This window comes from Nerophis ophidion, linkage group LG24, assembly GCF_033978795.1.
Source record: "Nerophis ophidion isolate RoL-2023_Sa linkage group LG24, RoL_Noph_v1.0, whole genome shotgun sequence".
NCBI lineage: Eukaryota > Metazoa > Chordata > Actinopteri > Syngnathiformes > Syngnathidae > Nerophis > Nerophis ophidion.
The window spans coordinates 31,085,271-31,157,359 of NC_084634.1; the positions used below are offsets into that span (position 1 = coordinate 31,085,271).

Sequence of the window (72,089 nt, forward strand, 5' to 3'; positions counted from 1 at the left end):
ACCATAAAAACCTCCCTTTTTCATGGCAAATATATATATATATATACATATATATATATATATATATATATGTCTTGATTGGATTATCCGGAGAATAGTGCTCGATACCGTGGTAGAGCGCAATATGTAGGTGTGGGAAAAAATCACAAGACTACTTCATCTCTACAGATCTGTTTCATGAGGGGTTCCCTCAATCATCAGGAGATTTTAATGGAAGCATTCACATACAATGGTTTATATAGAGCACAGAGTGGGTGGGTGCAAGCAGGCGTAGGGTGTGGTGATTGGCTCATGTGTTACCTAGGAGGTGTTTCCGCCTGTGGCGGCATGTTGAAATGATTTCACTGCGCTTGTTGAGGGATGATATCATATATATACATATATATATATATATATATATATATATATATATATATATATATATATATATATTTTTTTTATTAAATCAACAGAAAAAACACAATATCCACTTACAATTAGTGCACCAACCATAAAAACCTCCCTTTTTCATGGCAAAAAAAAAAAAAATGTTTTAATTTTTTTATTTATTTAAATCAACAGAAAAAACACAATATACACTTACAATTAGTGCACTAACCATAAAAACTTCCTTTTTTCAGGGAAAAAAAAAAAAATTAAAAAAACTAAAAATGTTTATTTTTTTTATTTTTATTAAATCAACAGAAAAAACACAATATACACATACAATTAGTGCACCAACCATAAAAACCTCCCTTTTTCATGGCAAAAAAAAAAAAAAAAAAAAAAAAATATATATATATATATATATATATATTTTTTTTTTTATTAAATCAACAGAAAAAACACAATATACACTTACAATTAGTGCACCAACCATAATACCTCCCTTTTTCATGGCAAAAAAAAACAAAACAAATTTTTTTTTTTTTTTTTTTTTTTAATTAAGTCAACAGAAAAAACACAATATACACTTACAATTAGTGCACCAACCATAAAAACCTACCTTTTTCATGGCAAAAAAAAAAACAAAAAAAAAAAAGGTTGGGGACCACTGATGTAGACCACAAGGAAGTGTCAGTATGTTGCATTGATGATGTTTTACAGATCATTTTCAAGCCGCTTTTTGACAGTCGCTTCAGGATGCGCCGTTTTGGGGGCGGTCATATTTACATGGCTCACCTTCGACAGCGTCTTCTCCCCGTCATATTTGTTGTAGCGATGCAGCGTGCGAGGACGGGAGTGGAAGACGTGTCAAAAGATGGAGCTAAAGGTTTTAATGACATTCAGACTTTACTTCAATCAATAGCCGAGCAGCATCTCCTCATCCGTGGCTCAATAATGCACCATCTACACCGGAAATGTGTCTCGTGTAAAACCGTCCGACCGGAACCCTCTAATAACTAAAGTTTTTAGGTGAATTACGTAAACCCTCTACAGTTTTTAGCGCTTTGATAACTAGTCTACTGACAGATATAAAGTGAGAACTTTTGGAAATGACAACAGCGGAGGATGAATGTCCCACAACAAGAAGATAGAGAAAAAGAAGAAGGTTATGACTACAAAGTCGGTAAAGACTACAATGGCGGACTAACGCAGATTTTCAGGACTTATGCAGATCCCAAATACAGATCAGCAGGTACCAGAAGGTAAGAAAAGTTGCTTTTGCATAAAATTGTGAAACAAAACACCGGATAAAATGTCTTACCTTAAACACACACCATAATAGTCGTATGTTTAATGCGCTGACAATCCATCAAGCGGTGCGGCTTCATAGCTTACTGAAGTCATATCAAAAACATTTTGACGGAGTTTTGAGCGCTGTGTGTAATGTTCTATATTTTCAATGGAACATTTAAAGTGTTGGTGTTGTTTACTGACATATTTCAGTCTAAACAGATCTCCTATGTGTGACTGCCATCTACTGGTCACAGTTATCATAGCACATAAATAGCTTCGAGGTTGGAACCAGATTTGTTCCGTAAATTAGGTGCACCTGGTTATAAGGCGCACTGTCGATTTTTGAGAAAATAAAAGGATTTACAAACCCCGTTTCCATATGAGTTGGGAAATTGTGTTAGATGTAAATATAAATGTAATACAATGATTTGCAAATCCTTTTCAACCCATATTTAGTTGAATATTCTACAAAGACAACATATTTGATGTTCAAACTGATAGACATTTTTTTTTTTTTGCAAATCATCTCCTCTCTGAGCTGCCACCTTAACGTGGTCGAGGAGTTTGCGTGTCCGAATGATTCTAGGAGCTAGGTTGTCGGGGGGTTTTATGCCCCCTGGTAAGGTCTCCCAAGCCAAACTAGTTCTAGGTGAGGGATCAGACAAAGAGCAGCTCGAAGACCTCTATGAAGAACACGAACAAAGGACCCAGATGTGTCTCGCCCGAACGCGGGTCACCCCTCTGGAGCGAGGCCTGGAGGTGGGACACGATGGCGAGGGCCTGGTGGCCAGGCCTGTACCCACGGGGCCTGGCCAGGCACAGACCGAAGAAGTCCCTGCTATGTGCTCACCATCCATAGCAGGGACGGGTGTGATGTGAGCTGGACACCAGCTGAAGGCAGGGCATTAGGCGGTCCGATCCTCAGCTATATAAGCTAGCTCTTGGGACGTGGAACGTCACTTTGCTGGGGAGGAAGGAGCCTGAGCTAGTGCGCGAAGTGGAGAAGTTCCGGCTAGATACAGTCGGACTCACTTCAACACACAGCAAGGGCTCTGGAACCAGTTCTCTTGAGAAGGGCTGGACTCTCTTCCACTCTGCCGTTGCCGGCAGTGAGGGGCAATGGGCTGGGGTGGCAATTCTTGTTTCCCCCTGGTTCAAAGCCTGCACTTTAGAGTTCAACCCGGTGGACGAAAGGGTAGCCTCCCTCCGCTTTCGGGTGGGGGGACGTGTCCTGACTGTTGTTTGTGCTTACGCGCCAAACAACAGCTCAGAGTACCCACCCTTTTTGGATTCACTCGAGGGAGTACTCGAGAGTGCTCCCCCGGGTGATTCCCCCGTTCGACTAGGGGACTTCAACGCTCATGTTGAAAATGACAGTGAAACCTGGAGAGGCGTGATTGGGAAGAATGGCTGCCCGGATCTGAACCGGAGTGCTGTTTTGTTATTGGACTTTTGTGTTCGTCACAGATTGTCCATAACAAACACCACATTCAAACATAAGGGTGTCCATATGTGCACTTGGCACGAGGACACACTAGGCTGCAGTTCCATGATCGACTTTGTAGTTGTGTCATCGCATTTGCGGCCTTATGTTTTGGAAACTCGGGTGAAGAGAGGGGCAGAGCTTTCTACCAATCACCACCTGGTGGTGAGTTGGCTGCGATGGTGGGGGAGGATGCCGGACAGACCTGGCAGGCCCAAACGCATTGTGAGGGTTTGCTGGGAACGTCTGGCAGAGTCTCTTGTCAGAGAGAGTTTCAATCCCCACCTCCGAAATAACTTTGACCATGTCACGAGGGAGGTGCTGGACATTGAGTCAGAGTGGACATTGTTCTGCATCTCTATTGTCAAGGCGGCCAATTGGAGCTGTGGCCGCAAGATAGTTAGTGCCTGTCGTGGCGGTAATCCTATAACCCGCTGGTGGACACCAGTGGTGAGGGATGCCGTCAAGCTGAAGAAAGAGTCCTCCGGAGGCAGCAGAAAGGTACCGACAGGCCAAGCGGTTCGCGGCTTCAGAGGTGGCGAAAGCAAAAACTCGGACATGGTAGGAGTTTGGGGAAGCCGTGGAAACCGACTTCCGGACAGTTTCGAAGCAATTTTGGACCACCATACGCCACCTCAGGAAAGGGAAGCAGTGCAGTGTCAACACCGTGTATGGTGGGGATGGTGTTCTGCTCACCTCGACTGTGGATGTTGTGGATCGGTGGAGGGAATCCTTCGAAGACCTCCTATGAGGAAGACGTGCCTGGGGACTCTGTGGTGGGCTCTCCTATTTCTGGGGCTGAGGTTGCCGAGGTAGTTAAAAAGCTCCTCGGTGGCAAGGACCCAGGGGTGGATGAGATCCGCCCGAAGTTCCTTAAGGCTCTGGATGCTACGGGTCTGTCTTGGTTGACAAGACTCTGCAACATCGCGTGGACATCGGGGGCGGTACCTATGAATTGGCAGACCGGGGTGGTGGATCCTCTCTTTAAGTGTGTGTTCCAACTATCGTGGGATCACACTTCTCAGCCTTCCCGGTAAGGTCTATTCAGGTGTACTGCAGAGGAGGCTACGCCGGATAGTCAAACCTTGGATTCAGGAGGAACAGTGTGGTTTTTGTCCTAGTCGTGGAACTGTGGACAAACTCTATAGTCTCGGCAGGGTCCTCGAGGGTGCATGGGAGTTTGCCCAACAAGTCTACATGTGTTTGGTTGATTTGGAGAAGTCCTGTAGGGAGTGCTCAGAGAGTGTGGGGTAACGGACTGTCTTATTGTGGCGGTCCGCTCCCTGTATGATCAGTGTCAGAGCTTGGTCCAAATTGCCGAAAGTAAGTCCGATCCGTTTCCAGTGAGGGTTGGACTCCGCCAAGGCTGCCCTTTGTCACCGATTCTGTTCATAACTTTTATGGACAGAATTTCTAGGCGCAGTCATGGCGTTGAGGGTATTTGGTTAGGTGGATGCAGGATTAAATCTCTGCTATTTGCAGATCATGTGGTCCTGATGGTTTCATCTGGCCAAGATCTCCAACTCTCGCTAGATTGGTTAACAGCCGAGTGTGAAGCGACTGGGATGAGAATCAGCACCTCCAAGTCCGAGTCAATGGTTCTCGCCCGGTGACAGTTGAACGACTGTAGCTCTACATAAGACAAGAATGGGAAAGAATTCCACTTTCAAAGCTTCAACAATTACTTTCCTCAGTTCCCAAACATTTATTGAGTGTTGTTAAAAGAAAAGGTGATGAAACACAGTGGTAAACATGTCCTTTCCCAACTACTTTGGCACTTGTTGTAGCCATGGAATTCTAAGTTAATTATTATTTGCAAAAAAAAAGTTTGAACATGAAATATCTTGTCTTTGTAGTGCATTCAATTGAATATGGGTTGAAAAGGATTTGCAAATCATTGTATTTTGTTTATATTTACATCCAACACATTTTCCCAACTCATATGGAAACGGGGTTTGTAAGTGCGCCTTATAATCCGAAAAATACGGTACATACAGTCACTTTTTTAGGTACATAAGTACATTAGGTACATCTGCACAATCTATTGACATCCAATTCAAGACCTGTAAACTAAATTACTTATCTTTACAAACATGATATTGGTATTTTTTTTATTGGCATGGTCAGGCAGGTACAATTTACCTGAACAAATACGAAACTTTTACGATTGAAGCTATAAATTTACAAGGAGGAAGTTGTAATTTTACGATGATAGAGTTGGGATTTTGTAAGAACAAAGTTGAATTTTTACAATAATAAAATTGTAAATTTACACAAATAAAGTAGCAATTTTACAAACATAAAATTAGAATGTTGCAAGCCTAGCCTTGTAAATTTGCAAGGATGAAGTTGTCATTTCGAAAAGGAAAGATGTAATTTTACAGCAATAGATGTCAGGAATTGCTGTTGGTAGCGAACGCCAAGATGCAGAGATGGCAGGCTAAGCGCAGGAAAATATGAATTTAATGTCAAAAGGAAATGCAGGGAAAACAGGAACCAGGATAATAGGTGACAGCAAACAGGATACCGGGAAATCAATCATCGAGCCCTGACTGGAGGGCACAGAAGGCATAACTAGTAGGCAACTGATCGACAACAGGTATGGTCAGGCTGCCAATCAGCCTGAGGTGAGAGAAAACAGTGCGCAGGGAGAAAAGCAGGAAATGGAGCCAAAATAAGAGCATTGACAGGAATTAAAGACCAACCCATGAAACACAACCCGACTTGAATGTGACAGATCGTCACGATGGAGTTGTAACTTCATATACAGTATATAATGTTTCATTTAGCAGAAATAAAGTTTTAATTTTAATTAAAGCTGCAAGCAGCGTTGGTCGGGTCCGCCGTTGGCCGCCGCCGCCGCCGCCGCCGTGTCCCGAGTCCCGATCTTAGTCAGACCAACATAGAGGTCTTTGTTTCATGTCTCTACGACATTCCTAACAGAAGTTACAAGCAGTTTTGTCTGGAAAAAGGTGACGGCTTTTTACATAAGTTCGTAATTTGAAAGTCTTAATTTTACAAGACCAAATATGCAATTTTGAAGGGGTAAAGTTGTCCTAATGTAAAAAAGGAAAATACAATTTAAGTTTTCATATTGTAACAAGTGTTGGAGAGTCGTAATGTTAGTTCAATATGTTTAAATAGTACAAGAAATAGTTGTAACTTTACAAGAAGATATTGCTATTTTACAAAAATAAATGCTTAATCTTTGCTGCCATACGTCAAGTTGTCAAGTGGTCAAACGACCAAGTATTTTATTAAAATATTACAAGAATTAAGTTGTAAATTACCATAAATTAAATGATACACATATTAAATATAAAAAAATGATATTATATAATAGTGCCCAAGTGCAGCTGAGATAGGCTTCAGCAACCCCCGCGATCCTGAGAGGGACAAGCAGGAAAAAATGGATGGATGGATAATAATATACGAATTATAGTCCACAACACATTGTACCTTCACGAGAAACTTAAAAGACTACATTATGACAAAATAAACAAGCTTTTGTGTGTTGTGTTTGCCAGTTCCAGGTCTTAAAAGGCTGTCAATGTGTCCCAGTTTGTCAAATTATAATCTCAGCCATCTATTTTTCAGGCGAGAGCCACGATTTATGATCTACAATACACTTACAGGGAGCAAGGAAGCGAGGAAGCAGCAGACCACTCGATGATGTAAATGTAGGCACCAGGGTTGTACAGTATACCGATATTAGTAAAGTACCACGATACTTATGTACTATACCGCTAAAAAGGTACCCATTCTCATTTTTTTTTTTTTTTTTAATGGGCATAACGGCACACTGTCGAGCAGAAAAGCATGTTTGGCAATGCACACACACGGAGTACTTACGGATTACACACAGTCTGTAGACAGAAAAGGAAGAATTGACGCATTTTGGCCTAAAAACTAAAGATAAAGGAAACACCTTCAGGACGAGGTGCTTTAAAACATGGCTAACTAGCTAGCGGCTAAGGTCCATCCGCAGTCTGCAGAGTTTTCTTTACTTCTAAATCACTAATCCTCGCCTCCATGGCGACTAATAAAGTACGTTTCTTACAAGTATAATCCCTGCAGGATGAGAAATAGCTAAAGATGCTTCACTACAAACTGAAGCCTCCTACGGCACAATGTAAACTAACGCCATGGACAGATCTACACCTGACATCCACTGTAATACCAAGTACAAGAGCGTATCTAGTCAATACTACGATGATTACATCGATATTTTTTACAATCACAGAATCTTTTTTTCCTTTTTTTTAAATTCTCATTAAGATTATAAACGCAGGAAGTATGTCTCTGGACACATGAGGACTTTGAATACCAACAATGTATGATCCTGTAACTTGTGGTATCATCTAAAACGTAAGATATCTAAACAACAGAATAATAAGTGATTATTACATTTTAACAGAAGTGTAAATAGAACATGTTAAAAGAGAAAATAACCAGATGTTAAAAGTAAATTAACAAGTAGATTAATAATTCATTTTCTACAGATTGTCCTTAGCAGTTTTGACACAATAACAGAATGATAAATGACACAATATGTTACGCATACGTCAGTAGACCAATTAGGAGCTTTTGTTTGCTTACTTACTAATAAAAGAAAAGTTGTGTTGTATGTTGAATATTTTATTTAAGGAAAAAGTAGGAATAAGAACCATGTGTTTAATGTATCGCAAGAATTTATGTTAAAATACAGCCAATAATGCCACTTTTCTTGGTCCCCTTTATTTAGAAAAGTATTAAAATAAATTTTGGTACCGGTACCAAAATATTGGTAATGGGACAACCCTTGTGATCACTGTGCCGTTAGCTAAGCCACTTTGTTGTCATCTTTAGCTCACATGCTAATCATCTTTGTTTTCATTTTTTGTGCCATCGTGCCAAATCTTAGTTCTTTATATTGCCTAGCTTTCACGCCAGCGTCTTTTGTTTCCCTTTTTATTAACTCCAGTGTTTTTGTTCAGAGCTCACTTTTTGTTAATACATTTGTTACATCTTACCTTTGTTGTGTTCTTCGTTTGACGCATCCTCGAGGGAATCGAACCCGGTACCACGATGCCGAACCGGCGTTACAATAATAACAATTTCACTTATACTTGGTTAAAATTCAAGTCACAAAATGTAAATTGAGTAATGTTAGCGCTTTTTAAACGGTTATTTATCGGATTTTATGGGCGGAAAAGTGGAACTCTCATTTGCTACGGTGTAAGCAGACTTTTTTTTACGTTTATTTAATATTTAGAATGCATTAAAACAATCGGTTTGTCGTCATGTCCGGGGGCAGTCGGAGTCCTCTGGAGAAGATGACACCTCAACCTTATACCACCTGCATAATACTGTAATGGAAGATGGATGGATGGATGGCTTCATTCCACAATTCTATACATTGAGTCCCAGCCAGCTGAGTCAGTGATCACAATCCAATGAAGGAAACAGAATAGTGTCCAAGTCTTAGCCGTGGACTTTGACCGTGTCTCTCAACTGCTTGGTGAATGAAGCGTGAAGGGTCTGTGACAAGCTCTCTAGGCGCTTGGCCATGTCAAACGCCGCCCGAAGCATGTCCTCAAAAGCCAAAGACTCGTCATGGATTCTGTACCAGAAAAATATCACAATTATACGTGAAGATAGAATTTGGTTAACCTTCGTCTTGTGTTAGCTTTCTGTTACCATCTCTTATGTTAACGGGTCGGTTTTGACCCATGTCTTAAATCAGCTGTAAAATACACTAAAAACAATTATCTATCATCCAATTTGTTTCTCATCTCTTGGTTACCTTGTTAGGCTTCCTTATCCTTAAAAATATTGGTTTTAATATTTTTGGTTTGGGCCATTGGGCCTTATTTTGTCAGTATACCCCTCGATTTCAATTTTTAAAAATGGTAAAACGAACCTCAAGAGAATCATATAAATAAAAAAAGGTTGTTGTGTTACCTAACTATTACTAAGGGGTATTAGAACACATCTTTTGAATAAATGTGTTTTGTTTATTTTTTCATTTTAAGAATTTTAACTATAGTAACATCTATGGTGTTACGGGTCAATTTTGACCCATATATATTTACTTCAAGAAAAAGGCTAAAAAGTATTTTTTTCAGCAACAGAAATCCAACATCATACAAACAACCAATCAAGCAAATGAAACCAAGAGAAATAGATTACTAGTTCCAAAACTAATAAAAAAACAAAATCAGAGTGGCAAAAAGTGACACTTTTAGTGTCCGTCTTTTGTTTGTTTTAGTACAGGATAACAAGGTAAAATGAGAATCCACTAAAAATCACATGATTGGGAGGGGAGCTGGCTGTCAGTGTGTTCAGTTTTGGCTCTTATCATTGCTTTATCATCTTATTTTTATAACCGGGTCGAAACCGACCCTAACAACACCAAGGGCATAATTTCTACCAGAGCATTTTATAATGTAGTGAAAAAAATTAAAATGTTTTCTTTTGTTGACAAAGAGGTTCCTGACAAAGTCAAAAAGCTTTGATGCAAAAAAATAAATGTATGTGGTGTTTTTATGCATTTAAAAACTAAAACGGGTCGGTGCCGACCCTAACACAAGACGAAGGTTAACGAAAAATGTTGAACATGGGGAAAATCAACACAATTCAATCATGGAAAGTCCAAATTGTTGTAACGGTGAGAGTAAAGTTGTAATGTCACTAAAACAAATGTGTAATTTAACTCAAATGAAGTAATGAAATTGCATGAAAGACAAAGAAACATTTTCAATTATTTGAGAAAAATTCATTTTTTTAACAAAAACTTGCAATTTTACAAGACAAGTCAAGATTGGAAGTTGCCCCCACAAATAAAAAGTTTACATTTTTAGGCAGAGGAAAATTGTAGTAATGGTGAGGATAAAATTATACTGTTCCAAAAATAAAGTTCAGATTTAATTAAAAAATAAAGTACTACTATTGCATTAAAGTCACAATTTTACTTGAAAATACTGATGGGAAAGTTGAAATGTTACCACAAACACTTTGTAATTGTGTAACAATTATGTTCTAATATTGCATGAAAAAGTCTAAACTTGACAGGAAAAAGTCAACATTTTTCAAGAAAAAGTTTTTACACTAAAAAAGTTGCAGTTTTACAGGACAAGTCAAGATTTTACTGAATGAATCCCCCACACATTTGCAGGTAAAAAATTGTTTAAAACAAAAGAGCAATGACGGAGAGAATACTGTTGTCATGTTACAAGAATAAAGTTTGTAATTCAACTCAAAATTAAGTATTAATAATACATTAAAGTCACAACTTTACAAAAAAAATATATATATATATATTAACATACCAGCCAGAAAGATGAAAATGCTACCACAATACAGATGCGATTGTATTTAGCTCTAATATTACCTGAAATTGCCGTAACTTGATAGGAAAAAAGTGTTGTTTTTTTTTTAAATCTTTAAATTTCTGAGAAAAAAGTCGAACTTCTAAACCAAAAAAATTTGCAATCTTACAACAACAGTCAATATTGTACACGAAAAGCTGAAAGATTTCAGAGAAAGAAACCCCACAATTGTTGTAAGGGTGAGAATAAAGTCGTGATGTTACTAAAACATATGCATAATTTAGCTAAAATGAAGTACTGAAATGACATGAAAAACAAAATTTGACAAGAAAAATAAATAATACATAAAAACGCACAAGAGTACGATGTATGGCAGGAATGAAGTAGAAATGTTACCACAATAAAGTTGTAATTGTATTACAACAGGGGTGTCCAAAGTGCGGCCCGGGGGCCATTTGCGGCCCGCAGGTAATTTTTTAACGGCTCCACGGCACATTTTAAAAATACGATTGAAACATTTTTAAAACTTAAAAAGTGATATAAAGGAGCAAATGGGTGAAATGTAACAGGAAAGTGTTGCAATGTTTACTCTAATAACACAAAGCTGCCATGGAGGCTGTTTCTTTCTTTAAAAAATAGTAATGAATCAAAATCAATGTCATTATGAATTATTGGCCTATTCTAGGCTCCAATTACGTCACGTTAAATTTTCCACTTTGAGATATTTTGGGGGGAAAATGTTGCATATTTTGTGTTTGCCATATAAAAAAACTGAGTTGTTTTTTTAAAGAAAGGCCTAAAATGAACAAACAAAAAACACAAACAACAATAAAACATATAACTGATGGATGGATCTGAAGTTGATCTTGAGATTATTGTGTTAAAAGTAAACAGTAAAAAAATTTATAATTTATTTTTTAACACTTCCATAAGTAGGACCCTTTTGGATCCCCAATAATTTTTGTGTGATTCTTGTTTTAATGTCATTGCTCAAAAAATAATAATTAATTAAAATCAATGGTGATGAGTTAATGACCTTTTTAATGCTCCAATTATTATATAATCTCAAATATTCCACTTAAAAAAATTTTGGGGTGTAAATATTGCATATTTTTGTAATTTTTCCATTAAAAAAACAGGGTTTTTTTTGTGACAGAAAGAGCATACAACTTAAATCTTTAAAATCATTATATTGACAGATAGACCTAATGTTGATCTAGATATTTAAAACTTGAATAAAAATAAAAATAATAATACTGAATAATTACATATTTTTAATATTTTTTGGACCAAAACCCTTTGGGGTCCCCGGGCTCAAGCCTAGGTGAAGGCCTAAATGTATATTGGTTATCCATATATTGTATTGGTTTTTAAAATAAATGGCCCCCGCTTGCTTTGATTTTTCAGTCTGCGGCCCTATGTGGAAAAAGTTTGGACACCCATGTATTACAACTAGTAACTTGATAGATAAAAGTTATGGTTTTCTAAGGAAAAAGTCTCAATTATTTAAGAAAAAAATTTGAATTTTTTTACACAAAAGGTAGCAATTTTACAGGACAAGTCAAGATTGAAAGATACTCGCACAAATTTACAAGTGAACATCGTAGTAATGGTGAGGATAAAAGTGTACTGTTCCAAAAAAAAGTTCAAATTTATTTAAAAAATAAAATACTAATATTGCATTAAAGTCACAATTTTACATGAAAATACTTATGAGAATGATTTTACCAAAGTAGTTGTATGTGAGAATATAGTTGAAATGTTACCACAAACCAATTGTAATAGTATAATAATTATGTTCTAATATTGCATGAAAACGTCCTAACTTGACAGGGAAAAGTCAACATTTTTCAAGAAAGATATTGAAGTTTTACACTTAAAAAGTTGCAGTTTTACAGGACAAGTCAAGATTTTACTAAATGAATCCCCCACAATTTTGCAGGTAAAAAGTTTAAAATTAAAAACAAAATAGTAATGATGGAGAGAATAAAGTTGTCATGCTACAAGAATAAAGTTGTGTGTCTTTTTACAATGCATATTTTAACTGGCTTATTCGTCCTTATCAATCTCCCTACCTCCCCCCTCTCATTGCCCTTTACCACAAAATTGAACAATATAAATAGCAAAACAAACATGCTTAAAGAAAATGAAATATATTTGAAAAATAGTAATAAAGGAAACAAAACAAATAATTGTGATATTGTTATTTTTTGTTGGACTACCGGTACTTTTGGATTGTTTTGTGCCATATTTCTGTGTCCTCTCAGTTGTTCTGTTCAGTTTTGGAATTGTATTATTATGGTATTATTGCGTATTATTTTGTTGGACTGATTCATGAAAAAAAGAAAAGAAACAAAAAAGAATAAAGTTGTAATTCAACTAAAAATTATGCATTGATAATACAATAAAGTCACGAGTTTACAAAAAAATATATATATATTAACATTCCAGCAAGAAAGATGTCACCCAAGTTGTTATATGGTGAGAATAAAGTTGATGTGCTACCACAATAAAGTTGTGATTGTATGACAGTTTGGCTGTAAAATTACATGAAATTGTCGTAACTTCCCCTTCCCCTCCCTCCCCTTTTCTACCGCTTATTCCTTTTCGGAGTCGCGGGGGGGCGCTGGCGCCTATCTCAGCTACAATCGGGCGGAAGGCGGGGTACACCCTGGACAAGTCACCACCTCATCGCAGGGCCAACACAGATAGACAGACAACATTCACACTCACATTCACACACTAGGGCCAATTTAGTGTTGCCAATCAACCTATCCCCAGGTGCATGTCTTTGGAGGTGGGAGGAAGCCGGAGTACCCGGAGGGAACCCACGCATTCACGGGGAGAACATGCAAACTCCACACAGAAAGATCCTCAGCCTGGAATTGAACCCAGGACTGCTCAGGACCTTCGTATTGTGAGGCAGTCACACTAACCCAACTGTCACCGTGAAGTCGTAACTTGATAGGAAAATATATTTTTTTAAGAAAACATCAATTTAAAAAAAAAAAAAGTCTCAATTTTAAACCATGAAAAGTTTACATTTTCAGAGTGAGAAACCACATAATTGTACAAGTAAAATATAGATGATGGGAATAATATCTTAGTATTGGTGAGAATAAAGATTTATTGGTGATAAAGGTAGATTGTTAACTAAAGGAAGCTGCTCCAAACTGTGTATTAGACATCGATAGTTAGCCTGGAGACCAAAATTAAATCAAGTATCAGCCAGGTGGTATCGATTTTTGTGATCAGGATTTGCTGCATTAATCGGCAATCGTGTACTTCTTCACAAAACACATTTTTTCTATAATACTAAAATCGTAAAAACATGTTTGAAAATGTAATTAAAAAAATTAAACGTATTACTTCTGCATTCCAGCGAGCGTGTCAAGTACGTTGCCTTGCAGCTGCTTCTTCAGGTCTTCCTCTGCCTTCTCCGTCACCTCCAGACAGCTCTTGTGGTCCTCCAGGATACCCACCATGTTGGCTCGGATCACCTCCTCGTAGCTCTCGTGTCCCACCTCGGCCCCGACATACTGCACCAGGTTCTCCATCACCGCCTTGTTGGCGTGCTGCATTGCCTGCAGGTAGGCCAGCTCCTCTCTCTGGGCCTTCAGCTTCCGGGCTGAGACGTCGCTGGTGCTGAAGTGGACTGCACACGTCTGCTGGTGCAGTGGTGAAGAGGAAACATCGGGGGACACTGGGTTATTTTTCACCCTCGCAGGCTCATCAGCGACGGATTGCAATGGACCATCAGTGGCGGTGATCGAGGGGTAAATGTCAAAGCCTGATCCATAATCGCCGTCCCCACTTTGGCTGATTGTTGGGATTGCCATGGAAACCAAGGCCAAGACAAAGGGCACCCACCAATGCCACATGATAGCTGCAACAGAGAACAACAGGACTGTGAATAATGACAGGACACATAAAAGATTGTATGCTACTTGGTTTGCCGTCGAAAGAACGTGAAGAAGAAACTGCAACAGCTAGGTATCCATAGCAGCCACGCAGCATTTAAACGTGGGAGTCTAGCATTTGACGACAACAAAGTCACAGAAATACAAGAATAAAGCTATCATTTTACAGAAAAAAGTACAAATAAAGAACAATAAAGGTGTAACTACAAACCCCAAAACCAGCAAAGTTCGTACATTATGTAAATGGTCAATAAAAACAGAATACAATGATTTGCAAATGCTTTTCAACCTACAGTAGATTCAATTGAATGGACTGTAAATGTCCGGTTTGTTCCTGACAGTTTGGTTATGTATTAGTTTTTCCTCTGTCTTTGTTTCCTGTCAGCGCTTTTATTTTGTCTTCATTTCCTGCTGTTATCCCTGAGTGCTTTTTCCCCTCAGCTGTGGCTGATTGGCACCGGGCCACACCTGGTGTCAATCAGCCAGGGGCTTTTTAAACCTGCTTTGTTCATCAGTCAGTGCTGGATTATTGTAGCTCCTACCGGTTGATTGTCGTTTGTACCTGTATCCTGTAGCTGTTGGCAGCGTGCTGTCTTTTTGTCCGAGTTCCTGTTTCCTGGTTTCCTGTTTCCTGTCTCCTAGTTCCTGGTTTGTGTTATTTTTCTTTATTTTTTAAGATAAAATCATATTTTCCTGCTCAATGCCCGCCACCATCTCTGCATCTTGGGGTTCGTCACAAACACAACCTGACAGAATAATCCAGCCAAACACGAACCCCGCAGAGATTTCAATGACGGAGAGGCTTGACAGGATTCTTGGGATGATGGCTAAATTCCAAGCCCTCTCCCACCCATCCCTGTCGTCTGTGGGCATATCTGGTGACGTCTGGGATCCGTCCCTTGAGGGAGGAGGAGCGGGGGGGCTATGAGTAGCTGTGCAACAGACACCACCATGCACTCCAGTGGACCAGAAGGCGTCGCCAACATGCACTCCTGGGGGCCAGCAGACGCCACCAAACACTCCGGTGGGTCAGCAGCAGAGGGCGCCACCATCCTATCCGGTGGGCCAGCAGCAGAGGGCGCCACCATCCTGTTGTCGGCCACGGATGTGGTCGTTTCACGGGCGACCCCCTCGCCAATTGCGGTGGCGTTCAGCTCGCCGTCGCCACCTGACTCTTCCCTGCTGGTTACGGACACACTTGGCCTGGCAGCCCACCGCCTTGTCCTCCCTCCACCCCTCCCTTCATTTTGGACTGTTTTTTTGGAGGGAGGGAAGGAGGATGGGGGTTGCTAGAACGTCTGGTATCCGTTATGGGAAGGGGGGTTACTGTCAGGTTTGTCTCTGACAGTTTGGTTATGTTTTAGTTTTTCCTCTGTGTATGTCTTTGTTTCCTGTCAGTGCTTTTATTTTCTCTTTATTTCCTGCTTTTTCCCCTCAGCTATGGCTGATTGGCACCGGGCCACACCAGGTGTCAATCAGCCAGGTGCTATTTAGACCTGCTTTGTCCTACAGTCAGTGCTGGATTATTGTAGCTCCTACCGGTTGATTGTCGTTTGTACCTGTATCCTGTAGCTGTTGGCAGCTTGCTGTCTTTTCGTCCGAGTTCCTGTTTCCTGGTATCCTGTTTCCTGTCTCCTAGTTCCTGGTTTGTGTTTTTTTCTTTATTTCTGAAGTTTAAATCATGTTTTCATGCCACCATCTCTGCATCTTGGGGTTCGTCACCAACACAACCTGACAGTAAAGACAAGATACTTAACGTTCGAATTGGAAAACGTTATTTTTTTGCAAATATTAGCTCATTTGGAATTTGAAGCCTGCAACAACTTTAAAAAAAAACTTGCACAAGTGGAATAAAAAGACTAAGAAAGTTGAGAAATCCTCATCACACACTTATTTGGAACATCCCACAGGTGAACAGGGAACAGGTGGGTGCCATAATTGGGTATAAAAGCAGCTTCCATGAAATGCTCAGTCATTCATAAACAATTTGTTCACAAAGTGAACAAATTGTCCAATAGTTTAAGAACAACATTTTTCTAGGAGCTATTACAAAGTACAGGGAATTTAGGGTTTTCACCATCTACGGTCTGTAATATAATCAAAAAGGTTCAGAGAATCTGTAGATATCACTGCACATAAGCGATGATATTATGTACCTTTGACATCAGTCTGTAAAGTCGCTGCATAACAATGTCTTAAAAACTTGTTTTCATGCTGAAACAAAATGTCCTCTACAATGCGTGACGTCACGCGCACGCGTCATCATACCGCGACGTTTGAGCATTATACTTCAGCGCGAAATTTAAAATTTCAATTTAGTAAACTAAAATGGCCGTATTGGCATGTGTTGCAATGTTAATATTTCATCATTGATATATAAACTATCAGACTGCGTGGTCGCTAGTAGTGGGTTTCAGTAGGCCTTTAAACATCTGTGTAAGAGGTAAACATCAAAGGACATTCAAAATGGAACCAGACACTTCTACACACAGCCATAGAAGTAAAACAACAATTAGACTGTAGTGGCCTCTGCGGTGTTCCACGCCGTGGTCTGCTGGGGTGGGGGGAGCATGAACAGAGACAGGAGCAGACCCAACAAAGCAACCAACTCTGGGCCAGTGTCCAGTCTGCATGGATGAGCCAGGATTTGTCTTAGGAGACCGAGGTGTCCGATACCTGCTCATCAGCCACCAGGATCATAAAGAACTACTGTAAAGTTCTCATATGTCCAAGGATGCATTTCCAAATTTTATATCCAATAAAAAAAAATAACAATAGATTTTGTGATGATAAAAAAATAGCAATGTAATCATTGTAGCATCAACTAGATATGGCATCTGTACTTGGTATTGTTACGGTCTATTTTTAGATCCAATCATTTGTTTACATTGAAGAGTGCTAGATGGCTGTTAGCAGTTAGCTATGGTATCCTCCTCCACTGTGTAGTGAAGCATGTTTAGCTATTCCTCTTCCTGCAGTGATAATACTACTTGTAAGAAACATACTTTATTTGTCATCATTTAGATAAGGATTAGTGATTGAGAAGTAGCTAAAACACTGCTGCCTGCAGATGGATGTTAGCTGCTGACCGTAATGTCCGTATAAAAAAAAAGTCCAGGTATTATTCAGAGGGAGTATAGCATTGTTTTAATTATTTAGTACCGTGGTACTTTATTACTAGTTTCGATCAAACAATTGTATGTAATAAACGAGAATTAGGAACTAATTATTGTGTAGATTTTGTCAATTGCCGTAGTGGTTTGTGTTGTGGTTTTTGCAGCCCTTTGTGACACTAGTGATTTAGGGCTATATAAGTAAACATTGATTGATTGATTGATTGTCTAAAAAAGTGCAATATTGCTTGGAGATCTAACAGTCTGTCATTATCAACACTTATGAATTCGGAATCATTTTTATTAAACACAATTCACAATATGAAGGGATACGTATTATTTCAGCCTCTGTGAGGCAGGATAAAAAATATTTAAGGGCTACAAAACTTCAAGGAGCTCTTTATTTATTTAAATGTTTGTTTGCCGTATTTTGCGGACCATGGGGAAGCACCGGGTAATAAAGCGCACTGCCGATGAGCAGGTCTCGTCACAGGGCTCAAATTTAACCGCGGCAAGTGTCACAACCGCCGTCGTCTTTTGTTGTAATGCCCCTAAAATTGACTAACATTTGCAGCAACAACATGCCGTAACTGGCCTGTTAATGGACAAGAGATGTAACAGTAAACTGATCTTATCTTGTTATCGCAAATGATAATTTGTGATAACATTCCCGACGGTTTTGATTGATTGATATATTTTTATTTCAAATATCCAAAAAAAAAAACCAAACAAGAGCAAATATGATCCAATACAGTGCTATAGCCTTAACGGCCATTATAACAAAATGAAAACAATGTGTTGGGAACTCGCATGTCTGCTGTTGTGTGTCCCCGAGTATGCAAGAATCCAGGAGAGTTGAGTAAAGGTAAGAAAATAATTTAATACTCATAAGAAACAGAAATAAACATGAAGCAGTCTTGCATAGTAAATTCTCCAACAAAGATTTTATCATCGAGCACTGAGGAGTGCTGGAGTGAAACATAAATAGAGACTAGTGTGATTGACAGCAGGTGTGAACCGCTGCCAATCAACGAAAACAGAAAAACAACAGTGCTCCGTGAATAAAACAGGAAATACAACAAAATAAGAGCTCTGAACAGGAAGTAAATACAAAAAAACGAAAAACTAACAGAAATGAAGTGACAGATTGTCACACAATGGAGAATAAAAACAAAAAACAAATGAGCATTCGCCTTTTTTTATTTTTTTTATTCTTTTTACATATTTGAAAAGGAGTGAGAAGAAGTATACACGTATTTAATCCCACCCCTTTTCTTTAAATCATAAATTACTCTGAGCTCGAAGTTCCTTGTTCACTCTATGTACAAAATTAATGAACTTGTATATAAATAAATGATAAATATATACATACATATGCACACTACACACATACATAGCCACACCGTTACCACAAGTGCTCATGGAAATAGCATCATGAAAAAAAACAAAAAAACAGCAGTACCAGTGCCTCAATGGGCAGCCCCTAACTCTTTTGTAAGACAAGAAACCCAATATCAAAGCCCTTCTTCAATACTGTACCTCTGGAATACCATGTACCTAAACTTCTTTTTAAACTGGTTTATGTTTGGACATTGCTTTAACTCCACATTCAAACCATTCCATAGTTTCACTCCACAGATTGAAATACAAAAACTTTTGATGGTCGTTCTACAACTAAGCATTTTGAAATTAAAATTTCTCCCTAAATTAGAATCCCCCTCTCGTGTGCTGAACAATTTTTGAATGCTTCCTGGGAGTTTATTTATTTTGGCTTCATACGTTATTTGTGCAGTTTGATACAAAATAATATCATTAAATTTCAAAATTTTTGACTGTAAGAATAGTGAATGAGTATGGTCCAGATATCCAACCTTGTTGATGATGCGTACAGCTCTTTTCTGAAGTATAGTCCATCCATCCATTTCCTACCGCTTATTCCCTTTGGGGTGGCGGGGGGCGCTGGCGCCTATCTCAGCTACAATCAGGCGGAAGGTGGTGTACACCCTGGACAAGTCGCCACCTCATCGCAGGGCCAACACAGATAGACAGACAACATTCACACTCACATTCACACACTACGGCCAATTTAGTGTTGCCAATCAACCTATCCCCAGGTGCATGTCTTTGGAAGTGGGAGGAAGCCGGAGTACCCGGAGGGAACCCACGCATTCACGGGGAGAACATGCAAACTCCACACAGAAAGATCCCGAGCCTGGATTTGAACCCAGGACTGCAGGACCTTCGTATTGTGAGGCAGACGCACTAACCCCTCTTCCACCGTGAAGTATAGTTATTGAGTTTAATGAGCTTTTATAATTATTCCCCCAGACTTCTACACAGTAGGTTAAATATGGTAAAACTAATGAACAGTAGAGAATGTGGAGTGATTTGTGATCTAGAACCTGCTTTGCTTTATTTATTACTGAGATGCTTCTTGACAGCTTAGACTGTACATGTTTTATATGTGGTTTCCAGTTAATTTGATAGTCAATTGTAACTCCAAGGAATTTTATTTCAAAAACCCTTTCAATATCCTCCATCTATTTGTATCTGTACCCTTGTTTCACGTGTCCTCTTTCCAAACAGCATTAACTTAGTCTTAGTCAGGTTTAATGACAATTTATTATAGTCAAACCAAGCTTTTAGTTTACTCATTTCTTCCATAATGACTTCCTGTAATTGATTTAAATCATCCCCTGAACAAAAAATATTAGTGTCATCAGCAAATAACACTAATTTCAATAATGTAGACCAGGGGTGCCCACACTTTTTCTGCAGGCGAGCTACTTTTCAATTGACCAACTCGAGGGGATTTACCTCATTTATATATATCATTTATATTTATTTATTTATGAAAGATACATTTTTGTAAACAACTTAAATGTGTTTAATGATAATACAAGCATGTGTAACACATATAGATGTCTTTCTTTCACGAAGACAAGAATATAAGTTGGTCTATTACCTGATTCTGATGACTTGCATTGATTGGAATCAGACAGTAATGATGATAACGCCCACATTTTCAAATGGAGGAGAAAAAAAGTTGTCCTTTCTGTACAATACCACATGAAAGTGGTTGGTTTTTGGCATCTAATTCATCCAGCTTCCATACACTTTACAAGAAAAACATTGGCGTCAAATTCCCTAGCTTGCTTGATTGACATTCACGGCACCCGAGGGTCTCGTGAGATGACGCTGGCTGCTGCCAGTTCATTATTATGAAAAAATGACAGAGAGGAAGGCGAGAAACACATTTTATTTCAACAGACTTTCGCGCCGTCCCTTCCGTCAAAACTCTAAAGGCCGACTGGACATTTCCTGTCTTCACAATAAAAGCCCTGCTTCATGCTGCCTGCGCTAACAAAATAAGAGTCTCGGAAATCTGGCGTGCACAAGTGATGTGCACGCCAGCTTTCTGAGGGATCGCTTCTGCACGCCAGTTTTCCGAGACTCTGTATTTAGTTAGCGCAGGCAGCATGAAGCAGGGCTTTTATTGTGAAGATAGGAAATGTGCAGTCGGCCTTTAGAGTTTTGACGGAAGGTACGGCGCGAGAGTCTGTTGAAATAAAAAGTGTTTCTCGCCTTCCTCTCGGTCATATTTTCATAATAATGATCTTGCAGCAGCCAGCGTCATCTCACAAGACCCTCCGGTACCGTGAATGTCATTTAAGTGACGTCTTGGTGAAGATTGATGATCACTAATTTTTAGGTCTATTTTTTTAAAAGCCTGGCTGGAGATCGACTGACACACCCCCCGCGGTCGACTGGTAGCTCGCGATCGACGTAATGGGCACCCCTGATGTAGACACTTTACAGATATCATTGATATACAGGATGAACAATTTTGGCCCCAACACTGACCCCTGGGGGACACCACAAGCAATGTCCAAACACGATGAACAGCAATCCCCCATCTTCACAAACTGTTGTCTCTTATTTAAGTAACTTTTAAGCCAGTCTAGTACAACTCCCCTGATTCCATACTTTTCCATTTTATTGATTAATATATCATGGTTAATTGTGTCAAATCCTTTTTTTAGATCAATAAATATTCCCATTGCATATTGTTTCTTGTCTATGGCATTTGTGATTTCCTCTATTGTTTCAATTATTGCCATTGATGTGGATCTGTTTGATCTAAACCCATATTGACAGTCAGGATGTAAATTATGTTTTTCTATAAATGCATCTAACCTGTTATTGAATAGTTTTTCTAATATTTTAGAGAAGTGTGGAAGTAAAGAGACGGGTCTATAAATTGTGAAGTGGTGTTTGCTCCCAGTTTTAAACAGAGGTATAACTTTAGCTATTTTCATTTCATTCGGAAATGTGCCGGTTTGAAATGACAGATTACAGATATATGTTAATGGTTTTGATATTCCTGTAATGACATTTTTCACCAATGCCATACTAATGTCATTGGAGTCTGTGGGCATTTTGTTCTTACATTTGTTTACAATATCCAACACTTCTTCTTCACCCACTGCATTTAAAAACATAGAATTGAGATTTATCTCCAACAATCCCTCCATATTTTTACCAGTTGTCCGTGGATCTGGGATTTTTGCTGCAAGTTCGTGTCCAATACTTACAAAGAATTTATTGAAGGCATTAGCTACATCTTCAATATTATCATTTTTATCAATATTATCAATATTATCATCTCTGCGATGCTGATCCGCCTCCGCTTGGGATGGTTTCCTTCTGGCTCCGCTGTGAACGGGACTCTCGCTGCTGTGTTGGATCCGCTTTGGACTGGACTCTCGCGACTGTGTTGGATCCATTGTGGATTGAACTTTCACAGTATCATGTTAGACCCGGTCGACATCCATTGCTTTCCTCCTCTCTAAGGTTCTCATAGTCATCATTGTCACCGACGTCCCACTGGGTCATTATTGTCACCGATGTCCCACTGGGTGTGAGTTTTCCTTGCCCTTATGTGGGCCTACCGAGGATGTCGTGGTGGTTTGTGCAGCCCTTTGAGACACTAGTGATTTAGGGCTATATAAGTAAACATTGATTGATTGATTGATTTTCTTTACCATCATTCATGAAATACGTTGGATAGTTATTTGAAGAGGTATTGTTTCTTATAATACTGTTTAATAAATTCCATATTCCTTTGATGTTATTTTTATTATCATCTAGTAATTTCTTATAATAATCCCTCTTATTTGACCTCATAATATTAGTTAACTTTTTTTTTATAATTGTTATATTTATTTTCTGCTTCTTTTGTTTTCAATCTTATACATTCCCTGTAAAGAGTGTTTTTCTTTTTGCAAGCATTTTGCAATCCCTTTGTGATCCAAGGACAATTAGTATACTTTCTTTTGCTGATGCATTCTTTTATTGGGCAATTTTTATCATATAATGACCTAAATATTCTCAAAAATATATTGTAAGCACTATTAACATCACCATTTTCATAAATTACATCCCAATTCTGCTCCAGTAAATCAATCAATCAATCAATCAATGTTTATTTACATAGCCCCAAATCACAAATGTCTCAAAGGACTGCACAAATCATTACGACTACAACATCCTCGGAAGAACCCACAAAAGGGCAAGGAAAACTCACACCCAGTGGGCAGGGAGAATTCACATCCAGTGGGACGCCAGTGACAATGCTGACTATGAGAAACTTTGGAGAGGACCTCAGATGTGGGCAACCCCCCCCCCCCCCCCCCCCTCTAGGGGACCGAAAGCAATGGATGTCGAGCGGGTCTAACATGATACTGTGAAAGTTCAATCCATAGTGGCTCCAACACAGCCGCGAGAGTTCAGTTCAAGCGGATCCAAGACAACAGCGAGAGTCCCGTCCACAGGAGACCATCTCAAGCGGAGGCGGATCAGCAGCGTAGAGATGTCCCCAACCGATACACAGGCGAGCGGTCCATCCTGGATCTCGACTCTGGACAGCCAGTACTTCATCCATGGTCATCGGACTGGACCCCCTCCACAAGGGAGGGGGGGACATAGGAGAAAGAAAAGAAGCGGCAGATCAACTGGTCTAAAAAGGAGGTCTATTTAAAGGCTAAAGTATACAGATGAGTTTTAAGGTGAGACTTAAATGCTTCTACTGAGGTGGCATCTCGAACTGTTACCGGGAGGGCATTCCAGAGTACTGGAGCCCGAACGGAAAACGCTCTATAGCCCGCAGACTTTTTTTGGGCTCTAGGAATCACTAATAAGCCGGAGTCTTTTGAACGCAGATTTCTTGCCGGGACATATGGTATAATACAATCGGCAAGATAGGCTGGAGCTAGACCGTGTAGTATTTTATACGGAAGTAGTAAAACCTTAAAGTCAGATCTTAAGTGCACAGGAAGCCAGTGCAGGTGAGCCAGTACAGGCGTAATGTGATCAAACTTTCTTGTTCTTGTCAAAAGTCTAGCAGCCGCATTTTGTACCAACTGTAATCTTTTAATGCTAGATATGGGGAGACCCGAAAATAATACGTTACAGTAGTCGAGACGAGACGTAACAAACGCATGGATAATGATCTCGGTGTCTTTAGTGGACAAAATGGAGCGAATTTTAGCGATATTACGGCGATGAAAGAAGGCCGTTTTAGTAACGCTTTTAACGTGTGACTCAAAGGAGAGAGTTGGGTCGAAGATAATACCCAGATTTTTTACCGAGTCACCTTGTTTTATCATTTGGTTGTCAAATGTTGTCAAATCATGTTTAAATGAACTAATGGATTCCTCTGATCTCGTTCTTCTGTATTGGGTTGGCTTTTCTAATTTTTTTGTCCTGTAGTTACCATCAAATATCAGAAAAACTGGGAGGTGGTCCGTGATATCTTTGATCAATAGCCCACTTACGGTCTTATTTTCAATATCGTTGGTGAATATGTTGTCGATTAGAGTGGCAGAGTGGGATTCGACTAGGTCTGGTGATTTTGGGATATAAACTTATACTGTACATTGTGTCAATGAAATTAACTATATCGTTATTTTTACTGGGATTTAAAAGGTCGATATTAAAGTCACCACAAATGAAGACAGCTTTATTAACATTACTCTTCTTTGAAAACAGGCATTCCATCCAATCTGTAAAATGTGCAATGCTTGCACCTGGTGATCTGTATATACAACTAATAATGACATTTGTACTTTTTTCCATACAAATTTCAGCCGTTAGACATTCAAGTAGGTTATCAACCACAGTTGTCATATCATCCAGACGTTTGAATCTCAAGGTGTTATCCACATAGATTGCCACCCCTCCACCCCACTTGTTTTGTCTATTTATATTAATAAAGTCATAACCATCCAGTTCAAAATCTCACACGTTTTCACTGTTAATCCAAGTTTCAGATACTGCAATTATGTTAAATGGTTCTGAAAATGTGTGTAAATAGTCCTTGAAATTCCTATTTAAGCTTCTACTATTAAAATGGAAAATTGATAATTTGCCCTTAGAAATAATATTCTGGTTGTACTGTTCATTGGTATGGTAGCAGCAGTTCTCATTGATATTGAGGAGGAAATTATTGTCCGGGTCCAGGTCTTGTAGGTGGTGCTCAGTGTATTGGGATGCTTTCAACTGTACATTGTCATATTCATTTATCAACTGAATGATGTGGCTCGTGTCATGGGTTGCATCTTGCGTGTTGTCAACGTGTGTCATGATTGTGTTTAGTCGCTTTTACCTTACAGTCCAGTTCAAATGTCATATTCATTCAGATCTTCCATGTTTCTAATCACCAGCACTTTGGCGTTCTCCGGAGTACCGTTGAGTTTGATGAATACTTTACAGTTCGCTGTCCAAGCTTGTAGAATTTTCTTCTCTCTCCTCATTTGGCGTGCTTTTTCGAGCCATATCAGCATTTCGTTTGGTCAAATGGTCGTTCATGTAAACCAGGGGTGCCCATTACGTCGATCGTGAGCTACCAGTCGACCGCGGGGGGTGTGTCAGTCGATCTCCAGCCAGGCTTTTAAAAAAAATAGACCTAAAAATTAGTGATCATCAATCTTCACCAAGACGTCACTTAAATGACATTCACGGTACCGGAGGGTCTTGTGAGATGACGCTGGCTGCTGCAAGATCATTATTATGAAAATATGACCGAGAGGAAGGCGAGAAACACTTTTTATTTCAACAGACTCTCGCGCCGTACCTTCCGTCAAAAATCTAAAGGCCAACTGCACATTTCCTATCTTCACAATAAAAGCCCTGCTTCATGCTGCCTGCGCTAACTAAATACAGAGTCTCGGAAAACTGGCGTGCACAAGCGATCCCTCAGAAAGCTGCCGTGCACATCACTTGTGCACGCCAGATTTCCGAGACTCTTATTTTGTTAGCGCAGGCAGCATGAAGCAGGGCTTTTATTGTGAAGATAGGAAATGTGCAGTCGGCCTTTAGAGTTTTGACGGAAGGGACGGCGCGAAAGTCTGTTGAAATAAAAAGTGTTTCTCACCTTCCTCTCTGTCATTTTTTCATAATAATGAACTGGAAGCAGCCAGCGTCATCTCACGAGACCCTCGGGTGCCGTGAATGTCAATCAAGCAAGCTACGGAATTTGCCGCCAATGTTTTTCTTGTAAATTTTATGGAAGCTGGATGAATTAGATGCCAAAAACCAACCACTTTCATGTGGTATTGTACAGAAAGGACAACTTTTTTTCTCCTCCATTTGAAAATGTGGGCGTTATCATCATTACTGTCTGATTCCAATCAATGCAAGTCATCAGAATCAGGTAATACACCAAATTATATTCTTGTCTTTGTGAAAGAAAGACATCTATATGTGTTACACATGCTTGTATTATCATTAAAAACATTTAACTTGTTTACAAAAATGTCTCTTTCATAAATAAATAAATATAAATGATATATATAAATGAGGTAGAGCCCCTCGAGTTGGTCAATTGAAAAGTAGCTTGCCTGCAGAAAAAGTGTGGGCTACCCTGCTGTAAACGTTTGTTCCTTTTAGCTTCTTTCCCTGTTTTAGCAACGTGATCTTGTGCTTCCTGTTTACAAATCTCAGGATAACGCTAGGCTTGTCGTTTGTCCGTCTCCTGGGCAAAAGGCGACATGCTTCGATGCTGTTACAGTCCAGTTGTATATCCTTGGACTGCATGAAGACCGCTACCTGTCGCTCAATTGAAATGACATCCAACTCCGCCGGCTCCCCTCCATTTGCTGGGGTTACAGCTCGTGCGTAAGACCGGGGTTTGATGCTAAGTCCGGTGATGATCACGTCATTGATCCGTGTATACCGCTCAAAATCAGCAACTCTGTTCTCCAGAATTGCAATTTTCTTGTCTTTCTCCAAATTGTCAGCTCTTATCTGATCCAGCTGCACAACAAGGGCCATGATTGTTTTCTGCTCCTCCTTGATTGTAGCAACTTCCTCGATCAGAGTATCGATCGCCTTTTTAAGTTCACTATAATCAGCCTTGGGCACCATATCTGTGGTTGCCAGTGCTCTGTTCTACATGGTAGTGTGCTGGGGGGGCAGTACATCTAAGAAGGACAGCTCCAGACTTGAGAAACTGATCAGGCAGGCCGGTTCTACAATCGGAGTGAAACTGGACTCACTGGTGACGGTGGCAGAGAAGAGGACTGTGGACAAACTAGTAAGCATCCTGGATGATGCCAGTCACCCTCTGCATAGCGTTATCAGTAGCCAGAGGAGCCTGTTCAGTGCTAGACTGCTTCATCCCAAGTGCAGGACTAATAGACTCAAGAACTCCTTTGTCCCACACGCCATTAGACTGTACAACTCCTCTCTGGGACGGGGGGCGGGGGTATTAGGATGACAGGGGATGCAAAACATTAACAGTGCGATACGTTTTCATAACATTGTCACTACTGCCTACTTTGTCTTGTTATATTCTTATTTTACTATTATATTGTTATTCCCATTGTTTTTATTCTTTTTGTAATATTTCTCTATTTTGTTTCCTTTTAAACCCCCATTATTTACTTTTTACTCTTTTTTAAATTGATCTCAACTCTGTACACTGCTGCTGGAATTTTAATTTTCCTGAAGGAACTCTCCTGAAGGAATCAATAAAGTACTATCTATCTATCTATCTATATCGTCTTTGTGACAGCGCTTTGATTATTCAGTGTGCGGCCCTCAGTGGAAAAAGTTTGGACACCCCAACTCAGCTTCAAAGACTAATAATACACAACCTGAGTGTGTAGTCCGGTCAAAATCTTTGAATCGAATAAAAATCCGTTCATATCCTTCATTTATGAGTAATAAGTTGAATCATGAGACTAAGTCACCGCCGAGGGAAAATTAGTCTTTGCGTCCTGCCACGCCTTTGAAGGTGACGTCACGACAATCTTTCAACCCCCGGGGTTAGTAATACCGTCTAATTGTTCAATTACAGAAAAAACGTCATGTAATAATACATTTTCGGTAACACGAAGTCAGGCGGCGGTTAGCTTTAAAATCATTGCGGACTAATGACACCGACTCTGCTTCGGAGCCAAGCAAATGTTTTAATGTCATTTTCTCTCACTTCCGGCTGTGCGTTTAAGAGTGCACTGCTGTGTTTAGATGGAGACAGGTGTGGGCAATATTGGAGACATTTGTCCCCACACTAAAAGTAAACAGCAAAGGAGAAAAGTTGGCGAAGTTTCGTGAACATTGTCACAACTTGTTTATAAAGTCTTTCCTTTGTTTACTGAGATGTTGACTCCTATTTTATTTAAATACAAACTGTATCAGTGATCAAATAACATTACTACTGGTTAAAATGCTTTGTCGTCTCATCGAATTGAACGCAGGCTGTGAAGATTGTTTAGTCGATGTGAGAGGTATCACTCCGAGTTTTTTTGTTGTTGGCCAAACTGTTGTACTGAATCACTAGGAGGCGTTGGAAGAGGAGAAGAACAACAATCAGTTATTAGACTTCGATTTATGTTTTATTTTGATATCAAAAAATAAACACCAGTTTTAATTTTAAACAAAGTTGTGTTTTTTTTCATGTTAAAAACCATTTTACACATCATTTGGTTAAATGTTTTATTGTGTATAGTTAATTCCTATAAGATATATTTCTGCGGAAACACTTAATGGATCTGTCCCGATACCGCATCTACGGAAAAAAAAAAAAAGTCTCAAAAAAATGTCAAAATAGATGTTTTAGAAGTTGGTTGTTGTATTTTTAAATATTTTACTAGTCATTTTAATGTGTTAAGTCATTTTATGTTTTTGTGTTTCGCAAAAGAGGTAGAACATTTCACTCTGTGTTTTATTGAATCAATGGAATGACTAAAAGCTGGCAAGTTGATGTTATTAAGAATTAAGAAAAATATTTGTTAATAAATATATGGATAGCTTTTATTTATATTTTTTTTATAAGATATTACAAATGACATGATGGTACTACGTGCACAGTCCAACACTGCTTTACCTAACGAGCAGTAATCATGAATTCAATATTGATAACAATAATCTCAATTATTACTTTGGCCATAATTGGCAGCCCTATATCTCATACATGAACACTATATATATATATTTTGTAAATTTTCCAGCAACTTGATGATTCCAGGTTCGATCCCCGCTTCTGCCATCCTAGTTACTGCCGTTGTGTCCTTGGGCAAGACACTTTACCCACCTGCTCTCAGTGCCACCCACACTGGTTTAAATGTAACTTAGATAGTGAGTTTCACAATGTAAAGCGCTTTGAGTCACTAGAGAAAAGCGCTATTTAAAAAATATATCTATAATTCACATGATCCATTTTTATGAAAATATTTGCTAATAAATGTGAAATTTTGGTCAGGAGAATATTGTTCGCTTTTGACTCAAAATAGCAGGAAATGCATCCCAAGCTAACATAGATTTCCGCAAATCGGTGTTTTTACGATTAAAAATTTTTCAGCTGATTTTGTAAATCTTCCAGCAAATTATAAATAAATAAATAAATGGGTTGTACTTGTATAGCGCTTTTCTACCTTCAAGGTACTCAAAGCGCTTTGACACTACTTCCACATTTACCCATTCACACACACATTCACACACTGATGGAGGGAGCTGCCATGCAAGGCGCCAACCAGCACCCATCAGGAGCAAGGGTGAAGTGTCTTGCTCAGGACACAACGGACGTGACGAGGTTGGTACTAGGTGGGAATTGAACCAGGGACGCTCGGGTTGCGCACAGCCACTCTCCCCACTGCGCCACGCCGTCCCTATTGAGGGTTCCATGATCGATCCCCGCTTCTGCCATCCTAGTCACTGCCGTTATGTCCTCAGGCAAGACACTTTACCCACCTGCTCCCAGTGCCACCCACACTGGTTTAAATGTAACCTAGATAATGGGTATCACAATGTAAAGCGCTTTGAGTCACTAGAGAAAAGCGCTATTAAAAAATATATATATATATATATATATATATATATGTATATATATATATATATATATATATATATATATATATATATATATATATATATATATATATATATATATATATATATATATATATATATATATATATGTGTGTGTTTTGTTTACATGAGTCATATTGCAGTCTACATGTATCTCTCACTGGTCACACTTACCATGTACCAAATAAAATAGCTTCAAGGTCAGTAAGCTCACCCAAAATTATGCCTTACATTAGGCGCACCGGGTTGAGTTATAAGAAAATTAAAGGATTTTAAGTGCGCCTTATAGTCCGAAAAATAAAGTAACTTTATAAAAAGAAAATCCCAGCACTTTTTGTTTTTATTTGTTTTGGTTTTTTTAATTAACATGCATGAAGTCATTAAAACAAAGTGTTTGAGTTCGTATTCCTATTATTCGAAAAATCGGCCCCGAAAAAACCTGTCGGTCGATTGCTAGTACAGTCAGTACTATCTTCTACTTTTAATGGTTTTGTACCCTCTAGAACAGGGATGTCAAACTTGTTTTCATGGAGGGCCACATCTTATTCATGGCTGCCCTCAGAGGGCCCTTTGTAACAGTAAATGCAAGAATATAAAAGTATAATCGCCTTATGATATTATTGCCTATGCATTTGGTTATTTGATTTTTGTACGTACAAATTGATGAATAAGTTGCTTTGAAATCGTAAGTCAAGGTGACAGGAAGATATTTAATATCACATAATGTACATAATAATTAGGGGTGCTAAAAACTGTTTTTTTATAACATTCGAATCACAATTTTTTAAATACATTTTCAAAAATCAAATTTCTAACATTTTTTGGACGAATTATTTAAAAAAAGAAGCTTAATTTTTGGCCACCTCTATGCTTACTTGTCGCACGTATGTGTCATACGTCAGCAACCAAAAACAAGTTTTTGTAACCTGTAAGTTGTTTTGTTAAGGTGTTGTTATTATTATACCAAATATCACAGTGCAAAAATCAGTTTAAATCGAGAATGGTGTTGAATCGAGTCTCGATTATGAATTAAATCCTCACCCCAAGAATCAGAATCGAATGGCGAGGTGCCCAAAGATTCACACCAATAACAATTGAATACTTGAATATATCAAAGTTTAAAACATATGAAATTTAATGTATTATATACATTATTTTCTGTCTAAATGGAAATAATGATAACATTTAGTAAGAAAGATGAAGTATGCACATTATTCCCAGGCTTTCGGCGGCCCCATTAAATGACGTGTCAGGCCGGATCTGGCCCCCAGGCCTTGAGTTTGACACGTGGCCCTGTAAAAACAGCTAATTAGCCATGCTTTCTGTCGGGACACACATGGAACCATTATACATGCGTATTCACGATGAAGTATTTGGATTTTTATTTTCTCTTTTCCAACACTGGACACTGTAAAAAGGTGGCACGCTCAGGCCATAAACCCTGTGGTTGGCTTAGCAAATGCGGAATTGTGTCACGCAAGTGTTGTAAAAAAAAAAAAATGCTTAACAGCATTGCTTTGCGTTGCTTTTGGAGACATAAAGAGAGGGTGAAGTGCATCAATTAACTTTTTAAAATACTCGACAACCCAGGACAGATAGTCAGAGTTGGATGCTTTTGTTAAGCGTCAAAGGAAGTGGTGGTCCCTGTTGCCTCGCCACGTGTCTCAACTCGACATCTGGAAGTGTGTGAAAACATGAAACACTTCTCGTCGGAGCCAAAGCAGTGGTCAACGCACTCTGATGCCAGAACACATTGGATGTCTGCAGTAAAATGGTTTCTTTTGAGACGCCAATAAGAGCTCCAGTGAAGTCATTTCAACACTCTTTGCTTTTACAAGTGTAAAAAAAAGTGATCTAAAATTAGGTACTCAGCCTTCTGTGGTCATTTCAATACTACACGTAACCCGTGTGTGTTTGGCTACACCAGGGGTGGGCATTACGTCGATCGCGATCGACTGGTCGATCTCGGAGGGTGTGTCAGTCGATCTCAAGCCAGGCATTAAAAAATAGACATAAAAATGAGCAATCATCAATCATACCAAGACTTCACTTTCGTCAGTTGTTTGACATTCTCGGCACCCGAGGATCTTGTGAGATGACGCTGGCTGCTGCGAGCTCATATTTAAGAAAAAAATCACTAACAGGGCGGACGCAGAGAAACACATTTTATTTCTAGAGACTCCGTACCTACTGTCACAACTCTAAAGACCGACTGCACAGTTCCTGTCTTCACCATAAAAGACCTGTTTCATCCTGCCTGTGCTAACAAAATAAGAGTCTCAGAAAGCTAGCGTGCACAAGCCAGCAAGCTACGGAGTTTGATGCCAATGTATTTCTCCCCCGCCCTCAGCGACCGCTTTCTCACTTGCTTGCCCACCCGCACACTCACTGACGTCACTCACCTGCTGCCAGACATTAAAGGGCCACACACATATGCTACTCTAATTAACAAAGTGTTTGAAAACGAGTATGCAAGTTGGACAAATGAGATGCCAAATCCAACCACTTTCATGTGGTATTAGACAGAAAGGAGGACTTTTTTTTTCCTCCATTTGAAAATGCGGACGTTATCAGCACCACTGTCTAATTCCAATCAATGCAAGTCATCAGAATCAAATACACCAACTTATATTCTTGTCTTCATGAAAGAAAGGAATCTATGTGTGTTAAACATGCTTGTATTATCATTAAACACCATTAACTTGTTAACAAAATGTCTCTTTCATAAATAAATAAATATAAATTATAAATAGGAATGAGGTAGATCTCCTCGACTTGGTCAATTGAAAAGTAGCTCGCCTGCAGAAAAAGTGTGCGCGGCCCTGGGCTACACGCTATTTATGCTAATTTCTGCTTGGTAAAATACATTTTTGTACATTATTGACACTTCTGATACAAAATCCAAAACCAGTGAAGTCGGCATGTTGGGTAAATGGTGAATAAAAACAGAATACAATGATTTTCAAATCCTTTTCAACTTATATTCAATTTAATAGACTGCAAAGACAAGATAGCTTTCGATACCGTCGATCATAATATTTTATTAGAGCGTATCAAAACACGAATTGGTATATCAGACTCAGCCCTGTCTTGGTTTAACTCTTATCTTACTGATAGGATGCAGTGTGTCTCCCATAACAGTGTGACCTCGGACTATGTTAAGGTAACGTGTGGAGTTCCCCAGGGTTCGGTCCTTGGCCCTGCACTCTTCAGCATCTACATGCTGCCGCTAGGTGACGTCATACGCAAATACGGTATTAGCTTTCACTGCTATGCTGATGACACCCAACTCTACATGCCCCTAAAGCTGGACAACACGCCGGATTGTAGTCAGCTGGAGGCGTGTCTTAATGAAATTAAACAATGGATGTCCGCCAATTTTTTGCAACTTAACGGCAAAAAAACGGAAATGCTGATTATCGGTCCTGCTAGACACCGACCTCTATTTAATAATACAACTTTAACATTTGACAACCAAATAATGAAACAAGGTGACTCGGTAAAACATCTGGGTATTATTTTCGACACAACTCTCTCCTTTGAGTCACACATTAAAAGCGTTACTAAAACGGCCTTCTTTCATCTCCGTAATATCGCTAAAATTTGCTCCATTTTGTCCACTAAAGACGCCAAGATCATTATCCATGCGTTTGTTACGTCTCGTCTCGATTACTGTAACGTATTATTTTCGGGTCTCCCCATGTCTAGCATTAAAAGATTACAGTTGGTACAAAATGCGGCTGCTAGACTTTTGACAAGAACAAGAAAGTTTGATCATATTACGCCTGTACTGGCTCAGCTGCACTGGCTTCCTGTGCACTTAAGATGTGACTTTAAGGTTTTACTACTTACGTATAAAATACTACACGGTCTAGCTCCAGCCTATCTTACCGATTGTATTGTACCATATGTCCCGGCAAGAAATCTGCGTTCAAAAGACTCCGGCTTATTAGTGATTCCTAGAGCCCAAAAAAAGTCTGCAGGCTATAGAGCGTTTTCCGTTCGGGCTCCAGTACTCTGGAATGCCCTCCCGGTAACAGTTCGAGATGCTACCTCAGTAGAAGCATTTAAGTCTCACCTTAAAACTCATCTGTATACTGTAGCCTTTAAATAGACCTCCTTTTTAGACCAGTTGATCTGCCGCTTCTTTTCTTTCTCCTATGTCCCTCCCTCCCTTGTGGAGGGGGTCCGGTCCGATAACCATGGATGAAGTACTGGCTGTCCAGAGTCGAGACCCATGATGGACCGCTCGTCGGGAACCAGGATGGACCACTCGCCTGTGTATCGGTTGGGGACATCTCTACGCTGCTGACCCGCCTCCGCTTGAGATGGTCTCCTGTGGACGGGACTCTCGCTGCTGTCTTGGATCCGCTTGAACTGAACTCTCGCGGCTGTGTTGGAGCCACTATGGATTGAACTTTCACAGTATCATGTTAGACCCGCTCGACATCCATTGCTTTCGGTCCCCTAGAGGGGGGGGCGGGGGGGTAGTTGCCCACATCTGAGGTCCTCTCCAAGGTTTCTCATAGTCAGCATTGTCACTGGCGTCCCACTGGATGTGAATTTTCCTTGCCCACTGGATGTGAGTTTTCCTTGCCCTTTTGTGGGTTCTTCCGAGGATGTTGTAGTCGTAATGATTTGTGCAGTCCTTTGAGACATTTGTGATTTGGGGCTATATAAATAAACTTTGATTGATGGCATTGATTGATGTTTAATGTTCGAACTGAGAAACATAGTTTTTATTGACGAATAATAATTAACATAGAATTTAACGGCAGCAACACGTTGCAAAAAAGTTGGCCAGGGGCATTTTTACCACTGTGTCGTATCGCCGTTCATTTTTATTTTCTGAAGTATTCCTGGGTCTTTGTGGTGATATCCTTTACACACTAATGTCGGGTTTTTGTCGCAGTATCGCCTGAGGGATTGAAGGTCACGGCCTTTCCGCTTACGTGCAGTGATTTCTCCAGTTTCTCTGAAACCTTTGACGATATTACATACCGTAGATGGTCAAATCCCTAAATTCCTTGCAATAGCTTGTTGAGAAATGTTGTTCTTAAACTGTTGGACAATTTGCCCAAGTATTTGTTCACCAATTGGTGAACCTCGCCCCATCATTGTTTATAAATGAATGAGCATTTCATGGAAGATGCTTTTTTTACCCAATCATGGCACCCACCTGTTCCCAATTAGCCCATTCACCTGTGGGATATTCCAAATAAGTGTTTGATGAGCATTCCTCAACTTTCTCAGTCTTTTTTACCACTTGTGGCGGCTTTTTTGAAACATGTTGCAGGCATCAAAATCTATATAAGTAATATTTGCAAGAAATAACCATGTTTACGAGTTCAAACGTTAAGTATCTTGTCTTTTCAGTGTATTCAATTGAATATAGGTTGAAAATGATTGGCAAATCATTATAGATTGAAAAGGATTAGCAAATCATTGTATTCTGTTTTAATTTACCATTAACACAATGTGCCAACTTCACTGGTTTTGGGGTTTGTAAACACATTTCCTTTACAATAGCGTTAAGAGGTTAAACCAGGGGTAGGGAACCTATGGCTCTAGAGCCAGATGTGGCTCTTTTGATGACTGCACCTGGCCCTCTGATAAATCTTTGCTGACATTGCTTAACATGATAAGTAATGAATAATTCCGCTGGTAATCACAGTGTTAAAATTATGTTCAAAATATAAAACATTCTTATGCATTTTCATCAATCCATCCGGTTTCTACCGCACCTGTTCAAGAAGTCACATTGATGGTAAGAAGTATTTCATTTATTTTTAGTTAGCCTCAGAATAACAAAGTTCTTAAAACAAATAAGACACTTATTATACTCTAAAAATGTTGGCCTTTCTTAAAAATGCACGCATATAGTTGTATTCAGTGTTAAAAAAAAATATATGGCTCTAACGGAAATACTTTTAAAAATATTTGGCCTTTAATGGCTCACTCAGCCAAAAAGGTTCCCAATCCCTGGGTTAAACGCTATTCTGATTATACAGTATGTCAGAGTACATTGCATTTTCAGTTCTATAGTTATCATCACTTTGCCCTTTTTTGCACTGTTACGTCTCATCTTGTGGTTTTAATGGATTAAATATTATATCTGACAGAACTTGAATTAAACTTTTTATGTTTTTAAAATAATGAATTAACTCTTTTGCAAGCTTAATATTCACGGTACACACTCTTACGATGCAAAAAGGATCTGCTCATAAAAGCGTCATGAGATACCACTACATATCTTTTTTCATTTTTACTTTCAAGACTTGAAATCATTGTTCGGTCAAAATTTGGAAACCAATGCCCATGATGATGAAATTACATATTTCTCTATATGGCTTTGATACAAATATTATTTTTTGATGTGTTTAATTCTTGACACTTTTGTGACATGCACAATACGTTAAGAAGGGTCTTATACAGAGTTAAGTCATTTGATGCGAATGCAATGGATGGAATTGTAATGAGAGCAGACTGGAGAGACCACTGGTTGGTAATCACCATTATTGGTCCTTAGATACAGGTAGTGATGAATAATATGTGTATTGATACTATTATATAATATCATCCTTCTTGGGTTTAAGGTTATCAAACTATTCTGAAGAGCTGTAATAAATGTTGTATAAAAAAAAACCAACACCCAAAGATTCACAGCCCTAATATATATATATATATATGTATATATATATATATATATACATATAAGATTCACAGCCCTAATATACATATACATATATATATATATATATATGTATATATATATATATATATATATGTATATATATAAATATATATATATATATATATTAGGGCTGTGAATCTTTGGGTGTCCCACGATTCGATTCAATATCGATTCTGGGGGTCACGATTCGATAATATATCGATTTTTTGGATTCGATTCGATTCTCGATTCAAAAACGATTTTTTTTTCCCCCCGATTTAAAAGGATTCTGTATTCTTTCAATACATGCGATTTCAGCAGGATCCACCCCAGTCTGCTGACATGCAAGCAGAGTAGTAGATTTTTTTAAAAAGCTTTTATAATTGTAACGGACAATGTTTTATCAACTGATTTCAATAATGCAAATTTGTTTTAACTATTAAACGAACCAAAAATATGACTTATTTTATCTTTGTGAAAATATTGGACACAGTGTGTTGTCAAACTTATGAGATGCGATGCAAGTGTGACACTTTTTTTTTATTTTTATAAATGTCTAAAGATAATGTCAATGAGGGATTTTTAATCACTGCTATGCTGAAATTATAACTAATATTGATACTGTTGTTGATGATATTAATTTTTGTTTCAACACTTTTGGTTCTGTGTCGTGTTTGTGTCTCCTCTCAAGTGCTCTGTTTATTGCAGTTCTGGGTGTTGCTGGGTCAGGTTTGGTTTTGGAATTGGATTGCATTGTTATGGTATTGCTGTGTAGTGGTTTGTTGGATTGATTAAAAAAAATAAAATAAAATAAAAGATAAAAAATGTAATAAAAAAAAAATTGATTTTTTAAAAATTAGAATCGATTCTGAATCGCACAACATAAACGATTCAATTTGATTCGGTTTTTTTCCCACACCCCCTAATATATATATATATATATATATATATATATATATATATATATATATATATATATATATATATATATATATATGTATATGTACAAACCCTGTTTCCGTAGGAGTTGGGAAATTGTGTTGGATGTAAATATAAACGGAATACAATGATTTGCAAATCCTTTTCAACCCATATTCAATTGAATGCAGAACAAACACAAGATATTTGATGTTCAAACTCATAAACTTTATTTTATTTTTGCAAATAATCATTAACTTAGAATTTCATGGCTGCAACATGTGCCAAAGTAGTTGGGAAAGGATATGTTCACCACTGTGTTACATCACCTTTTCTTTTAACAACAGTCAGAAAATGTTTCGGAACTGAGGAGACTAATTGTTGAAACTTTGAAAGTGGAATTATTTCGCATTCTTGTATCATGTAGAGCTTTAGTCGTTCTGCTGTCGTATTTTACGCTTCATAATGCGCCACACATTTTCGATGGGAGACAGGTCTGGACTGCAGGCGGGCCAGGAAAGTACCTGCACACTTTCACTACGAAACCCCGCTGTTGTAACACGTGGCTTGGCATTGCCTAGCTGAAATGAGCAGGGGCGTACATGATGATGTTGCTTGCATGACAACATATGTTGCTCCAAAACCTGTATGGACCATTCAGCATGTGTAAGTTACCCATGCCTTGGGCACTAATACACCCCCATACCATCACAGATGCTGGCTTTTGAACTTTGCGCCCATTACAATCTGGATGGTTATTTTCCTCTTTGTTCTGGAGGACACCACGTCCACAGTTTCCAAATATAATTTGAAATGTGGACTCGTCAGACCACAGAACACCTTTCCACTTTGCATCAGTCCATATTAGAGGAGCTCGGGCCCAGCGAAGCCGGCGGCGTTCCTTGGTGCAGTTGATAAATGGGTTTTGCTTTGCATAGCAGAGTTTTAACTTGCACTTACAGATGTAGCAACCAACTGTAGTTACTGAGAGTGGTTTTATGAAGTGTTCCTCAGCCCATGTAGTGATATCCTTTACACACTGATGTCGGTTTTTGATGCAGTACCGCATCAAAGGTCCGGAAAATCATCGCTTACGTGCAGTGAACTCTCCAGATTCTCTGAACCTTTTGATGATTTTACGGACCGTAGATGGTAAAATCCCTAAATTCCTTGCAATAGCTCGTTGAGAAATGTTGTTCTAAAACTGTTCGACAATTTGCTTACAAATTAGTGACCCTCACCCCATCCTTGTTTATGAATTACTTAGCATTTCATGGAAGCTGCTTTTATACCCAATCATGGCACCCACCTGTTCTGCACACCTGTGGGATGTTCCAAATAAATGTTTGATGAGCATTCCTCAACTTTATCAGTATGTATTGCCACCTTTCCCAACTTCTTTGTCACGTGATGCTGGCATCAAATTCTATAGTTAATGATTATTTGCAAAAAAAACATTTTAATCAGTTTGAACATCAAATATGTTGTCTTTGTAGCACATTCATCTTAATATATATATATGTATATAACTCTACTTAGGGATATTTTAATAGGGTTTGTCATGATTATTTAGATGGATAATGTCTCTGAGGTTGTACAATTCCAACACACATCAAATTCTCACAGAAAAGAGTCTCTAAAGCAGGGTTGTCAAACTAAATTTCATTGAGGGCCACATTGTAGTTATTTATGGCTGCCCTCAGAGGGCCGCTTGTAACAACGAACCATATATGAATTTGCCTATGCATTTGATTGTTATACATATTTTTTAAGTACAATGTAAAACAATTCTATATTTTTCAAAGTAAAAAACTAGCAACTCAATCACCGGAATTTTACTACAAAATGTAGAATGTTTTTTGCAACATATTACGGAAAATGGAAAAACTTCACCATCGTTTTTATTCTATTCTGGCAACTGAATGACATTGTTTTACCGTTAAAAAACTGGGATACTGTTTTACCATCAAAAGTAAAATTTTACAACCATAGATCATACATTAAAAACACTGGCAGCGCAGTGACAGAATTTCTCGTAAAAAAAAACAATGGTACAGTTTTTTCAATTTACAGTAATATCAGAATCAGAATCAAAATCAGAAATACTTTATTAACCCCCAAGGGGAAATTAAAATTTTCAGCACAATCCCATTCAAGATCAGACAAACATTACAGGGAGACAGAACAGGATTGCTGACGGGTCTGCACCCCCTTACAAAAAAGGTGAGATACAGGTATACAGCATATAAAAAAATATATGCTGTAATATGTAATATGCTGTAAAAAAAAACATTGCAAATTTTACAGTAAAATGTATTGTCATTTTTACAGTGTACAATTTGATGGATAACTTGCTCTAAAACCATAAGTCAAGCAGAAATGTAAGTATTTTAACAAAATAAAATGTTTAGAAAGTATGATAATGTATTTTTTGCTGTATTGGATGATATCAGAGTTTAAAAGGGTATGCATTGTCATGCAGTACCTGCATTTTTTCTGTTAAAATGGAAAGAACAAATACATTTAGTAAAAACAAGTACTTTATTGACGCATATGATTTCCAGGCCTTTGTGGGCCACATAAAATTATGTTTTATAACCTTGAGTTTGACATCTCTGCTGTAAAGTCACACAAAAAGCTGAAAGTTCGACTTTCCATTAAGCCACACATCAGCTAAAAACATAAGAGCTTGTGTTTTCTTTTCATTTCGCTTTTTAGTGTCACTTAGTCCAAAAAAAGAAGATTATACCAGAAGTATGTGAATTAAAGACACTCTTAACTCCAAAGTTAGATTATTTTCTTATTTTTGTTTTTGTGACAGTGATTTATTTATTCAAACGTACTTCTATTTACATTTGAATGTTGTAAAATAGGACAAAGTGTTGTGTTGCTATGACAACAGATGTTTTGCTTGTTAGACATTGGTGAAAATGACAATGAATCCGTCTACAAAAATAAACATGATTAACCATAAAGCCTTACTTGATAGCCATCAAACAAACTTACCAATTTCTTTTTTTTCCCCGCACAGAACTCTTCCCTCGGCTACTTCCAATTTTCCGGCCAAGACAAAAGACAACTTTCTTATACGTTTGAGGGAACACATGCAAACACACACTCACACAATTAGGGTCTGACTGACTGGCTGGAGAGTGTGCAGTAGGAAAGGGGAAGGGGGATGTGGTGCAGGGGCGTTTAAAGTGAAAGATTTGTTTCTTTGCAGTGAGTGAAAAGAGGGGCAAACTAAAAAGAAGGTGGGGGGGAGTGGGGGGGGGTAATCTACTTCCCATGTGTCCACATGAAAATGTTTTACAGGACCAAATATCTCCTTCTGTGAAAAATATGACTATGTGTTATTGAAGTATGCCTTATAAGGGACAATGCTGGATAAAGTCAATTTGGATAATAGTCTAGAGCAAAACTGGGCAAATTACGGCTCGGGGGCCACATGTGGCCCGTTAAGATTTTCAAACTGGCCCGCCGGACATTCTCAAATAATTTTTCCAGATCTTTAAGATGGAAACTTCAGCTGCCATGATGATGTGCAGTGATGTTTTCAAACGACTGTAAGTCTTGAACTATACAAAGTATTTCAATGGTTCGAATCTGCGCTTTTGCATGATATACTTGTTAAAGCAAAGTTAAAGTACCAATGATTGTCACACACACACACTAGATGTGGTGACGGCGTGGCGCAGTGGGAGAGTGGCCGTGCGCAACCCGAGGGGCCCTGGTTCAAATCCCACCTAGTACCAACCTCGTCACGTCCGTTGTGTCCTGAGCAAGACACTTCACCCTTGCTCCTGATGGGTGCTAATTGGCGCCTTGCATGGCAGCTCCCTCCATCAGTGTGTGAATGTGTGTGTGAATGGGTAAATGTGGAAGTAGTGTCAAAGCGCTTTGAGTACCTTGAAGGTAGAAAAGCGCTATACAAGTACAACCCATTTATTTAAGTTTGTCCTCTGCATTTGACGCATCCACTTTTTCAGGTGAGGGGGGAGCAGTGGGCTGCAGCAGTGCCGCGCCCGGGAATCATTTTTGATGATTTAATTCCAACCCGTGATGCTGAGTGCCAGGCAGGGAGGTAACGGGTCCCATTTTTATAGTCATTGGTATGACTCGGCCAGGGTTTGAACTCACAACCTACCGATCTCAGGGTGGACACTCTAACCCAGGGGTGGGCATTACGTCGATCGCGATCGACTGGTCGATCTCGGAGGGTGTGTCAGTCGATCTCAAGCCAGGCATTAAAAAATAGACATAAAAATGAGCAATCCTCAATCATACCGAGACTTCACTTTCGTCAGTTGTTTGACATTCTCGGCACCCGAGGATCTTGTGAGATGACGCTGGCTGCTGCGAGCTCATATTTTAAAAAAAAATCACTAACAGGGCGGACGCAGAGAAACACATTTTATTTCTAGAGACTCCGTACCTACTGTCAAAACTCTAAAGACCGACTGCACAGTTCCTGTCTTCACCATAAAAGACCTGTTTCATCCTGCCTGTGCTAACAAAATAAGAGTCTCAGAAAGCTAGCGTGCACAAGCTAGCAAGCTACGGAGTTTGATGCCAATGTATTTCTCCCCCGCCCTCAGCGACCGCTTTCTCACTTGCTTGCCCACCCGCACACTCACTGACGTCACTCACCTGCTGCCAGACATTAAAGGGCCACACACATATGCTACTCTCATAACAAAGTGTTTAAAAACGAGTATGCAAGTTGGACAAATGAGATGCCAAATCCAACCACTTTCATGTGGTATTGGACAGAAAGGAAGACTTTTTTTTTTCTTCCATTTGAAAATGCGGACGTTATCAGCACCACTGTCTAATTCCAATCAATGCAAGTCATCAGAATCAAATACACCAACTTATATTCTTGTCTTCATGAAAGAAAGGAATCTATGTGTGTTAAACATGCTTATATTATCATTAAACACCATTAACTTGTTAACAAAAATGTCTCTTTCATAAATAAATAAATATAAATTATAAATAGGAATGAGGTAGATCTCCTCGACTTGGTCAATTGAAAAGTAGCTCGCCTGCAGAAAAAGTGTGAGCACCCCTGCTCTAACCACTAGGCCACTGAGAAGGTTACTATTATAATGTAATTAGTTACTATGGTAATCTAAATAGTTACTATGGTAATCTAAGTCACAGCAACTCAGACAAGGCACTAAGCAGTGTGGGTGGAGAGAGTTACTACAGACTGTTTCCAGAGCGGCCAGCCTGAAATGCGGGTGTCAGGGACAAACGCTGAAGGATATTTGTACAACAAAGTTCTAAAGTATAATGATGTATGCGATATATAAGATTATAAGTAGGTTTTTGTTTTTTACCCTTCGTGTTCATATTTTGCTTTGTTTGTTGCATTTTTGTTGCGTTTCGCTTGATTGTTAAATATGTCAATCGAGAGGTGGTGTGGTGTTCATATTTTGTCAATATTCAGTGTTTTATCGTCCATAGTTAATATTGTAAATCCCACATTCTTTATTTTCATGTACATTCTGAGTGTCATTCAGTAAAAGAAAAAAAAAATATTTCCATTGACATCTTTGATTGTTTCCATATCAATTATGTTACAATCAGCTGAGGTCTTGCATTGAGATTTTTTTTTACAATATTGATGGTTTCCTCTTTTGTCATACCTTCACGGAAAACAGAGTTGGGGTTTCAATCATTCACGTCCTCAACCAACTCGGAATCTAGAAACTTTTTCTCCAGATTTCCAATGTTGATGCTTTCAAGTACTTCATCATTTTGTCATTTTTTAAATTCCATCTAAGAAGTATTTGGGATTGTCCTTTTTAGCAGCATTTTTAATAATGCTATTTAGGATGCCCATGTACTGCTCTCATGATGTTTTTGTTGTGGACCAAAATCCATCCATTCATCCATTTTCTACCGCTTATTCCTTTTCGGGGTCACGGGGGGCGCTGGCGCCTATCTCAGCTACAATCGGGCGGAAGACGGGGTACACCCTGGACAAGTCGCCATCTCATCGCAGGGCCAACACATTCACACACTAGGGCCAATTTAGTGTTGCCAATCAACCTATCCCCAGGTGCATGTCTTTGGAAGTGGGAGGAAGCCGGAGTACCCGGAGGGAACCCACGCATTCACGGGGAGAACATGCAAACTCCACACAGAAAGATCCCAAGCCAGGATTTGAACCCAGGACTGCAGGAACTTCGTATTGTGAGGCAGACGCACTAACCCCTCTGCCACCGTGAAGCCCTGTGGACCAACAATTGACTGCAATGTTATTTTCTACATGTTCGTAGTATTAGCTTGTCCTTATACGTTTTGTAATTGTTTTCTGCTTCTGTAGACCTTTGTGTTATAAACGTTCTATATAATGTATTATTCTTTTACCAAGCATTTGTATTCCTGTTCTCATCCATGGTTGATTATTTGTATTCTGTTTCTTACTAAGTATTTTCAATGGACAATGTTTGTCATAAAGCATCTCGAAGGAATTTAAAAAAAATACCATATGCATCATCTACATTAGTGGTTCTCAAATGGGGGTACGTGTAACCCTGGGGGTACTTGAAGGTATACCAAGGGGTACGTGAGATTTTTAAATAATATTCTAAAAATAGCAACAATTCAAAAAAATTCCTTTAAAAATTATATTCTTTGAATAATACTTCAACAAAATATGAATGTAAGTTCATAAACTGTGAAAAGAAATGCAACAATGCAATATTCAGTGTTGACAGCTAGATTTTTTTGTGGACATATTCCATAAATATTGATGTTAAGGATTTCTATTTTTATGAAGAAATTTTTAGAATTAAGTCGATTAATTCAGATGGATCTCTATTACAATCCCCAAAGAGGGCACTTTAAGTTGATGATTACTTCTATGTGTAGAAATCTGTATTTATCATTGAATCACTTGTTTATTTTTCAACAAGTTTGTAGTTATTTTTAAATCTTTTTTTTCCAAATAGTTCAAGAAAGACCACTACAAATACAATATTTTGCACTGCTATACAATTTAATAAATAAGAAACTAATGACATAGTGCTGTATTTTACTAATTCATCTCTTTTTTTTTCAACCAAAAATGCTTTGCTCTGATTAGGGTGTACTTTAATTAAAAAAATGTTCAAAGGGGGTACATCACTGAAAAAAGGTTGAGAACCACTGATCTACATTATTTTCACTGTAGACCTTGTCCCAACTCTGTTTTCTAAGGCTGTACATTGTTTATATAAAATAATACATATGAACTTTTGTTTGTTAAGGTTCAAGAGGCCAATGTTTAAGTCTCCAAATAAGAAAGTTATTTTTGACTGATTTCAGTTGAAGTTGCCTTAATCCAGTTCTCAAACATAACAATGTTTGACCTAGGTGATCCATATACACATTTAAGTACGTTTTTGTTTTTTAATGACATATTTCAATGGTTATACATTGTAGGATATTATCAATAGCAAATTATTTATTTATTTTTTCAGGATTTGATCAAGGGATTGACCCCAGGATGCAGAGATGGGAGGCAAGGTTGAATTACAAAAAATTAAACACTTTCCAAAAAGTTTAACCAAAGGCGATGGGGCAGAAGTGCACACCATGAAAAAACTTACAAAAGCAGGTCACTCAGTGGTCGGCAAGGGAGATGGCCAGGAAGCACTAGGCAAAAGCAAAGGGTCCAACGCAAAAATCCTCTTTACATCAGGGGGGCTAGGGAGCAAACACAAGAAGTGAGGAATTAAAAGAATAAGAAGAGACAAAGTACCAGGCAGGACGAAGCGAATCAGGCATGTGCACGTAGGAGGTGCAGGAGACAATAACCGGCAGGGACCAGCTGGCGGTGACGAGCTTAAATACTACCGGGTACGGATTTGTTGCAAGTGTGCCTCCCTGGGGACTAATTGACTGAAGAAAAAACTGACACAAAAAATAAAGAAAAGGCAGGGAAAAGACAAAAACACAACATTTCTACCCCTTTGTTATTGTATGAACCCTGTTTCCATATGAGTTGGGAAATTGTGTTAGATGTAAATATAAACGGAATACAATGATTTGCAAATCCTTTTCAACCTATATTCAATTGAATGCACTACAAAGACAATATATTTGATGTTCAAACTCATAAATGTATATATTTTTTTTTTGCAAAAAATAATCAACTTAGAATTTCATGGCTGTAACACGTGCCAAGTAGTTGGGAAAGGGCATGTTCACCCCTGTGTTACATCACCTTTTCTTAAGACCCAGGATTTTTTGCTCTACCTATAAAACCCAGAGGCGGTCGCCCATGAAATGACCACATCCGTGGCTGACGAAAGGTTGGTGGCGCCCTCTGCTGGCCCACCGGAGACGATGGTGGCGCACCTTGCTGCTGGCCCCCCGGAGACGATGGTGCTGGCGCCCCTTGCTCTTGGCCCACCGGACAGGATGGTGGTGGCGCCGCTTGCTGCTGGCCCACCGAACAGGATGGTAGTGGTGCCCCTTGCCGCTGGCCCACCGGACAGGATGGTGGTGGCGCCGCTTGCTGCTGGCCCACCGGACAGGATGGTGGTGGCGCTGCTTGCTGCTGGCCCGACGAACAGGATGGTAGTGGTGCCCCTTGCCGCTGGCCCACCGGACAGGATGGTGGTGGCGCCGCTTGCTGCTGGCCCACCGAACAGGATGGTAGTGGTGCCCCTTGCCGCTGGCCCACCGGACAGGATGGTGGTGGCGCCCCTTGCCGCTGGCCCACCGGATAGGATGGTGTTGGCGTCCCTTGCTGCTGGCCCACCGGACAGGATGGTGGTGGCGCTCCCTGCTGCTGGCTCACCCGACAGGATGATGGTTAAGTCCCCAGCTGCTGGCCCACCGTATAGGATGATGCTGGCGTCCCTTGCTGCTAGCCCACTGGAGATGATGGCGCCGTAGGTTGCAGACCCACCGGAGGTGATGGTGGCGTCTGCCGGCCCACCGGAGATGATGGCGCCGTCTGTTGCAGAACCACTGGAGATGATGTTGGCGTGTGTCGGCCCACCAGAGATGATGACGCCGTCTGTTGCAGACCCACTTGTGTGAGGAGTAGCTGTGTCTTAGCTGCACAGCTACTCCTAGCCCCTCCCTCAAGTGACAGATCCTAGACGTCCCCGGATAGGCCCACGGTCAACAGGGGTGGGTGGGAAAGGGTTTGAAAAGTGGCCAAACTTTTCTTTAAATTAGCCATTAGTTTTAACGCTAAATTAAGCCTCTCTGCCATAGACGACTCTGCGGGGTTCGAATTTGGCTGGATTATTCTGTCAGAGTTTGTTTGTGACGAACCCCAAGATGCAGAGAAGAAGGCAGGCATTGAGTGAGAAAACATTGTTTTAATTCAAACACTAAAACAAAACAAAACAAAGGGTACAAACAAAAGGTGGGCATGAGGCGGATAAATAACTAAAAGAGCTAGCATGGGAGCTAGAAAACAAATGGAGCTTACCATGAAAGCTAGCAAAAACAAAAGTGCCTAACGTGGAAGCTAGCAGGTAGTGAACAGAAAAACATAAGTCGTTACTTATTGCGTGAAAACAAATTGGAAGCATGGAACAAAAGACAGTAAGCTACAAACAGCTACGGAAATATAGCATCCCGTTACGCTGCAATGACATGACACAACACAACACGACAGGAGCGACAATACAGAAGTGACATTGACACGGCACCACACGACACGACAGGTAGCAACGACAAATAGAAAATGACATTGACATGACAGGAGCGACAGAGAGCAACGACAAGTAATCCAGCCCAGACTGGATGGGAAGACAGGTCTAAATAGGAGCGGGCTGATTGACACCAGGTGAGGCCAGTTACCAATCAGCCGCAGCTGAGGTGAAACAGCGCCCAGGGAGAAACACAGGAAACAGGCAAAATAAGAGCGCTGACAGGAAATACTACACACAGAGGAAAAAACTAAAACACAATCTTGGCATTGTCTTGCTAAAATAAGCAGGGGCGTCCATGATAACGTTGCTTGGATGGCAACATATGTTGCTCCAAAACCTGTATGTACTTTTCAGCATTAATGGTGTCTTCACAGATGTGTCAGGTACCCCTTTCTTGGGCACTAATACACCACCAAACCATCACAGATGCTGGCTTTTTGAACTTAGCGCCTATAAAAATCTGGATGGTTCTTTTCCTCTTTTCCAAAAACAATTTGAAATGTGGACTCGTCAGACCACAGAACTCTTTTCCATTTTGCATCAGTCCATCTTAGATGAGCTCGGGCCCAGCGAAGCCGGCTGTATTTCTGGGTGTTGTTGCTTTCGCTTTGCATAGTAAATTAATAAATAAATGGGTTGTACTTGTATAGCGCTTTTCTACCTTCAAGGTACTCAAAGCACTTTGACACTACTTCCACATTTACCCATTCACACACTGATGGAGGGAGCTGCCATGCAAGGCGCCAACCAGCACCCATCAGGAGCAAGGGGGAAGTGTCTTGCTCAGGACAAAACGGACGTGACGAGGTTGGTACTAGGTGGGAATTGAACCAGGGACGCTCGTGTTGCGCACGGCCACTCTCCCCACTGCGCCACGCTGTAGACTTTAGACTGTAGTACCTGACAGTGATTTTCCGAAGTGTTCCTGAGCCCGTGTGGTGATATCCTTTACACATTGATGTCGCTTTTTGATGCAGTACCGCCTGAGGGATCGAAGGTCACGGGCATGGTGCTGACGGACAGTGATGTCTCCATATTCTGAACCTTTTGATGATATTACGGACCGTAGATGGTGAAATCCCTAGAATCTGGTGACCCTCGCCTCTTCCTTGTTTGTGAATAACTTAGCATTTCATGGAAGCTGCTTTTATACCAAATCATGGCACCCACCTGTTCCCTATTAGCCTGTTCACCTGTGGGATGCTCCAAATAAGTGTTTGATGAGCATTCCTCAACTTTCTCAGTCTTTTAATCCACATGGGCTAACTTTTTTGAAACATGTTGAAGGCATCAGATTCCAAACGAGCTAATATTTGCAAAAACTAAAAAATGTTTTCCAGTTCGAACGTTAAGTATCTTGTCTTTGCAGTCTATTCAATTGTGTATACAAATGTAAGTTGAAAAGGATTTTTAAATCATTGTATTCTTTTTTTATTCACGATTTACACAACATGCCAACTTCCCTGGTCTTGGTTTTGTATTATTAATCTTTCTTTTTAACATTTTTTTCCTTAACACTGAACAAACCAAAGTATTCCCTTGTCACATCACTCCTAAATATAAATCAATCAATCAATGTTTACTTATATAGCCCTAAATCACTAGTGTCTCAAAGGGCTGCACAAACCACTACGACATCCTCGGTAGGCCCACATAAGGGCAAGGAAAACTCACACCCAGTGGGATGTCGGTGACAATGATGACTATGAGAACCTTGGAGAGGAGGAAAGCAATGGATGTCGAGCGGGTCTAACATGATACTGTGAAAGTTCAATCCATAATGGATCCAACACAGCCGCGAGAGTCCAGTCCAAAGCGTATCCAACACAGCTGCGAGAGTCCCGTTCACAGCGGAGCCAGCAGGAAACCATCCCAAGCGGAGGCGGATCAGCAGCGCAGAGATGTCCCCAGCCGATACACAGGCAAGCAGTACATGGCCACCGGATCGGACCAGACCCCCTCCACAAGGGAGAGTGGGACATAGGAGAAAAAGAAAAGAAACGGCAGATCAACTGGTCTAAAAAGGGAGTCTATTTAAAGGCTAGAGTATACAGATGAGTTTTAAGGTGAGACTTAAATGCTTCTACTGTGGTGGCATCTCGAACTGTTACCGGGAGGGCATTCCAGAGTACTGGAGCCCGAAATGAAAAAGCTCTATAGCCCGCAGACTTTTTTGGGGCTTTGGGAATCACTAATAAGCCGGAGTCCTTTGAACGCAGATTTCTTGCCGGGATATATGGTACAATACAATCGGCAAGATAGGATGGAGGTAGGCCGTGTAGTATTTTATACGTAAGTAGTAAAACCTTAAAGTCACATCTTAAGTGCACAGGAAGCCAGTGCAGGTGAGCCAGTACAGGCGTAATATGATCAAACTTTCTTGTTTTTGTCAAAAGTCTAGCAGCCGCATTTTGTACCAACTGTAATCTTTAAATGCTAGACATGGGGAAACCCAAAAATAATACGTTACAGTAATTGAGACGAGACGTAACAAACGCATGGATAATCATCTCAGCGTCTTTAGTGGACAGAATGGAGCGAATTTTAGCGATATTACGGAGATGAAAGAAGGGCGTTTTAGTAACGCTTTTAATGTGTGCCTCAAAGGAGAGAGTTGGGTCGAAGATAATACCCAGATTCTTTACCGTGTCGCCTTGTTTATTTGTTTGGTTGTCAAATTTTAGAGTTGTATTCTTAAATAGAGGTCGGTGTCTAGCCGGACCGATAATCAGCATTTCCGTTTTTTTGGCGTTGAGTTGCAAAAAGTTAGCGGACATCCATTGTTTAATTTCATTAAGACACGCCTCCATATGACTACAATCCGGCGTGTTGGTCAGCTTTAGAGGCATGTAGAGTTGGGTGTCATCAGCATAACAGTGAAAGCTAACACCGTATTTGCATATGATGTCACCTAGCGGCAGCATGTAGATGCTGAAGAGTGCAGGGCCAAGGACCGAACCCTGCAAATCGGTTCATTATCGTGACCTTTGTTCTGCTCAGCCTCACACAGCATTGCTATATTGGATAACCCCAGCAGGTAGTGTCGGAACAATACTTGAACTACAGTTTGAACGGCAAACCACTAAAGAAATAGAGAAAGATGGCATGGGTGGTCGGTTATATAATAGTCCATAAATCCTGCTGGATTGCTAGTTTGGCAGATGATTCAAAGTAGTCATCAATTTCCTCCAAACACTTTCTGTTGTTTTATCCATTAAACTAATGAAAGTATAAGAAGGCCACAAAGGTTAAACACAAATTAACTATCAAGTGCCCTCCTGCTAGAATAAAGCAACATTCTCAATATTGTCCATAAATGAGTAGAGCAGAGCATGAATGCACTGGAGTGTTTGCCAAACCCAGCGCAGATAAGTGACTGTGAATAAATTGAGCAAGAAAAGTAGTTTAAAAAATTGACCACACGAGCCCCCCTGAGGGTGGTCGCTGGCCGAGGCCAATGACGACTGGCAGACTGTGCTCTCGCTGATAACGTCTGCTAATCCACTCGGGGTGACTCGACGCAGGACAGACTTTTCTGAGTAGAAGCTGGCTGATGCTTCATAAGCAACCATTGAGTTCACTTTGAAAAAAGTAATGTCCATGCACTAAATAAGTCTGTTTTCTCAAATACTTTTAGTTTATTTTATTTTGTATTGTCTAGCTTGTAATAGAAAAAAAGAATGCTATGCTAGTAGCTGTAAAGTAGTTATAAAGATCTGGATCCAACTGAAGACTGCAGATGGAAATTAGCGATTTAGCTATAATCTGGTGCTGAACATATCTGTCTTTGAGTTTAATGTTCACAACCCAAAACCAGTGAAGTTGGCATGTTGTGTAAATCGTAAATAAAAACAGAATACAATGATTTGCAAATCCTTTTCAACCTATATTCAAATGAATAGACAAGATAGAATACTGGTTGTCCAGAGTCGAGACCCAGGATGGACCGCTCGTCGGGACCCAGGATGGACCGCTCGCCTGTATCGGTTGGGGACATCTCTACGCTGCTGATCCGCCTCCGCTTGAGATGGTCTCCTGTGGACGGGACTCTTGCTGCTGTCTTGGATCCGCTTGAACTGAACTCTCGCGGCTGTGTTGGAGCCACTAAGGATTGAACTTCCACAGTATCATGTTAGACCCGCTCGACATCCATTGCTTTCGGTCCCCTAGAGGGGGGGGGTTGCCCACATCTGAGGTCTTCTCCAAGGTTTCTCATAGTCAGCATTGTCACTGGCGTCCCACTGGATGTGAATTCTCCCTGCCCACTGGGTGTGAGTTTTCCTTGCCCTTTTGTGGGTTCTTCCGAGGATGTTGTAGTCGTAATGATTTGTGCAGTCCTTTGAGACATTTGTGATTTGGGGCTATATAAATAAACATTGATTGATTGATTGATTGAGAATAGACAAGAAACTTACCGTTCAAACTGAAAAACTTGCCTACAACATGTTTAAAAAAAGCTGGCTCAAGTGGCAAAAACGACAGAGAAAATTGAGGAATGCTCGTCAGACACTTATTTGGAACATCCTACAGGTGAACAGGCTAATCGGGAACAGGTGGGTGCCATGATTGGGCATAAAATCAGCTTCCACGAAAGGCTCAGTCGTTCACAAACAAGGATGGGGTGAGGCCCACCACTTCGTGAGAAAATTGCCGAGCAGTTTAAGAACGGACAGTTTCTCAATGAGCTATTGCAAGGAATTTAGGGGATTTCACCATCTACGTTCTGTAACATCATCAAAAGGTTCAGCGAATCTGGAGAAATCACTGCACGTAAGCAGCATGCCCATGACTTGTAATTCTTCAAGCGACGTCAGTGTGTAAAGGATATCACCATGTGGGCTCAGGAACACTTCAGAAAACCACTGTCAGTAACTACAGTTTGTCTCTACATCTGTAAGTACAAGTTGAAACTCTGCTATGCAAATCGAAAGCCATTTATCAACAAAACCATGAAATGCTGCCGGCTTCGCTGAGTCCAAGCTCATCTAAGATGGACTGATGCAAAGTTGACAAGTGTTCTGTGGTCTGATGAGTCCCCATTTCAAATTTTTTTGGGAAACTGTGGACGTCTTGTCCTCCAGAACAAAGAACCATCCAGATTGTTATAGGCGCACAGTTCAAAAGCCAGCATCTGTGGCGGTTTGGGGGCTGTATTAGTGCCAAAGGCATGGGTAACTTACACATGTATTCTTCTCTATGTTAGGTAGAGCGAATGCTATCAAACTGATCACTTTGCCAAAATGTATTCATCTTTTTCAAAACTTACCAATTCACATTCCTGCAGTTTTTTTCCAAAAACTTGAATCTTTAGTTCTGGACTTTGTGTGGAGGTATACAAAATGCATCATATCCAAAAAGCACTTATTCAGATCTACAAAGCAATGGGGACTGGGTCTTCCAATGTTAAAAAAGTATTACTAGATATCAAATTTGAACTTATTGACCTATTGGAAGATGGGGTTCTCAAACAATGAATCACTTGCTGAAATTGAAACTGCAGTCAAACCTTACACATCATTGCTAACTCTACTTTTTAATAAACCAGTCTTTTCTATTAAATCAACAAGTAGTAAGAAATTATATCAAAATTATTAATCAAATTAAAAAAACAATTGAATATCTCCAAAGTAACTATGTATTCACCAATGTGCCACAATCATGCATTCATTTATTCCATCGATAACTGGTACCTTAAAACTCATTTGTATACCCTAGCCTTTAAATAGATTCCCTTTTTAGACCAGTTGATCTGCCGTTTCTTTTCTTTTTCTTCTATGTCCCACCCTCCCTTGTGGAGGGGGTCCGGTCCGATCCGGTGGCCATGTACTGCTCGCCTGTGTATCGGCTGGGGACATCTCTGCGCTGCTGATCCGGCTCCGCTTGGGATGTTTTCCTGCTGGCTCCGCTGTGAACGGGACTCTCGCTGCTGTGTTGGATCCGCTTTGGACTGGACTCTCGCGACTGTGTTGGATCCATTATGGATTGAACTTTCACAGTAGCATGTTAGACCCACTCGACATCCATTGCTTTCCTCCTCTCCAAGGTTCTCATAGTCATCATTGTCACCGACGTCCCACTGGGTGTGAGTTTTCCTTGCCCTTATGTGGGCCTACCGAGGATGTCGTAGTGGTTTGTGCAGCCCTTTGAGACACTAGTGATTTAGGGCTATATAAGTAAACATTGATTGATTGATACTCAAATGGAATTTGAGGACAGTCTTGCGTCATTTGAGCAATTGCGAATCAAATTCAATTTGTCCCAATTTAGTTGGTTTTATTATTTGCAGGTAAGAAACTGTATTAAAGAAAACATTTCAAATTCTCAGCTGGTAAATGAAAACTACCCTCTCTTAGAATTATTAAATGTATCACTTAGAACTACAGCGATCAGGTGGTGACTTGTCTAGAGTGTACCCCGCCTTTTGCCGATTGTAGCTGAGATAGGCACCAGCGCCCCCCGTGACCCCAAAGGGAATAAGCGGTATAAAATAGATGGATGGATGGATGGATCAACTACAAGTAAAAAACTTATGGCCAAATTTGTCAGCTGCTTCATTATGCCCATTACATCAGCAGACGGTGTTAACCTTCCTCTTGTGTTAGCTTTCTGTTACCATCTCTTATGTTAACGGGTCGGTTTTGACCCATGTCTTAAATCAGCTGTAAAATACACTAAAAACAATTATCTATCATCCAATTTGTTTCTCATCTCTTGGTTACCTCGTTAGGCTTCCTTATCCTTGAAAATATTGGTTTTAATATTTTTGGTTTGGGCCATTGGGCCTTTTTTTGTCAGTACACCCCTCGATTTCAATTTTTAAAAATGGTAAAACGAACCTCAAGAGAATCATATAAATAAAAAAAAGGTTGTTGTGTTACCTAACTATTACTAAGGGGTATTAGAACACATCTCTTAAATAAATGTGTTTTATTTATTTTTTCATTTTAAGAATTTTAACTATAGTAACATCTATGGTGTTACGGGTCAATTTCGACCCATATATATTTACTTCAAGAAAAAGGCTAAAACATATTTTTTTCAGCAACGGAAATCCAACATCAAACAAACAACAACCAACAACCAATCAAGCAAATGAAACCAAGAGAAATAGATTACTAGTTCCAAAACTAATAAAAAAACTAAATCGGAGTGGCAAAAAGTGACACTTTTAGTGTCCGTCTTTTGTTTGTTTTTGTACAGGATAACAAGGTAAAATGAGAATCCACTAAAGCTCACATGATTGGGAGAGGAGCTGGCTGTCAGTGTGTTCAGTTTTGGCTCTTATCATTACTTTATCATCTTATTTTTATAACTGGGTCGAAACCGACCCTAACAACACCAAGGGCATAATTTCTACCAGAGCATTTTATAATTTAGTGAAAAACATTTAAATGTTTTATTTTGTTGACAAAGAGGTTCCTGACAAAGTCAAAAAGCTTTGATGCAAAAAAATAAATGTATGTGGTGTTTTTATGCATTTAAAAACTAAAACGGGTCGGTGCAGACCCTAACACAAGACGAAGGTTAAAAGAGCATGGGAACAGGAATTAGGAACAACAATACCGAAACAGCAATGGGAATGGACACTCTTCAAATTCACAATTGCTCAATTAAGAGCAGACATAGGCTTAAGCAGTTTAAAGTGATTCAGTGTTTTTATTACTCCGGAATCTCAGTACACAAATGTTATCCTGATATATCTCTACTTTGTGATAAATGTAAATTAGCTGAATGATCACTGTCTCATTCATTATGGGAATGTCCAATTATCCAACCATTTTGGTCCAGCATCTTCTTCTTTTACTCAGGCGTAAATCGGAGAAAACTTGTCACTGACAGGGATATAATTTTGTTTGGGTCGTCTTCAGAAACACGAAATTTCCAAAATATATTTCAGCTGTGTTGCTTGTCGGGGCGGTTTTGGCCAAAAGACTCATTCTCAAAGAGTGGAAAACCCCATCTGCACTTAATTTCAGGAACTGGTTAAATTAACTTGTGAACTTAAAGACTCTTGTAAAAATAGTATGTATAAACTCTACAAATATGTGTCATGATCCGTGGTCCGGATCATGTTTTTTAATTTTCTGTTAATTTTGGACTCCTATAGTTCCTGTTTGTGCACCTCCCTGAGTTTGTTTTGCTTGCCATGGTAACACATTATGTTCACCTGTCTCTGATTAGTGTTCGGCCGCTCACCCACTACCCAAGCACGAATCACATGCATTATTTAAGCCTGCCATTGCCGGTCAGTCTGCCTTGCGTCATTGTTTAATGCAATGCCTCTGTTCTTTTCATGCTTCATGCCATGCCAAGTAAGTTTTTGTTTATTCATGCTACAGTTAGCGAGTTTTTGTTTTGCCCTGTCCATAATTCATGCCATTTGTTCATTCAAACCACAGTTTAGTGAGTTTGTTTCATGTTTTTTTAGTTTCACATTTCTTGTCCTAAGTTTTTTGCCTGGGCTTTCGCGTATGTTACGCACGCTCGCCTTCGGGTTGTTTTCTGTTTTTTGTACCCTTTTGAGTTTTGGTGATTATACAGGTTCCTACCTTCTATCAATGTCCGGAAAAGTCTGTTTGCATCCTGGAGGAACAATCCTCGCAACAAGCTGCAAAAACGCCTCTTCATGACAATATGAATAAATTGGAACATACCTGGAAGCCTTTACTGACATATATTGAATCATAGCTTATAGACATTTTTTAATATTTTTCTTACTCGGGAAAGGGAGGGGAAGAAAGGAAACGGGAAAGAAGAAGGGAAGGAAAGGAGAGGAATATATATATATATATATATATATATATATATATATATATATATATTGTATCTTTTTTGTAGTTTTATTCCTTTTTTATTATTGTTTTTTTTTGTATTGTCCCCTCACTACCATTACTTTTTTGTGTCGCTTTTGATATGGTTTTGTCACGGTTTACTTGCTTCTTTTTGCCACGAAAATATGATTTTATTCTTCTTTTTTAAGTGTGAACGATGTGAACGGTCACCAGGATGTGATCTAGCGATCACTTCCTGACGATCCTTGATGCCGAGGAATACTCATCCATCTTGCTATGGTCTGGATCGTCTGCTTATCCGGAGCCAGTGCGGGATGAATGCATATATATAATATCTGGGTACTTTATCTAATAATGTTTATACTGTAAACCTTGAGTTGTTAAAGCCCATGTGCACCTCTTTCTTCAAGCGTGCATGTGAGTGGATGTGTGCATGTATGAAAGTGTGATTGTCAAATGTGATTCTAACTGTACAATTCAATAAAATATATTTGCAAACAAAAAACAAACAAAAAAAATGTGTTAAATGCCATGGTGGACCACGTTAAATGATGTGGCAAACCACGTAGAATAATGTGGTAGGCCAAATTAAATGATGTGGTGGTCCGTGTTAAATGCCATGGTGGACCACATTAAATTATGTGGCAAACCACATAGAATAATGTGGCCGGCCAACTTAAATGATGCGGGTGACCATTTTAAATGATGTGGTGGTACTTTAAATGATGTGGCAAACCACATACAATCATGTGGTGGGTCATTTTAAATGATGTGGTGGATCATATAAAATGTCATGGTGGACCACAACAAATCTAGTGGCAAACCACGTAAAATGATGTGGCAGGCCTCTTTAAATGATGTGGTACACCACTTTAAATGATGCGGCGGACCACGCAAAATCCCATAGCGGACCATTGAATGATGTGGTGGTCCGTGTTAAATGCCATGGTGGACCATATTAAATGATGTGGCAAACCACATAGAATAATGTGGCCGGCCAATTTAAATGATGCGGGTGACCATTTTAAATGATGTGCTGGTACTTTAAATGATGTGGAAAACCACATGCAATCATGTGGTGGATCATATAAAATGTCATGGTGGACCACAATAAATCTAGTGGCAAACCACGTCAAATGATGTGGCAGGCCTCTTTAAATGATGTGGTACACCACTTTAAATGATGTGGCGGACCACGTTAAATGATGCGGCGGGCCACGCAAAATTCCATAGCGGACCATTGAATGATGTGGTGGTCCGTGTTAAATGCCATGGTGGACCACATTAAATGATGTGGCAAACCACATAGAATAATGTGGCCGGCCAATTTAAATGATGCGGGTGACCATTTTAAATGATGTGGTGGTACTTTAAATGATGCGGATGACCATTTTAAATGACATGGTGGTACTTGTCAAATGCCATGGTGGACAACTTTAAATGATGTGGCAAACCACATACATTTTTTTTTTGCTGCAGTGGCTGCTGTAGGCAGGAGCTCTGTGCTCTTGTGTCATCCTTTTGTGTTTCCCTCTTGTTTTCATGTCTTATTATATTTTTTTGCCTTTTGGTCCGGGACCCTTTGGGACTGTGTGACAAGGTGTGTCACTTTCGTGACCTCTGTGGTGCTTTTTTTGTGGACTTCTGGATCTGCCTCCTGGGAGGCTTTTGGCCATGGAGACCAGCTGCTGGGTGTCTGCCACACCGGAGTCGGTTTGGAGGGACTGGCGGAGATGCGGATGAGGGGACAGGACTGCAGAGTTTGGAGGGACTGGAGGAGATGCGGATGAGGGGACAGGTCTGAGGAGCTAGCACTGAGCGCTGGGACGGAGAGGCTTCGTGGTGTCTTGGCTGGGTGAGCAGATGTCGGACACGTCAGTCACCTTGGACGTATCCTCGCTCATCCATGCGGACTGGAGACTGGCCGAGAGTGAAGTCTGCTGTCTCGGTTGCCTTGTTGGGTCTGCTCCTGTCTCTGGCCATGCTCCCTCCACCCCAGCGGACGATGGCGTGGAACACCGCAGAGGCCACCACGGTGTATATGTTTATTTTACTTTTTATTCATAGCTGTATGTAGAAGTGTCTGGTTGTATCTGCTGCTTTAATGTCTTTATTGTCCTCTGTGTTCTTTGATGTTTGATGTTTCCCTCTTACACACATGGAAGAGGGCTGTGTACCATGGCTATGAGTTGTTGTTTTTTTCCCTTGGCCTCAGTCTGCACCCCCTCTCCAGGGCCCAGGCTAAGACCGATTTTTATTTTATTTTATTTTAATCTTCTATTTTTTCTCCCCCCCCCCTTGTTTACCTGTATCTCATCTTTTTTGTAAGGGGCGCTGGAAGCCGGCAGACCCGTCAGCGATCCTGTTCTGTCTCCCTGTAATGTTTGTCTAAACTTGAATCGGATTGTACTGAAAATTTTAATTTTCCTGAAGGAACTCTCCTGACGGAATAAATAAAGTACTATCTAATCTAATCTAATCTAATCTAATCATGTGGTGGGTCATTTTAAATGATGTGGTGGATCATATAAAATGTCATGGTGGACCACAATAAATCTAGTGGCAAACCACGTAAAATGATGTGGCAGGCCTCTTTAAATGATGTGGTACACCACTTTAAATGATGTGGCGGACCACGCAAAATCCCATAGCGGACCATTGAATGATTAAGCGGACCAGAAATAACATCAAATCATTAAATTAAATAACGTGAAAAATCATGTATAATAATCTTGTCGTGGGCCACTTAAAATGATGTGTTTGGCCTTGTGCTTTAGAGTGATCGATTATATTTTAGCTATCAAAGAAGAGGCCATCAAAACCAACACTTGGCGTTGATCGAAAAGGGAACAAAGACTACTCCTTCACATGATCTTCAAATATAGTCTCATGTGTATTTTTATTTTGTATGTAATTACTTGACAGCCCAGCCCTCTTTGTATTATTGCCGTCCAACTCTTTCCTTGCTCCCAGTAGTTCCATCCCATGACTATCAGTGGTCACAGAGATACCGACGAGGCCACCATGCAGTCCATGTCGTGCCCTAAAACCCCTTCAGGCGCTTCTGTCAAGCCAGCCAGACGAGGCTCTTGGCTCCAAAAAACGCCCGTCTGCAGCGTTTCCCAACAGATGTCGGAGAAAGAAAAGGCAGCCCTTGGACCAGACCTAATTACGCAAGTCAAGCAGCGGGAAATGAGTCAGCCTGAGGACACTCGGACAACCCGATCAATCAATTTGACTCTGATTTGGACCACTGGAAGTACAACAGCTTCACTTTTATCCCAGGTCTTTAAATCTGAACAAATGATGAGGACAGTTTGTCTGATTCAGATTTTTTTCAAACCATTGTAATATTGCAGGTGAAATTTGACAGCAGATTTATTTGAATTGTCATCTGTTCTTACCAGCATCCTCTGCAGTGGAAATTTGTTCTTTTTCTATTTCCAGGGTCGGCTACCGAAAATGTTGAATGAGCCAATTTGGACCAAAGATACAAAAAAATTAAAAAAAACTCTGGAGCTGGAAAAAATCAAAAACCTTATATAAGTCTTATAATGCATGCAACTCATGATGTAAGCGCCTATATTAGCCTACTATCAAAATAACTATGTTTCACAGGCTGACGCAAATCTTTGGTGATATAAATGTTGAAATGTAATATTTGTTCTACAAATGTTTACGCCGGATAGTCGAACCTCGGATTCAGGAGGAACAGTGTGGTTTTCGTCCTGGTCGTGGAACTGTGGACCAGCTCCATACTCTCGGCAGGGTTCTTGAGGGTGCATGGGAGTTTGCCCAACCAGTCTACATGTGCTTTGTGGACTTGGAGAAGGCATTCGACCGTGTCCCTCGGGAAGTCCTGTGGGGAGTGCTCAGAGAGTATGGGGTATCGGACTGTCTTATTGTGGCAGTCCGATCCCTGTACGATCAGTGTCAGAGCTTGGTCCGCATTGCTGGCAGTAAGTCGGACACGTTTCCAGTGAGGGTTGGACTCCGCCAAGGCTGTCCTTTGTCAACGATTCTGTTCATAACTTTTATGGACAGAATTTCTAGGCGCAGTCAAGGTGTTGAGGGGTTCCGGTTTGGTTGCCGCGGGATTAGGTCTCTGCTTTTTGCAGACGATGTGGTCCTGTTGGCTTCATCTGGCCGGGATCTTCAGCTCTCACTGGATCGGTTCGCACCCGAGTGTGAAGCGGCCCGGAATGAGAATCAGCACCTCCAAATCCGAGTCCATGGTTCGCTCCCGGAAAAGGGTGGAGTGCCATCTCCGGGTTGGGGAGGAGACCCTGCCCCAAGTGGAGGAGTTCAAGTACCTAGGAGTCTTGTTCACGAGTGGGGGAAGAGTGGATCGTGAGATCAACAGGCGGATCGGTGTGGCGTCTTCAGTAATGCGGACGTTGTACCGATCCGTTGTGGTGAAGAAGGAGCTGAGCCGGAAGGCAAAGCTCTCAATTTACCGGTCGATCTACGTTCCCATCCTCACCTATGGTCATGAGCTTTGGGTCATGACCGAAAGGATAAGATCACGGGTACAAGCGGCCGAAATGAGTTCCCTCCGCCGTGTGGCGGGGCTCTCCCTTAGAGATAGGGTGAGAAGCTCTGCCATCCGGGAGGAACTCAAAGTAAAGCCGCTGCTCCTCCACATCGAGAGGAGCCAGATGAGGTGGTTCGGGCATCTGGTCAGGATGCCACCCGAACGCCTCCCGAGGGAGGTGTTTAGGGCACGTCCAACCGGTAGGAGGCCACGGGGAAGACCCAGGACCCGTTGGGAAGACTATGTCTCCCGGCTGGCCTGGGAACACCTCGGGATCCTCCGGGAGGAGCTAGACGAAGTGGCTGGGGAGAGGGAAGTCTGGGCTTCCCTGCTTAGGCTGCTGCCCCCGCGACCAGACCTTGGATAAGCGGAAGAAGATGGATGGATGGATGGATGGATGTTTACAACATTAGAAAACATTACAAAAACTTCTCTGAGGGTGAGATAACTCCTGGAAATTATTGGTTTGGAAATACCAAATGTATATATGTGTGTGCAGAGGTGGGTAGAGTAGCCAGAAATTGTACTCAAGTAAGAGTACTGTTAATTTAGAGATCAATTACTAAAGTAAAAGTAAGGAGTAGTCACCCAAATATTTACTTGAGTAAAAGTAAAAAGTATGTTGTGAAAAAACTACTCAGAACTCTATAGTAAAACACTCTACCTCTAACAACCAAAAAGCTGTGAAAACGATGACGCTGTGTTCCAAATTTAAGTTATTTACTGAGATTGAGTGAGCCTATGGCTTTGCACTTTTTTTATTTTATATATATATATTTTTTGCATTCTATTTTAGTTACTTTGAATTTACATCCCCCTGGCGCTGTTTTGTACGGTTTTGATACCGTTTTGTACTGTGTTTGTACTTACTTTGATTATTATTTTAAAATGTTTGTAAATGTTGAAATCCATCCATCCATCTATCCATCCATCAATCTTCTTCCGCTTATCCGAGGTCGGGTCGCGGGGGCAGCAGCCTAAGCAGGGAAGCCCAGACTTCCCTCTCCCCAGCCACTTCGTCTAGCTCTTCCCGGAGGATCCCGAGGCGTTCCCAGGCCAGCCGGGAGACATAGTCTTCCAAACGTGTCCTGGGTCTTCCCCGTGGCCTCCTACCGGTTGGACGTGGTCTAAACACCTCCCTCGGGAGGCGTTCGGGTGGCATCCTGATCAGATGCCCGAACCACCTCATCTGGCTCCTCTCGAAGTGGAGGAGCAGCGGCTATACTTTGAGCTCCTCCCGGATGGCAGAGCTTCTCACCCTATCTCTAAGGGAGAGCCCCGCCACACGGCGGAGGAAACTCATTTCGGCCGCTTGTACCCGTGATCTTATCCTTTCGTTCATGACCCAAAGCTCATGACCATAGGTGAGGATGGGAACGTAGATCGACCGGTAAATTGAGAGCTTTGCCTTCCGGCTCAGCTCCTTCTTCACCACAACGGATCGGTACAACGTCCGGATTACTGAAGACGCCGCACCGATCCGCCTGTCGATCTCACGATCCACTCTTCCCCCACTCGTGAACAAGACTCCTAGGTACTTGAACTCCTCCACTTGAATGTTGATATCTATAAATAAAAGTTTATTTAAAAAAAAAAGTGCAGTTAATCATGTAACCGCCTGGCTCTGTTTGATTGGTGAAACGGAGTCAAACGTCACCAGTGACTGCATTTGATTGGTGAAACGCAGGCATGTGATAGATCCTACTTTGAAGGTCTGTCTGACAAACCAAAACAAACAGAGCGTGCATTAACAGATCGATAAAAATCAGCAGCGAGTAACGAGTTGAATGTAGATAAATGGAGCGGAGTAAAAGTAGCGTTTCTTCTCTATATATATACTCAAGTAAAAGTAAAAGTATGTTGCATTAAAACTACTCTTAGAGGTACAATTCATCCCAAAAGTTACTCAAGTAGATGTAATGGAGTAAATGTAGCGCGTTACTGCCCACCTCTGTGTGTGTGTCCAAGTTAAAGGAAGTGGCAGGCTGTCTTCTTCTAGTGTATTTATTAAAATCTTTGCAAGTTGAGTAACGTTTGCTGTGGTCCGGAACAAGATGGCACACAAACGACTATCAGATATCCAGCCAATATTACATACAGATAATGTGTCATGACCAGTGTTGAGAGTAACGCCGTTATTTTCGGCGGTAACTAGTAGTCTAATGTGTTATTTTTATATTCAGTAACTCAGTTACCGTTATTACATAATGTGTCGCTGAGTTTTTTTTGCGTTATTTTTTATGTAGTATCGGCGAGAAACAGAGAAGATCTTGAGTGTTTTATTGGAAAGCTGCAGTGTCGTCCTTCTATATCTGCCTGTGTCACAAGGGGGAGGAGAAAAGAGGTGCGTTGGGTGCGGGGGTCGTGTCGGTATTTACTGACAAGACATCATGGCGGAGCCGAAGTCGAGTTTCTTAACATGGAGATATTCTCACTACTTTTTCTTTTGTCGAGCAAAAAGAAAATAACATTTTAGTTAAATGTAAGTTGTGTCTTGGATCAAAGATTCTATATACTGCCCAAAACAAAAAATTCAAATCTGCTAAAAAAGCTACAAAAACAACATGCTTCGACGAAGCTAGTAAAGAGAGACACACTTCACCTCCACCTCCACATACGCAACAGCTGCTGGATTTTAACGGAGTGAATGTTTGCCAGGACAACATTGATAGAGCCATTGCAGCATAGGTGCTAGAAGACATGCAGGCTATTTCTACAGTGGAGTCACCCGCTTTTAGGCAGCTAATTAGCATGATACTGGCCGTCAAACAGGGGATAGGTTAATTGGCAACACTAAATTGGCCCTAGTGTGTGAAATTGAGTGTGAATGTTGTCTGTCTATCTGTGTTGGCCCTGCGATGAGGTGGCGACTTGTCCAGGGTGTACCCTGCCTTCCGCCCGATTGTAGCTGAGATAGGCGCCAGCGCCCCCCGCAACCCCGAAAGGGAATAAGCGGTAGAAAATGGATGGATGGATGGATCTCTGGAGTCTACATCAACTTCACATCTATCCCTCATTTCGAAATGTTTTAGTTTTTTTATGTTTTTTTTTTTTGTTTGTTTGTTTGTTTTCCGCCCTTTTATGTCATACAAAACTATGTTTTTAATGGCAAACAGAAAATATGCAAAATCTTCCACCAAAAATATTTTTTTTAGTGGAATATTTGATGTGAAGTAATGGGAACCTTGGATAGGTCAATAATTCATAAACACATGGATATTGATTCAATATTATGTTTTGAGCAATGACAGTTTGAAAGAAAAAAACAGCTTTGTTTTATTGGTCAACATTGCAACTTTTTCTAAATTACATTTCACGTTTAAGCTTTTTTATTGCACTTTTTTTATGTTTTATGTTTTAGTTAATTTTTTTGGTATTTTGAACACTCCTCGCACATTGACTCTTCAAAAGGCAAACAACTGCCCCGTTTTTTGACCTGCAAAGTATGTTTTTGAGGTGGAGGAGTCTGCTCGGGTGCTGGTTAGCTTGAAGCTAACAGCTAGCCTGTCTCCATCCTTGAACGATGTGGATCCAGCGGGAGATAAAAGTGAAGTTTCCATGGACTCACAAGTACTAAAATAACTAATTTACTGGAGTTAAAAATGTTGACTTTACACTCACCTTAGTGTTTACCAAGAAGTCTATTTCCTTTTCCCAAACCAACACTTTCTGTCAATAGCGTCACTTCCCTAACTTCCCCGGAAATCCCGCCTCCCAGGCAAAGCCATTAGCTAACACCCCGCGTGCCGGCCGGATGCATGCATCTCGCTGCGTCTATCGTCACACGTATGAGATTGCAAGGCATATAGTCAACAGCCATACAGGTTACACTGAAGGTTGTGATAAAAAACAACTTTAACACTCTTACTAATATGCACCACACTGTGAACCCACACCAAACAAGATTGACAAACACATTTCGGGAGAACGTCCTCACAGTAGCACAACATAAACGCAACATAACAATTACCCAGAATCCCATGACTCTTGCAAGACTCTTCCAGGCTTTATATACACCCCCGCGCCCCCAACCCCACCCACCTGAACCGATGCACGAAGGGGGGGATGGATGGGGGGGTTCGGTGCACGCCCCCAGTAATTATATCTGGGTGGAAATCGGGAGAAATTTGGGAGAATGGTTGAGCCGGGAGATTTTCAAAAATACGGGAGTCTCCCAGAAAAATCGTGAGGGTTAGCAAGTATGGCTCCTGGGCGGCGCTAAAGAGCCACATTGGGCCCCGGTCTCAAAGAACAGAAGTTGAGTTATCATATTTTAACAGCCCTAGTACTAAGAAAAATATGTAAAATACATAACATTTCTAAAGGATGTAAATGTTTATATTTCAGTAAGTCTAATTTTACTGAGCAGGGACAGAACAAGTGCTCTTTATCCAACATTGAAAGTAAGTTTAAATTAATTTTATAAAATGCGTTTATAAAATATGCAATCAGCTCAATCAAGTGGACACCTAAATTCATAACAATTTAATTTACAGTTAATTCAATGTGCATTTATTTACTTGGTAAATAAAATGTAATGACCGATTTCAGGCGGAATTTGTTTTAAAGACCAGACATACTTAAAATAATCATAATTTCAGAGCAGATTTTGGGAGGCTGACATTTTTTGTCAACAGGGACAAAAAGTGGGAATATATAAAAATAAATTATTTCAGGGTTGGAAAACCTCAATTAAATTTTAAACCGACTTTTCCTGGAGACATCCACCTGCATTAGCTCCCACTGTGAAAATACAATGTGTGGAAATCCCATTATTAAGGGTGAACTGGAGACAGTCCAAGTGGTCGTCACAGTCAGCAGGGATGAATTATAGATAAATGTGATGATTCAACTTGAAGAAAATTGGAAAGCTCAGAGGGCTCATCGGTCACAGAAATAAAACTTATCTTTGTTATTTGTGTCAAACTGACCTGTGGTCCTTCGTTCGTCACTTCAATTTGACACTCGGAGACCAGGCTGGGTGATCTCACTGACCTCGTCACGCACCAATTGGCCGTCCGATATTGATTGCCGCTCTGCAGCTGAGGTTTGAGAACCCTCACTTCTCTCAGGCAGTGGATCCAGGTGGGAATCACCGGGGTTGACCTGCTGTCTCCATCTCTCCTGGTCTTTATTTTGTCAATTGGATTTTATGAGCAGCACATTGGCCTTCAGTCTGCATCCATCATTTAATTTAGGCTGCAGCCATTCCAGGAAGTGGTGACATACTGTAGCCGAGAGAGGATGGAATCAAATGAGAATGTCCATTAAGGAGTCCATCATTCAGGAAGCTTACAAACTGCCTAATTGTGTTTGCCTGATTACATTGTGGCTTCTCCACTCTCTTATTACTTTTATTTGTATTTTCACGGTGGCAGAGGGGTTAGTGCGTCTGCCTCACAATACAAAGGTCCTGCAGTCCTGGGTTCAAATCCAGGCTCGGGATCTTTCTGTGTGGAGTTTGCATGTTCTCCCCGTGAATGCGTGGGTTCCCTCCCTAGTACTCCGGCTTCCTCCCACTTCCAAAGACATGCACCTGGGGATAGGTTGATTGACAACACTAAATTGGCCCTAGTGTGTGAATGTGAGTGTGAATGTTGTCTGTCTATCTGTGTTGGCCCTGCGATGAGGTGGTGACTTGTCCAGGTTGTACTCTGCCTTCCGCCCGATTGTAGCTGAGATAGGCGCCAGCGCCCCCCGCGACCCCGAAAGGGAATAAGCGGTAGAAAATGGATGGATGGATGGATGTATTTTCAGAGGCTCTTAAAGACACTCACATTTGACCCTAATGACAAAAACTGTCAGCATAGTAAACATGTCTTATACTGTATAAAAAACTGCACGTACCACATTTTTCAAACCAAAAGACGCACTTAAAATTCTTTCATTTTCAAAATCAACGGTGCGCCCTATAACCTAGTGCGCTTAATGTACGGCATAACTCTGGTTGTGATTACCGACCTTATTTGGTACGATGTAGTGACAAGTGTGACTAGTAGATAGCAGTCATACATAAAAGATATGTGTTAATTGCAATATGACGCCAGTAAAACAACACCAAAACTTGAAATGTTCCATTGAAAATATAGAACATTACACACGGCACTAGCTTCACGGTGGCAGAGGGGTTAGTGCGTCTGCCTCACAATACGAAGGTCCTGCAGTCCTGGGTTCAAATCCAGGCTCGGGATCTTTCTGTGTGGAGTTTGCATGTTCTCCCCGTGAATGCGTGGGTTCCCTCCGGGTACTCCGGCTTCCTCCCACCTCCAAAAACATGCACCTGGGGATAGCTTGATTGGCAACACTAAATTGGCCCTAGTGTGTGAATGTGAGTGTGACTGTTGTCTGTCTATCTGTGTTGGCCCTGCGATGAGGTGGCGACTTGTCCAGGGTGTACCCTGCCTTCCGCCCGATTGTAGCTGAGATAGGCGCCAGCGCCCCCCGCGACCCCGAAAGGGAATAAGCGGTAGAAAACGGATGGGATGGATGGATGGAGAGGAGGCTATGCTGGATAGTCGAACCTCGGATTCAGGAGGAACATTTTGTTTTTTGTCCTGGTCGTGGAACTGTGGACGAGCTCTATACTCTCGGCAGGGTCCTTAAGGGTGCATGGGAGTTTGCCCAACCAGTCTACATGTGCTTTGTGGACTTGGAGAATGCATTCGACCATGGTCCTCGGGAAGTCCTGTAGGGAGTGCTCAGAGAATATGGGGTATCGGACTGTCTGATTGTGGCCATCTACAGGCCACGCTAATCATTACACCATGTACCAAATAAAATATCTTTGAGGTCAGTAAGCACAACCAAAATTATTCTGTACATTTGGCGCACCAGGTTATAAGGCACGCTGTCGAGTTTTGAGAAAATGAAATGATTTTAAGTGCACATTATAGTCCGAAAAATACATTAGAAGCAAAATGCACCGTAACTGTTAATCTAAAGCTAAATCAAGGAACAGAGACACAATTCTAATTTAACATCCTCTGCCAAATTGGACTTCTATTCACACATAAACAGCTAAAATGTGTTGGCAAGAAGCTGGATGTCCCTCGCATATCCAAAGGGTTAACAAGAGTGAAAAATAGCGTGTATTTTGCAGATGGATTTACTGTAAATAATCCACTGAGCACAATAAGAGCAAAGCTCCAGAGAAAACGCTGGGTCTGGACTGTCTCTTGTTTTTTGCTCTCTCTTTTATACTCATTGGCAAATTAAAGTCAAGTTGAATTTGCTGGCTGAGCGCATGAACATGCAGACTAAGTCTTATCAAAGCAGCTCTGAAATATCACACATGCAGGCTCCATAAGACACAGCCGGTGCATTTCAATGAGACTCTTGGATCATTCAGGAGCCTAAAAGGACTCTTTCCAAGATTATGGGATGTGAAGTAGATTATATTACTCCATCCGTTCGTTGCAAATAATATGTGAGGAACGTCACGTCCTTAATATTGACCCGTTATGATAAGAACGGGCAGTGGTTTATAGAATTCCAAATTCAACCTGCATTTTTGGAAGGGAGATTAATATAGTTATAGGTGAAGATCCCCATGACCTACTTTGCCAGTGACAGTCACACAACATGTTGTCTAGTCAAGGGCTCGGCTCAGAACAACGCCTCATCGTCATTCTCGTGTTACGGCGTTTAGTTGCAAAACTAGCTGACGACATTGCTTTCAGTCAGGGTGACCGTCTATATTTAAACGCCTCCATTGCAATGTCGGCCATTTAGAAGGAGAATCTAGTTTGTTCCCCGTAAAAGCCCCCAAATGCAAAAGTGACTTTGATGATGTTCAAACAGTAATACATGTGCCTCCTTGAATCTACAAAACCCAAAACCAGTGAAGTTGGCATGTTGTGTAATTTGTAAATAAAATAAGAATACAATGAGTTGCAAATCAATTTTCAACCTATATTCAATTGAATAGACCGCAAAGACAAGATATTTAATTTTCCAACTGAGAGGATTAATATTTTCTTGCAAATAATCTTTAACTTAGAATTTGATGACAGAAACACATTGCAAAAAATTTTGCACAGGGGCATGTTTACCACTGTGTTACATGGCTTTTCCTTTTAACAACACTCAGTAAACATTTGGAACTGAGGAGACCAATTTTTGAAGCTTTTTAACTCTTAATTCTTTCCCATTCTTGCCAAAGTAGTTGGGAAAGGGCATGTTCACCACTGTGTTACATCAACTTTTCTTTTAACAACACTCAATAAACGTTTGGGAACTGAGGAAACTGATTGTTGAAGCTTTGAAAGTGGATTTTTTTCCCATTCTTGCTTGATGTACAGCTTAAATTGTTCAACAGTCCGGGGTCTCCGTTGTGATATTTTACGCTTCATAATGTGCCACACATTTTCAATGGGAGACAGGTCTGGACTACAGGCAGGCCAGTCTAGTACCCGCACTCTTTTACTATGAAGCCAGGCTGTTGTAACACATGGCTTGGAATTGTCTTGCTGAAATAAGCAGGGGCGTCCATGATAACGTTGCTTGGATGACAACATATGTTGCTCCAAAACTTCTATGTACCTTTCAGCATTAATGGTGCTTTCACGGATGTGTAAGTTACCCATGCCTTGAGCAATAAAACACCCTCATACCACAACAGATGTTGGTTTTTGAACGTTGCGCCTATAACAGTCCGGATGGTTCGTTTCCTTTTCTTTCCATAGAACACAACATCTACAGTTTCCAAAAACATTTTGAATCGTGGACTCGTCAGACCACAGAACACTTTTCCACTTTGCATCAGTCCATCTTAGATGAGCTCGGGCCCAGTGAAGCCGGCGGCGTTTCTTGGTGTTGTAGAAAAACATCTTTCACTTTGATTTTGAGTTTTAACTTGCACTTACAGATGTAGAGACAAACTGTAGTTACTGACAGTGGTTTTCTGAAGGGTTCCTGAGCCCATGTGGTGATATCCTTTACACACTGATGTTGCTTGAAGGACTACAAATTGTGGGCATGCTGCTTACGTTCAGTGATTTTTCGAGATTCGCTGAACCTTTTGAGGATGTTATGCACCGTAGATTGTGAAATCCCTAAATTTCTTGCAATAGCTCACTGAGAAGTATTCTTAAACTCTTGGACAATTTGCTCACGCATTTGTTCACAAAGTGGTGACCCTCGCACCATCCTTGTTTGTGAATGACTGAGTATTTCATGGAAGCTACTTTTATACCTGTGGAGAGGGGCGTGGTCTACGCGTTCCCTGCGGGCGGGGCGTGTGAAGCAGCAGACAGGTGAGTGGATACCTCAGCTGGAACGAGTTATCCAATCACCCGTTCCCTTTATCAGCAGCGTTGGAGATCATGACTGGGCTGGCAAACACAGAATGACGGCTAGACGAAGGAACACACGGATAAAACCACATGCATAAGCTGAAAAGCTTTAGAGAACTTTGTCCATTCTGTTTATGTGTAAAGCTGAATTAAAAGATTGTAACCACTGCGCCAGGGTGTAGTATGTCCTGCCAAGCAACGGAGGATCTTGGTCGGAGACCTTCCACAATACCCAATCATGGCACCCACCTGTTCCTAATTAGCCTGTTCACCTGTGGGATGTTCCAAATAAGTGTTTGATGAGCATTCCTCAACTTCCTCAGTCTTTTTTGACACCTGTGCCAGCTTTTTGAAGCATGTTACAGGTATCAAATTCCAGATGAGCTAATATTTGCACAAAAAAAACAAGGTTTCTCAGTTTGAACTTTAAGAATCTTTGAAATGTTGAAAAGGATTTTTTAATTATTGTATTCTGGTTTTATTTACGTTTTACACAATGAGCCAACTTCACTGGTTTAGAGTTTTGTAAAAAGGAAAGGACTTAGGGGTGCCTTGAAGAACCTCAGGTACTGTACGTATAAAACAGGATTGGACTCCACTGTTCCATGTTCACGAGCAAGAACAAAATGTCAATGCAAGGATCTGCCAATGTCAAGTTTCTCCGTACAACACGATCCCTCGAGTGTTTTGGGGAATTTGCTGCAAAAATGTTTCTTTTGAACTGAACCAGGGCCTGGGAACACCGTTTGAGCAGCTTTGGATAGACTTATTTAATATTGTTGAAAAAAAAACATATTTAATCTTTAAACACCCGAGTAAAAGCAGCACTAAAACGAATCAAGGGACTTTGTTTCATCACTTCTCGCAGAAAGTTTTTGTTTCACACTGAAGGTTTTGACCCCTTACAAATGCTCCTTTTGTGAAAAAAAAAATGTTAAGGAGCAGAAACAGACAGCCCTTTTATATTTCTACTGAAATCAATCAATCAATCAATCAATCAATGTTTATTTATATAGCCCCAAATCACAAATGTCTCAAAGGACTGCACAAATCATTACGACTACAACATCCTCGGAAGAACCCACAAAAGGGCAAGGAAAACTCACACCCAGTGGGCAGGGAGAATTCACATCCAGTGGGACGCCAGTGACAATGCTGACTATGAGAAACCTTGGAGAGGACCTCAGATGTGGGCAACCCCCCCCTCTAGGGGACCGGAAGCAATGGATGTCGAGCGGGTCTAACATGATGCTGTGAAAGTTCAATCCATAGTGGCTCCAACAGAGTTCAGTTCAAAGCGGATCCAAGACAGCAGCGAGAGTCCCGTCCACAGGAAACCATCTCAAGCGGATCAGCAGCGTAGAGATGTCCCCAACCGATACAGGCGAGCGGTCCATCCTGGGTCTCGACTCTGGACAGCCAGTACTTCATCCATGGTCATCGGACCGGACCCCCTCCACAAGGGAGGGGGGGACATAGGAGAAAGAAAAGAAGCGGCAGATCAACTGGTCTAAAAAGGAGGTCTATTTAAAGGCTAGAGTATATATTGTATATTGTATATAATGTCTATATTTCCTCAAAACTGCGGTTACAGAGGAATAAAAAGGCGCAACTTTGAAGTCAATCAAAGTTTCACTTGCAGTTGCTGTAAGACAAATGGAGTAATTTACGGCTAATTAGGTCCAAATGAAAGTGATGGCGAGCGGCAACAGAATGAAGGATAAAATTTCGCTCAAAGTGCGTGTTTGGATTGGTTAAGGTATTATAACTGATGGAATAATAAGATACTATTCACTATTTTATTTCTGTTACGGACGATATAAATCTGTCAATCAAAATGTATTTAATGTAACAAAATGTCACAAGTCAGCTGCCCAGACACGTCCCCGACTGATGCATAGAACAGTACCAGGTCCCGATTTGGAACAGCTCGCGTCTCCTCCGTGGAAACTGATCCGTGGTCACCTGATTACCTCTTCAAGCAAAACAGGGGGGCAGAGCAGAAAAGAGAAGCGGCAGGTCAACTTTTCTAAAAAGGGGATTATTTAAGACTAGAATACTGTATTTTTCAGACTATAAGGCGCACTTAAAATTCTTTCATTTTCTCAAAAATCGACATTGCACCTATAATGTATAGCATAATTCTGGTTGTGCTTACTGATCTCAAAGCAATTTTATTTGGTGCATGGTGTAATTATAAGTGTGAATAGTAGATGGCAGTCACACATAAGAGATACGTGTAAACTCTACTTTTTTGATTCCATTTTGCCTTCCGTCTCTGCATCTGGGGTCAACCCCTTGACCAAGTCCTAACAGCGTGTCTATTTAGTTATTTATATGTAAGTATCCATCCA

At 40.4% G+C, this 72,089-nt stretch overlaps 1 protein-coding gene across 1 annotated transcript; it reads right to left on the reverse strand.

Annotated features, from left to right (window-relative positions):
- Window positions 1–6,491: 6,491 nt before the first annotated feature.
- Window positions 6,492–40,623, reverse strand: LOC133542231 (uncharacterized). Its single transcript, XM_061886133.1, has 3 exons — window positions 40,452–40,623; window positions 13,822–14,338; window positions 6,492–8,744 (listed from the first exon to the last, which is right to left on the reverse strand). The coding sequence occupies exons 1-3, from the start codon at window positions 40,549–40,551 to the stop codon at window positions 8,606–8,608; spliced, it is 756 nt and encodes a 251-aa protein (XP_061742117.1). The 5' UTR covers window positions 40,552–40,623; the 3' UTR covers window positions 6,492–8,605.
- Window positions 40,624–72,089: the final 31,466 nt, after the last annotated feature.

Coding starts and splice junctions, on each gene's coding strand:
- LOC133542231 (XM_061886133.1), bottom strand. CDS start 40,551: ATGTGTTCCCTCAAACGTATAAGAAAGTTGTCTTTTGTCTTGGCCGGA. Junction 14,339..40,451: donor CGGGGAAAAAAAAGAAATTG/GTAAGTTTGTTT, acceptor TCTCTGTTGCAG/CTATCATGTGGCATTGGTGG. Junction 8,745..13,821: donor ACGCTCGCTGGAATGCAGAA/GTAATACGTTTA, acceptor TTTCTGGTACAG/AATCCATGACGAGTCTTTGG.